This window comes from Erythrolamprus reginae, chromosome 3, assembly GCF_031021105.1.
Source record: "Erythrolamprus reginae isolate rEryReg1 chromosome 3, rEryReg1.hap1, whole genome shotgun sequence".
In the NCBI taxonomy this organism is placed as follows: Eukaryota; Metazoa; Chordata; class Lepidosauria; order Squamata; family Dipsadidae; genus Erythrolamprus; species Erythrolamprus reginae.
In genome coordinates, this window is record NC_091952.1 from 220,265,050 (window position 1) to 220,325,997 (window position 60,948).

Sequence of the window (60,948 nt, forward strand, 5' to 3'; positions counted from 1 at the left end):
ATTTAAAACTCTAGAAAAATACTGTTAAATGTTGGTAAGAGCTTTAGCCATCCACGAAACTTAGAAAATATTTAATTAATTGCTTATTGGGGTGGGGGATACATTTATCTGTATGATTTACCTTTTTTTAAAAAAGAAAAATCCTTTTCCCAGGTTAAACAGGTAAAAGTGAATTGTCACTTTATCCTTAAACTTTATTTCTCCTTGTTCCCTCTCAAAACCCTTTTCTTTACCTTTTCCTGTTCGGTATATATTCAATTTATTAACTATGCTAGAGATTTATGAACTAGAGATTTCAAGAAGAACAATGTTTTTGCTTTATAAATCTGAAAAGCACTCTAAGACAACAGTTCCCAAAATTTGTGGCTTGATGCCTTGACTGTGGGGGGAGGGAGAAGGGCAACTGGGCCAGCTGGATAGCGGGCTGGCATTCACATGCATGCATCTCAACTCACACAAGTGACAGGCCAACACACATGTGCCTGCACACGCAGTTCAACTAGTTGAGCTACAATACATACACATACATGCACGCCTGCCATTCATGCAATTTGAGCTGCATGTGCATTTGGTAGCCCATCGCCAGTGAAAGGTTACCAAATTTTTTACTACCACACTGTGGGCATGGCTTATGCAGGACACCCTGCATTTTCTTTCAACATCTTTCTGTGCAAATTGGGTGCTCTGGGGTGGAGCTCCATTTTCACTATTCCCCACTGCGTCCCCCGACACATCCAGGCAGTAGACCATCCCTGTCCATTTCCCATGCAACTTGGTTAGAAGTAGGCCATGGCCTGGGGGTTGGGAATCTTGCTGTAAGACACCTGGCTTAGATCCATCTGCAGAAGATCTTCTTTAGGAAATATTTGTTTAAGTGGTCTGAAAGATCAGACCTTCCATAACTGTCATGAAGCAATCCTGGTTTGCTGTAACCAAAAAACAATCTCCCAAATGAAAATAGTGCATCCCACACTTCAATGATGGACTACCAACATTTTTACTACCATACTGTGAGCGTGGCTTTTGCATTTTGTTTCAACATCTTTCAGTGCAAATTGGGTGCTCTGGGGTGGAGCTCCAAATTTTGCTATCAGAACTGCGTTCCTGACCGTTCCCATAGGAGCATATCACTGCCTCACTTCACCACTTAGGAATAAATAAAAACAGCATTCCAACTTTTTTTTTACTCTCAGTTTCCACATAGTTTCTGGTCTTTCAATAACTTCCTCACATTTGTATCTTGTTATCTCTTCCTCATATCTCTTTGGCCAGTTTCCACTCTCTTCCTCCATCCTTCGGTGTGACTCCTCTTCACTTTTCTCATTCTTTTTCCTTTCATTAGATTTAACCATTAGATTTGCAGATTCCACCAAATGTCATTTCCTGAAACATGCTTCTGTTTTTATAATAAATCACATAAATTGAGTGCTCAACCTTTGGCTTATTGTACTTAGACTCTTTCCCACCTGAGTGTCCCAATTATATTCATGAACACAGAGTGGCTTTGTTTAAAGATCCTAACACGTGATTCCTTGGAATACATGTACACGTTGAGACATATGTAGTTAAAGATAAATGATATTTATCTTTGACTTCTAAACAATATGCAAGTGTTGTGCATTTCACCCATGAAGACTGAATGGCTGTCAGTTCTTAAAGCTTGTATTAGAGGATTGCTATAAAGTGCAATCCACCAGACTTGACTTCCATCCGAAATGCAAGGGGCATAATACAAGGACATAATTTGAAGTGATTGTAATTCTGCAACCGTGCAGCTACCTACTCAGTTCAAGAACATAGAGCAAAATGTGGAGATGTTAAAAATAAGCTATAACGTGTGGCGTAGTTATCTTTAATTCTCTCAGATAAAACTCTGTGAAACCTGCTGTAGGAGAATAATAGCATCTGAGAACAACGCAGCGTAACATATATAATATCTGCTCATCACCCCATATAATTTCCACACTATACTGCTGGTTTCATTTCTCACTATGACATGGGGACAATCATACTAGACTTTTCTTCAAAACAGGCCGCATTTGTAAGGCATTAACAAAAAAGATACTTTCCCCACGTAAAAAGCTTGGAATATGAACATTAACACACTTGTATTATTTTTCTTCTATTTGATGCTGCTTTTCCAATGGTTGAAATAACAGATTTCTAAATTCCTCCAATGTTTCCTATAATCTCAGGAAATTTAAAATATTCAAAATAAAGCAGAAAAACTGGATGCACAAAGGAACTGTCAATGTAATGCTTCCTACTGTCTATCTCATGTGATTTATATGATATTCCATCCAAGAATGGCTAACATAAAATGATTTCCTAGCCTACTTCGCCACCATGAGGCTAGAATAGAAAATGCATAACAACTGTCCCAGTTCATTGACTATACTGTAGTATATTTAGAATAGGGTGAAAAATAGGCAGAAACATGCACTATAAACATATCTAAAATCCAGGTGATATTTTGAAGGAAATAGGGATATAGTGGTTAATTTTGAAGATTGTTCATTTCATTTTTACAATTCCGTTTAAATGTTTTGTTAAAATAGCTATAATCACAAAATGTGTGAGCATTACGTGAAGCCATTAGGGAAAAGTGACTGTAAATTCTGTTTCTAACCAAGTCCATCACCCCAATCATGTAGACAATCCAGAGCACAGATTAAAAATTATTAGATTCTGGGGAAAATTCTGCTCTTCACAAAATTTACATTTGTATTATTTAACTCACAGCCTGCATGACCAATTTTCTATGGCTGCAAAGAGTTCAGAGCTTGTAAGAAGAAAATACTACTGGTAATACAATGGAGTATAGTATTAATGAGGAGGAAATTCTGTAATAATAATAATAAATAGTATGACATTATCAGGAGTGTCAAACTGGCGGCCCATGGGCCAAATGCATCAAAAGCAGGCCTCACCCATCCCAGCATTGCAAACGGGAAAAATGTCACGAAATGTCACATGACAGCAATGTGACACCATGAATTTGACACCATGCTATATAGTATAAAGGAAATATTGCGATAGTAATTGAACAGCAGAAGAATGGAATATAGGATAGAGACAATAGAAGGCACTTATATACAGATCTGTAATTTTACATTACTAATAACATTAAAACTATGCTAAATAATCCCAAATCTATGCATGTAAATGATTAGTCTCTAGATTAGTGACCTTACTTTGTAAACAGTGGTGGGTTGTTCCCGGTTTGGCCTGGTTCTGCAAAGTGGTAAAAAGTAGATTTAAGGTAGATGTATGTAAGATGTGAAACAGCTTGGAACAAATTAAAAACCAATTATATTGCAAAGCACAACAGAAATCAAGAAGAGGTCTTTCGGAAAGGCAGGTCAACTATGGATTCAGCTGTTCACACAATTCCTAGCAGAGATATTTATTTATTTATTTATTTATTTATTTATTTATTTATTCATTCATTCATTCATTCATTCATTCATTCATTCATTCATTTGTCCAATACACAAATACATAGGAAGAAAATAGACATGTGGTAATATATATAAGGGTAAGAGTGAACTTAGAGGAGAGGATATTTGAAAGGAAGAGAATATATATGATAGGTACATACATACGAGTCTGCGGAGAGGGGCGGCATACAAATCCAATTAATAATAATAATAATAATAATAATAATAATAATAATAATAATAAATAATAATAATAATAATAAATAATAATAATAATAATAAATAATAATAATAATAATACCCACATACCCTGGTTCTTTGTGAATCACCTTTTTTTTAGAGAAGATTCCAGTATAAGTTAGTAGATTGGAGATTATTAAAGAGCTGATAGATAAATTAGTGAAGATTGGACTTAATCCCTGGATAGTTCAGTGGATTTGCATCTGGCTGAAGCGTAGATATCAGAGAGTTGTTGTTAATGGCGAGTGTTCTGAGCAGAGCCTGGTTACAAGCTATGTGCCACAAGGGTCTGTTCTGGGTCCTATTTGTTGTGTCCAGAGGACAGTTGAGAAATGCAGCCCACCTCTTACCCTTGGGCGGGAAAATACAGAGCCTGGATTGGCCGGATCAGTCTGGTAGCAGGAGGTATAAATAGCTGCCAGGTGTGGTCATCTTGTTGTTGTTATTGTTACAATTAGTTGATGAAGTTGCTGTCTGAGTTCTCCAATAAAGCCTGTTAACGATTGCCAGGCCTACTGTCTTTCTTGGGCAGATTCTACACTATTGTTTTTAATATGTTTGTTTTTGTGGGGGTTTTTCAAACATTTTTATTAAATTTTTATTACAACAAACAAACAAACAAAAAAATCTTAAAGAAAAAGTGCCCAACACCAATAAATCCCACCACCATTTAGGGGGTTAAATTATTTACAATAAATTTCAATTTCTTCCTTGGCTCCGGTTTACATTTCTTTACATACAAAAAGTGATTGGAATTTATTTTTCACATTGTCATCATAAATTCTACTTAAGATATAATTTTTCACCTTATTCCATCGTGCCATCAGCTTCTCCAATTTATTTTCATCAAAGTTATTTAATCTTATTTCCATAATTTCGAAGTGGATGTGGTCCACCATAAACCAGTATCAATTCTGGATTGTCCATTTATTACTATCCTTCCACCCTAGAACCACTACTGCTTGAGCGCTTTCCAAAGCTGCTGTTTTGATTTCTTTAAATTCTCGTAATTCTCCATGTTTAACTATTTAACTGCTAATTCTTTCGTGATTATCCAATTAATGTTTAGCATATTGTTAATTTCATTCTGTACTTCCTTCCAAAATTTTTGAACTTCAACACATTCCCAGAGCATATGCATAAAAACTCATTTTATTTGGCAACCAAATACGTTTGTGAGGGACATGGGAGAAGGTTTGGTAAGGAAGGCTTGCCTATTTGTTGATGACTCTAAAGTGTGCAATAGGGTTGATATTCCTGGAGGAGTCTGTAATATGGCAAATGATAAAGAAATCTGTAATATGGCAAATGATACAGAAATACAGAAATCTGAGCCTGGCGCTGCCCCTATCAACCGTTTCATGGCTGTCCACCACGACGATGCGATCCAGATGAGGCCAGGGATGATAAAGATGAAATTAGTTGCCTCAGGTCAATACCACAAAGAAATGGCCCCAGCCGCGGAAAGCTCCCTTGCCACCTTGCCTAGGGTGCAGAGACGCGCACCCTTACGCCCCTTGCCATTTTAAAATGGCTATTTGTAGATGCTGTGGCAAGTTAGTCATTTAGCTAGGGTATGCCGCACCAACCTGCCAATCACCATCCTGGCAGCCACTGCCTAGCCAGTTCCCCCAGTGACCCCCAAGCAGGTCCACAAGCCTAGAGATGACAGCTTCTCTGTCAGGAGAGACTATCGAACCACTGCCAAACCTCCAGAGGAAGCAGGAAGAAGATCTACCTATCAGTTAAAATTGAGGGCTCCCCTTGTACCATAGAGGTTGACACTTGTTCCTCCAAGAGCAGTTTCCTGGGGTACTTTGAAGAAATTAGTGCCCACCTTCTCTCAAGCCTCTCTAGATCCCTGCAGGGATTACCAGGGCAACAATATTCCCATTCTGGGGCAGGCCAATTTCTGGTGGAAAAAGGTAGCTTTACAGGTCACCTCCCCTTCATGTTGTCTAAGGTACCCTTCCATCTCTCCTTGGGTTGGTTCAGTTCCTTGGGCCTCAGCATCACTGGCATCCACTCTGTCTATGATGACTTGAAGAGCCTGGCTACTGAGTTTGCTGATGTTTTCAAGAAGACTCTGGGTAACTATGTGGGCACCCCTATTCTACCTAAACTTACACCCTCCCCAGGTGGCACCCATCCGCCTGAAGCCCAGATGTGTACCATTCCTAAAGTGGACACTGAGCTTGATAAGTTAATCCCTAAGGTGTCCTAGAGCCCACTGATCATGCAAAGTGGGAGACCCTGTTAAGGAGTGTGCAGAACCTTTGAGTTATCAACAGTGATGGGCCACCATTCCCGGTGCCACAGGAACAAAACCGGGTGTGCATATGCACATGGCATGGGATTCTTTTGTGAGGATGAGCTATTTCCGCCTTTTATTGTTTCTGTGAATGCATATTTTCCCCGGCCTTTTCCAAAACATCCCCTATTTGATGACATCCTGATCTCTGCTTCTGACAAGCAGGAACTCATTAACAGAGTTTGCAATGTCCTCCTGTAACTTAGGCAGGCTCGCCTCAAATTGAAGAAGACCAAGTGCGAGTTGGGGGTTTCCTGTGTAGATACAGGATACCTAATTGACTCTGCTGGAATTAACCCCACTCTATCTAAGGTGGCAGCCATAAAACAAGCTCCACCCCAGCCAATAAGGCTGAATTACAGGCTTTCCTGGGCCTTTTGAATTTCTATAGTGTTTTCCTGCCCATAAGGCCAGTGTAGCTGAGCCTCTTCACAGGCGCTTGGATTCCAAACACCCTGGCAGTGGGGCAAGCAGGAAGGTGTTGCTTTTGAAGCTGTAAAATGCCTTCTTATGTCTGACACTGTCTTTGTCCAGTACAACCACAAGCATCCACCCACCCTGGCTATGGACGCATCCAGAGGTGGGCTGCTGCCCGGGCAGGGGGGGGGATGCAGGGGGGTAGCAAAAATGGAACTCCATCCCAGAGTACCCAATTTGCACTGAAAGATGTTGAAAGAAAATGCAGGGCATCCTGTATAAGCCATACCCACAGTACGATAGTAAAAAAAAATGGTAGCCCTTCACTAGACACATCCCCTATTGCATTGGAGCCGTCCTCAGCCATAAAATGCCCAATGGCACAGAGGCGGCTATCACTTATTTTTCCAGGGCTTGTAGAAAAACAAATTATAGCCAAATTGACAGAGAGGCCCTAGCAGCCATCAAGTGGCAGCTGTCAAGAGTGAAGCTGTCAATGGCAGCTGTCAAGAAATTCCACAATTATGTCTATGGGTGTCCTTTTGAGCACATCAGATTACGAGTCCCTTTTAGACCTTTTAACAGGGGATCATTAGAAATCCCAAATCTTTTCCCCCTGCGTGTCTAGATGGACTGAGATCTTGTCCTGGCAAGGACCTGACCAACACTGATGGTCTCAATCACTGCCCTCTACCTCTGCCCATTTTTGACCCTGGTCCAGCATCTGAGGTCCTCCTCAATGAGGAGCTGAGGTCTCCCATTTCTGCTGCTGACATTGCCATGCACTCTGCCAGGGATCCGATCATGCACCAGGTCCTGGACTGAGTAAAACGATGGTAGCCTCTGGACAGGTTTGCTACGATCTTTCTTCCTTACAAAACTTGACAACTTGAGTTGTCTGTCCAGCAAGGGTAGGTCTATCATGGGTCTATTTTCTAATATGTAACAGTGGCTAAGAACCACTAGTCATTGTGTTAGTAATTAAGTATTTCTCTTCACAGTATTGCTATTAGTCTTCTAGGTGAATTACTGCTATTGTTATAATTAATGTCTACTATAACTGCATCAATGCTACATTGGAGAAGAAGATCATATCAGAAATCTTATACAGAAATATCATCTCTGCATATATAGTGTCCCTAATATGTAAACTTCCAAGAAGGTCACACAGTTACTATGAGAACCACTTTCCAGAAAATTTGAAACCTTTTATTGCTTGAGCAATAGCTAAATTCTGTGTTGCTATGATAAAAATTTTGCCAGCATAATTGGTCGCCGAAATAGCTATTCTGTTTTATTCACTTCAAGTTTAGTTCAGGTTAGCTATCTTGTTTTATGTATCATATTTTTTTACTTCATAGATTCTATTCTTTTAGATTTACACTTGTACACGAAATAAACACACCCTTATAGTAGTATATAATACATTTTTGTTTCTTATTTTATATTTATTGTGCTAGTATTTTATCTCATCTATTTGATTTTACTTTTGTGTTTTATTTCTTTAAAAATATCCTGCAGGTCATTGACCAAATAAACAGTATAACATATCAAAGAGATTGTTTTGTACCTTAGGTATTAAATACAATATGATTGTGTATACAGTAATATTCCACAATGTATACAAGCCTTAAATAAGAACAAACTGTTTCAAAATATATTTTGTGTCCCTAGTTCTCAGACCATCCCAACAAGGCAATTTTTCAAACCAACATTTCTTTGTCTTCATAAAATATGACATAATGCAAGCATCCATATTTTAAAGACAGGATTTCACCACAGGGCGGCAGTCTTTGAATATCTCCAAATAAAACTTCTTTTTAAGACGTTAAAAATGAGCTGAACAAATTATTTTATAGGGTTTTTTAAAAATCAAAATAAGAAAAAGACAACATTGCTTTTAAATCTATGTTGCAAAATCATTTTGATTTTCACCCATGATAAAGGGAACATTTTCCTTATTCTTAAAAATCCTAGTTCAGGTTAGACTTGCAATTTTTCTGCTCTACTCAGGTTTTTGATATTATTTTTGTTTTTATTATTTATTTATTTATTTAATTCGACTTCTATGCCACTCAATCCTGAAGGACTCAAGGTGGCTTACAATAAACAATATAAATACAATACAATAAAAAAGAAATCTAAAACTATAAAATCCTTATTAAAAAACCCATGATAGAACAGTCACAACAACATGCATACATACCATTATGATTTGGCCATAATGGTTGTTAGTTTATGATCCCCAGGCCTGCCGGCAAAGCTGGATCTTCATGGCCTTACAGAAGACCAGTAGGGTGGGAGCCGTGTGGACATCGGGGGGAGAGTTGACTCCATAGAGCCGGAGCTGTAACAGAGAAGGCCCACCCCCTGTGGTCCCACAAACTTGTATTGCTAAGTCGATGAGACCTGGAGGAAGCCAACTCTGTGTGCTCTTATAGGTCTCTGGGACCTATGCAGCAAGAGGCGGTCCCATACATAGTCTGGCCCTGAGCCATGTAGGGCTTTATAGGAATAATCAACACCTTGAATTGTGCCTGGAGACTAATAGGAAGCCAGTGCAGCTTGCAGAACGTAGATGTTATATGGGTGTACCTTGGTACAGCCATGACAGCTCGCGCAGCTGCGTTCTGGACTATCTGCAGTCTCTAAACACTCTTCAAGGGTAACCCCATGTAGAGCACATTGCGATAATTTATTTATTTATGTATTTATATATTCGATTTTTATGCCGCTCTTCTCCTTAGACTCAGGGCAGCTTACAACATGTTAGCAATAGCACTTTTTAATAGAGCCAGTATATTGCCCCCACAATCTGAGTCCTCATTTTACACGTACTGATGATACCTCACCCTTGGAACGATGGAAGGCTGAATCAACCTTGAGCCGGTGATGAGATTGGAACCGATGACCTGCAGATCTAGAGTCAGCTTCAGTGGCCTGCAGTACAGCACTCTATCTCCTGCGCCACCCAGACTCCTTATAATCAAGACAGGAGGTGATGAGGGCCTGAATGACTGAACGTAGAGCCTCCTGGTCCAGATAGGGCCACAACTGGTAAACCAAGTGAACCTGGGCAAAGGTCCCCCTGGACACAGCCAAGAGGTGGTGATCAAGCCAAGAGGTGGTGATCAAGGTTCAGCTGTGGATCCAGGAGGACACCCAAGTTGCAGACCCTGTCTGAAGGGGTCAGTGTTTCCCTCTCCCCAGAACAATGGACAAACAGATCGAATGGTCCTTTGGAGGAAATGCCCACAGCCACTTGGTCTTGTCTGGGTTGAGCTTGAGCCTGTTGGTCCCCCTCCAGACCCTTACAGTCTTCAGCCACCGGCACATCACATCCACCACTTCACTGAATTGGCATGGGATGGAGATGTATAACTGGGTATCATCAGCGTACTGATGATACCTCACCCCATGCCATTGGATGATCTTACCCAATAGCAGGGGGGAGAGGACAGACTCCCTTTTATTATAACTATTATTATTGTGTAATACTTCCAAATTTACCTGTCATCGAGGCTTACTTAAAGGAGTTAATTATTTGCTGATAGTATCCACTTTCAAAAGAAGTAGCTCAAAAACAGCTAGAAAAGAAAGAAAAAGGCAAAAACACATCTGTTCCAGAATCCAACACCCAAGCAAGCAGGATTAACCTCAAACAATTAAGCAGATGTTTTCTTTCCTTCACCACCCTTTCTCTTTCCGTTTCCCAGCCCAATTCCTTCTCTAGTCAAAGAATACCCTATCCCAGTGATGGCTAATCTTTTATGTCCTCGCATGCAGACTTGCTTGCCAGAAATGGCACATAAAACCATTCCGTCTGAATCATGCGGCTTTGCTGGCTTTCGCACACATGGAAGCCTTGAGACCTGGAAGAGCAGTGTTCCAGTGTTCACGCATGTGCCAGCACTTGAACTTCCAGTTTCCAGCGTGACGTGCATTGATGAACAGCTGGCTGTTGCGCAAGTGCGTGATGGAAACCCAGAGGTTTATTTATTTATTTATTTATTATTTAGATTTGTATGCCGCCCCTCTCCGCAGACTCGGGGCGGCTCACAGAGGTTAGGGTGCCACTGCACGCATGCATGCTGGAACACTGCTCTTCCAGGTTTCGGTGTTCCCATGCACACAAAGGCAAACTGCCCAGCGCATGTGTGTTCACAGGAATGCGGAAGAGGAGCTGGCGAAGCACCGCATCCCACAGGATGCTCTGTGTGCAGCTCCCGGCACACATTCCATAGGTTCAGCCATACTGCCCTACTATATTCAGTTATTATATACCTATATTTCTGTAATAAATAGTGTAATCATTTAATTTCTAGCTGTCCATTGCATTTTCCATATCATTCAAAATAAATGATGAATTGAGTATTCAAGGGAGGGCTACAAAGATGGTGAAGGGCCTAGAAACCAAGACTGCACAACTGGATGATCTAAACCATTTTTTCCCCAACCTTAGTCATTTAAAGATGTGTGGACTTCAACTGCCAGATTACCCCAGCCAATATTAGGAGTTCTGGGTGTTGAAGTTCACACATCTTGAAAAGGTTCAGATTGAGATCTATACGGTCTTCTCCTACTGTATCGTTCTAAACCTGTGCACAAAAAAAATACCCCCAGAATCCTGTGACAAATTACAAAGTTCTGTGAGTATCTCTTGGATTCTGCAGCATAACTATTAGAGACAGATCATGTCATTAATTAGCTCTTCAGATCCACTTTATATTAAAAATAAAATAAAACCATGTTCTGCTACCTATATCATTCTTAAAGATATCATCAAATTCACAACATTTTTTTGGTGAAACCATCTGCATGATGCTAGTGATGCAGTCTGCTGCTGTATTTTAAAAGCCAATCCACAATTTTAATGAGGTTTGACCCAATGAACCAATAACATAAAATATATTTTGGTACAAATCATTTATATTGGTACCTCCTGGAGAAACAATGCTCTAGACAATGCATTAACTGTCTGGTCATTCATCATATTGTCACTGAAGTAACAATAAGCACATTGTGAAGAAAATACACAGAGCTCTGAAAGCTGTTTTAAAGGAAATGCTTAAGCAACATGATACAGCTTCTGCATGGTTCTGCTAGACATACAAGGATCACTGAGAAATTTAGAAGCTTGATTTGAAAGCGAAAAAATTCCAACATTCTGATATTGAATATTGTTAAGACTGACTTTGAAATGAAATAGTGTCCAAATGATGAACACATGATCACTAAAATGTGAAATGTTTAATGGAATTTGAAACAAAAGAATAGACTTGTATGCCGCCCCGAGTCTTTGGAAAGGGGTGGCATACAAATCTATTATTATTATTATTATTATTATTATTATTATTATTATTATTATTATTATTATGAATAATGTATGATAAAGTGGGCTAATGTTTTAGTTATGATGTATAGATGGAACAGCAGGAAATTATAAGGTTGAAAGGGCTGATGTTTACATTGTTATAATCTTAAAAATATTTTTTATAATCTACTATTGATATAGAACATAAATTAATGTACCATTAAACTAGAATTACCTAGAATAGTTATGCTGGCTGGGGATATCTGTGAGTTGAAGTCCACGCCACTTCAAGTTGCTAAGGTTGAGAAACACTGCTCCAGATATTTCAAATCTAGGTCTTAACCATGAGTTTTTCACTTGAGTCTGATTAATGATTATTTTTTTCCACAGATGAAGCTTTATGATGATATTCCATGAACTACTGTTTTATCAACTATCACTGAGAAATTCCTTGCCTTCATTCTCATAGGGTGACATTCGTTGACATATTTCAACTCTTGAAGCTGTCATCTCTGCCATCAGCATGTAAGGAAACAATCTTGTACAAACTTCCCAACACAAATTTGATAAAAACATAAATATCAAACAGTATCAATAATCTGACCTATGTCAGATGACCTGTAAGATGACAAGTTTGAGAACAATTTTCCTTTGAATGATCCACAATAGACAATAATCATTTCATCAGCCCTTTGTCATGTAAAACTCATTGGTTGTCTTCAGAGATTTGTTCTTGATTACACAAATTAGCTCTTTATTTTTTTATGTTTTTATTTATTTATTTTGTCCAATACATAATACACATTGAAGAGAAAGATATGTAATAATATAAGTAAAGAAAAGAATAGAAGAAAAGATATAAAAGTATAGGTGAACATATTTGAAAGGAAGAAAAGATAAATGAGATAAGGAAAGACAATTGGACAGGGAACAGAAGGCACACTGGTGCACTTATGCATGCCCCTTACTGACCTCTAAGGAACCTGGAGAGGTCAATCGTGGATAGTCTAAGGGAAAAATGTTGGGGGTTAGGGGTTGACACTACTGAGTCAGGTAATGAATTCCACGCTTCGACAACTCGGTTGCTGAAGTCATATTTTTTACAGTCAAGTTTGGAGCGGTTAATATTAAGTTTGAATCTGTTGCGTGCTCTTACCAGAAAGCAACATTTTTAGAAATGGAAGAACCATTTCCAAAGTGATCAGAACAGCCCATTCTGCGAGGAAAGCATAATGCTCTCAAAACAGACTGTTTTGCAAATATCATATAAGGTTAACCAATTAACATATAGTAGTTAACTATATCACAAAGTACATCAGAAAAAAATCAGCCTCTTCATTTAATCCACCCTATCACATTCAAGCTCAGAAATAAATTGAATTAATTGGTTCATTCCATATTCAACTAAAGCTATAGTGTCTGTTGCTGTGCTCTGTATAGTTTAGTCTAGAATCTTTAACCTTATCAATCTGCTTTCTGAGAAATAAGGAACATTTTCTATTATGGCAGTCATTTTGATTTTGCATTTTTAGATGGATTCTGAAACAAGAAACAGCTGAAAATATGTATCTCCATCTAAAATGCCTCTACTTACAAACTTTTCTAGATAAGAACCATGTGTTCAAGATTTTTTTGCCTCTTTTCAAGAACCATTTTCCACTTACAAACCCAAAACTGTAACCGGAAAAGGCAGGGAGAAGCCTCCGTGGGGCCTTTCTGGGAATCTCCTGGGAGGAAACAGGGCCTCCACCCTCCCTGTGGTTTCCCCACTCACACACATTATTTGCTTTTACATTGATTCCTATGGGAAAAATTGCTTCTTTTTACAAACCTTTCTACTTAAGAACCTGGTCACGGAATGAATTAAGTTCGTAAGTAGAGGTACCACTGTATGGGAAAACTCTCTTTTCAAAACAATGTTTCAAATTCGATCATCAAAAATAATCATGATATACTAAAAATAACTTCCAAAGGTGTGTTTAAATGTGTTTGTGTGGTTTGATGTTACCGAACTGATTCCACCTTTTGGCTATAGCACCAATGAAAAGCTGACTAAAAGCTCTTCCATTTCATTTTTCCTGGTAACATCAAAACACAGTTGCTTCCTGTTTTTATCTTTATAGCTGTTCAATGGAGCTAGTGTCCTGTTCCATTGCACTGGAAAAGTTGCATTCTCATAACTTTGGTTTCATAGGAGTTTTATTTGTTATTCACCTGGTAAGACATATTTCATTTATAGATGTTATGAAGTCCCCAAGAAACATTTGGAAACACACAACTATTATTTCTGCCACTCTTTCTTCCTCTTTCTTACTCACACACATATAAACACTCATTTTGATTGAATGGCCCTTCTAGGCCTGCTTTAGCAGCAAATAGATGAAATTCATAAAACCTTCTTGTCAGGAACTCATTTTGTATATTGATCCAATAATAAAATGGTAACATGAAATGCTAAAAATAGCTACTGAAATAGCAAGTTTGACCATTTGGGCCTTTTAAGAACTCTAACATGGTTGAAAATGGTTATTCCCAATAGCATTTTTATGATATCATGCGATTCAATACTCTATTTCGACTGGCAATGACTCTGCAACAGAATAGATAAACATTCTCCACTTCCTTTGCCAGGGAAATAAAAGAGGTGCAGCTGGTGACATAATTATGTCATTGGAGTGAACAAGATCAAAATGTTCAGACTTCTTTTCCTGAGAGCAGATATTAAAGGATTAAGGCACCAATGTTCTATTTTTTGTCTTCAGGCCTCCCAACATCTGAAGACATAACTGGTTCAAAATTAAATCTCATGTGAAATTCTATTTTATGAGCTTGTATTTCCAGACAACCTTTTCCTCGATTGTTCTGATGCTTTAAGCCCATCGTGAGAAATACTAGAACACAAAATGTGGAACATGCACAGAATATACAGTTGCCATTTTTTTTTGCAAGCCATTAAAGATGTATAATAGGGAAGGAAAATAGGGAAAAATAATCTGCCTACCAGGTATCCCCCGGTTGGGGATAAAAAACAGTTTCTAAAACATTTCACTTCTCTTTCTCTCTTTTCAGAGAGAAACAATGAGAAAATCAGGCAAAGGCTTTGTTAGCAAAGAACAGAAGATTGCTTCACTTTTTAGCACCTTGTTAGGGCTGAAAAAAAGGCAGAAGATTGCTTTTTAGCAAAGCAGGAAAGATTGTTTCACTGTTAGTACCTCATTAGGGCTGAAAAAATGCTCAGCTGATTGTTGGAGGGATCAGCAATGAAAGAAGCAAAGGGAAGATGCTTAGCTAGCAAAGCACAGAAGATCACGTTAGCACCTCATTAGGGCTAAAAAAGCTTAGTAAAAGCTACATTCAGAGTATAAGACCATCCAAATTTTCAGCCTCCTTTAGGGAGGAAAGGTGGGTCTTATACTCCAAAAAATACGGTATTCTCTTCAGATGGAATAATAGGCTAAAATCTATTAGAAAAAGACTGAAATTGTTTTAGTTCAGGAATGGTATGTTGATCCCTAGCAACCTGGAAAATATATGCGTATGTTGATTACTATATATCATATAGTTATACTAACCTGTGCCCAGCGGTAAAATATACTTACCTTCCCTACCGGTTTGGAAGTGTATGCTTTTTCACTCTGTGCATACACAGAAGGCTTTGTGCATGAACAGAAGGTGAAAAAAAAGAAAATGGTGGCATCCAGGTGGGTTGGCAGATCCTCGGATGCAGCCATTGCCAGTTCTCTGAACCACTGGCAGCTACCATTACCAGTACGGCTGAACCGGTAGCATTTCACCCCCTGCCTGTGGCTTATACTAGGGCTGTAGTTATTTTATGCAGAAAGACAACAACTCTAAAAATGTTGAAAGAAACTCATTAATATACTCACATGTCCTGCATCAGAAATAATATTACCGTATATACTCGAGTATAAGCCGAGTTTTTTAGCCCCAAAAATGGGCTGAAAAACACAGCCTCGGCTTATACTCGGGTCATTGACAAAGTCACCACACGAGGGCGCCATTGCTTGAGCCAGAGCGAGGAGGCACCAGCTTTTGTCCCCTCTGGCACCCTGTAGTTCCTCTCCCTAGCTCAAGCAAAGAAGGCAGCCATTTGCAATGGTGAGTCGGATTAAAAAGGCCCCCTGCTGTCAGATTCTCCTCCCCCTCCTTTGAAAGGATTTAAACTGTTTAAAAAATGGTATTTTGTGGTAGTTGCTGTCCTTGCTTGGATAGGATCTAATAATGTGTTATGAGGCAGAGCTAGACAGGAATTCTTTTTCTATCTGTCTATCTTTCTATCTGTCTATCTTTCTATCTATCTATTTTTCTATCTATCTATCTATCTATCTGTATCTATTTCTTTCTATCTATCTATCTATCTATTTTTCTATCTGTCTATCTATCTATCTATCTATCTATCATCTATCTATCTATCTGTATCTATTTCTATCTATCTATTTTTCTATCTAACTATTTTTCTTTCTTTCTATCTATCTATCTATCTATCTATCTATCTATCTATCTATTTATCTATCTATCTATCTGTATCTATTTCTATCTATCTATCTATTTTTCTATCTGTCTGTCTGTCTATCTATCTTTCTATCTATATCTATCTATCTATCTATCTATCTATTTTTCTATCTGTCTGTCTGTCTGTCTATCTATCTTTCTATCTATATCTATCTATCTATCTATCTATCTATTTCTATCTATCTATCTATCTATCTATTTTTCTGTCTGTCTGTCTATCTATCTTTCTATCTATATCTATCTATCTATCTATCTATCTATCTATTTCTATCTATCTATCTATCTATCTATCTATCTATTTTTCTGTCTGTCTGTCTGTCTATCTTTCTATCTATATCTATCTATCTATCTATCTATCTATCTATCTATCTATCTATCTATCTATCTATCTATTTGGTTTTCTATGCTGATAACCTCACAGCAGCTAATGCTGAAGCTCTTCTTTGGATACACTTATTTGTTTGTTTGTTTGTTTGTTTGTTTATTTAATTGGATTTGTATGCAATCCCTCTCCAAGGACTCAGGGTGGCTCACAGCATATATAAAAACAGAACAATAATGTAAATCCAATTAATGATGAGAAGGAATCCAGTTTTGAAGGATTTTAACTCTTGGGTTTTAGCTTTGTTCCTGATCGAGCTACTTTTTTTACTTTTTAATTTATTGTTAATATTGTTAATTTGTTTACCCTCTTTTAAATTTACAGAGCTAGTTTACTGGTTTTCTTTAAAATAAATATTCTAAAACATGTCTCAATTAATGTAATTTTATTGTTTTCCATTTTTATAAGTTACCAGTAGCCACTGCATTTTCTAACCTCGGCTTATACTCGGGTCAATACGTTTTCCCAGTTTTTGTGGCAAAAATTGGTGCCTCGGCTTATACTCGGGTCGGCTTATACTCGAGTATATACGGTACTCTGAGCTACTCTTCTTCAACTTAGTGCTGTCCATGTTAGCAGTGCAAGGGGAGTTTTAGTCCAAAACAATTAGTAAATAACAGATTGGGAATGTTATTGTAAGCTCTAGGCAACCAGAAAAAGTAAAATCTAACCGTAAGCATTTAAATTGGTCTATAGTCTATTAGTCTATCAGTCTAGCAATTAAAATTCATTCTAATTGAGGTACAATATTCACTATTTCTGATCCTGGAGACAGAATACAGACACTATCACTAGTAAATATTGGGAAATGTTAATCCACATGTTGGACAGAATAGAGATAGTTGGCTGTGGATTTTGTAAATCCTGCTTTACTTGGATTCACCATTGCATAAAGTTTTCCATTTATTTATTTTTATTTGTTCGTTTGTTTTGGTGGTATACAAAGATATAATAATATTTATATACATGATATTAGTAAAAGAAAAACATTAGGACAGGGGACGGAAGGCACTCTGGTGCACCTATGCACCATATTACAATATATATATATATATATTAGAACTGGAAGCAGGGGTGAAAGTTAACTACCATGGCCCACATCGGCCGAGGAGGTAGCAACAATTTGAATCAGTTTGCCAAACTGAACCAATACAAATCTCCCTGCCTGGTTGGCTCCGCCCACGCCTGCCTGGTCACCGCTGCAGCCACGCTAATCTCTTCCGGACACTTATTCTTTGCCCAGAAACACTATTAGCTCTTCCTTAGGCCAAGTGATGTTGACTTGGCCACGCCCATCCACTCAGTCACGTGACTACCAAGCCATGCCCACAGTCAGTAAGGAAAAATTTTACATTTTACCCGACTGGAAAGGTTATTATTTCACAGAAGAAAACAGAAGATGAGCCTCGGTGGTGCAGTGGTTAGAGTGCCGTACTACAAGCTACTTCTGTGATCACCAGCTGCCAGCAGTTTGGCAGATTGAATCTCAATAGGCTCAAGGTTGAATCAGCCTTCCATCCTTCCAAGGTCCATAAAATGAGGACTCAGATTGTTGGGGGCAATATGCTTACTCACTTAGAGAGGGTCGTAAAGCACTATGAAGCAGCATGTAAGTCTAAATGCTATTGCCATTGCTAAATGCAAGTAAAACAATTGACTCTGAAAATGCCTCCACTTAATTGCTCATTATTAAAGGGGATGTATAATATAAGGTGATATTCACACAAATATGAACAGTTACTTGTAGTCCACTACATTTACATTGTCTGTATGTCTGACCAAACCGCATGTCTCCACATCAAATGTTTTAGAGGGGGCAAAAGAAATAGAACATTTACAAGGTAAGGGTTTATTCGAAGAGGAGTTTTATTCCTTCAACTGTTCAATACTACACAAATTATTATTTACAGCAAGTTTATATTATGGAATATTCATCATGGAAGTGAAAGTTGGACTAGAACCGAAAGAACTTTATTGAACTTTAAGTATTTTTTGAATATCGGAGTGGGGAAAAAATAGTGAAACTACCCTGAGCAGCTATAAAAACAACAAATGGATCATTCAATAAATCTATCCAGAGTTTTCACTCAAGACACAGCCAGGTTTAAATTATTCCAACACATTATCAAATATCTAGGTATCTGGAGGCGGTTCTAATGCTGCGGAAGATGGAAGGAAAGAAAAGGAAAAGATTACCAGCAGCAAGTTCAACAATGGTAGTCAGGCAGGGGTTCCTACATACCAATGCTACTGGGGCTGATGGGCGCACAGCTCTGAGTAACTGGTGGGCGCACGTGTCAGAGGCAGATTTGGCTTCTGCGCATGCATAGGAAGCAAATCTTGCAAGAAGACGCGGGGTGCATGAGATTTTGGTGATTATTTTTTTTGCTTCCGCACATGCGCAAAAGTAAAAAATAATTTAAAATCACTGAAATGTCACGTGCAAGATTCTGCTTCCTGCGCGTGTGCTTAAACCAAATCTCGCTATGGTGCACATGCCCACTCGCTGGTCACCCAGAGCTGCGTGTGCAGCTCCATTTCCATTACCAGTGCACCATCCACCACCACCCCGTCCAGACAGGAACCCAATACTGATGGTAATGGATACGCCTTTGGAAGATCTGATGGACCAGGTTACAGAGACCTCTCATCACAGAGAAAATCTGCCTTTTGCTTGATAAGAATTGACATCAACTATCAATATGTAATATTCCTCATAGATTATTCATTCTACTATCCTCTTTGATAAAGGAATGCTTCCACATCAAGAAGAAGATGACTACTTCTATAGATGGTGCTCTTGTTAAATAGGCCTCCTTCCTACCTCACTTAAAATCATCTGGAATGTGAAAGCAGCTACAGAAAAATATGCAGATGTGCCACCACTAATTGTCCAATCCTTTCTGGATGACTAGCTGATACAATATGCAGAAGAAATGGCTCAAGTTGTGTGCCAACATTATAGTAAGCAGATGAAAAAGTGGAGAAGAAATGTTAAAACAAAAACTAAATTTTATTTTTTCTGGCAAGTGTGCATTTGAGTGTGTATGTTATCGATATTGTTGTGAGCCACCCTGAGTCTTCGGAGAGGGGCGGCATACAAATCTAATAAATAATAATAATAATGTGTATATATAAACACAAAAAACTTATTTTCTGCCCTAAGAAGCTGAAAGGAAAGAGAGCTGTATAGATTCCAGCAGGCTTTTAAGTGGGAAAGAATAGAACAGAAGTCTTTATTGGCCAAGTCGACTGCAGGAAATACGACTTTAGTAACCGAGTAGTTGATGCATGGAACTCACAACCAGACTTTGTAGTATCATCACCTAACCCCCAAAACTTTACCCTTTGACTATCCACTGTTGACCTCTCTCAATTCCTAAGAGGTCAGTAAGGAGCGTGCATAAATGCACCAGCGTGCTTTCGTCCTGTCCTAATGTTTCTTTTTTTATTAGTATCATGTATACAAATACTGTATTATTTTGTATACAACCAATAAGTACTTAACAAAACAAACAAAATAAATAAAAAGTGTGATTGGACACACAAGGAATTTGTCTTGGTGCATATGCTCAGTGTACATAAAAGATACATTTGCCAAGAATCATGAGGTACAACACTTAATGATTGCCTAGGGTTCAAATAAGCAATAGTCGTACAGTCATAAGTCGGAGATGGGTAATAGGAACAATAAGAAAAACTAATAGTAATAATAATAGCCTTAGTAAATGATTTGACAGTGGTGAGGGAATTATTTGTTTAGCAGAGTGATGGCATTCTGGAAAAAAATGTTCTTGTGTCTAGTTATCTTGGTGTGACGTGCTCTAGAGTAGCCGTGCTCTAGAGCAGCGTTTCCCAACCTTGGCAGCTTGAAGATATTTGGACTTCAACTCCCAGAATTCCCCAGCCAGCGAATGGTGGCTGGGGAATTCTGGGGGTTGAAGTCCAGATATCTTCAAGTTGCCAAGGTTGGGAAACAATGCTCTAGAGTGGCCTTACCGGGTGCAAGGCAAAAGAAAAAACAGGCTTTCGTTTGACCGCCTTCCAGACCATTAGGAAAGCGGTATGTGCCTGAGCCTCCACAGGCCCAAAGCCTGTATGTGCCTCCACAGGCCCAAAGCCTTCTTGCCAGCGAAGAGCTACCAAAAATTTTACTACCACACTGTGGGCGTGGCTTATGCAGGAGGCCCTGCATTTTCTTTGAACATGTTTCAGTGCAAATTGGATGCTCTGAGGTGGAGCTCCATTTTCCCTACTCCACTGGTTCCCCCCCCCCCTCCGTCCGGGCGGTAGCCCACCCCTGCTTCTTGCCCAGCAGTTAGCCCTTGAAGACAAATTCGAGGGGAAAAGAGACGTTCTAAGCGAACGGAAGAATCCATTGAGCCTCCTAAATCGGGGTCGGAGCCAAGGGAGGTGTGGGGGATTTCCTTTGGCCTTCCGAGCTCCCCCCCGTTTCTAGGAAGGACGGTTTTGGTACGCGCGAATCTTCAACAGAAACGCCGAACTTCGCTTCCCCTTGAAATCCAAGAAAGCGCATCCTCGACCCAGCCAGTTTTCCACAGGGGGTGGAGGGAGAGAAACAAAACCTGTACGCCACCCCTCCGCTCGGCGGTGTAAGAAGCCGAATGCGGTAAGCTATATAGGCGGGGGGGTGGAGCAGATGACTTCATGCAGCAGGACTGCCCCTGAATTTGGAATCGGCAGCTGCAAGCCGTGTGGGGCTGGGGAATGACTGACAGCCGGAGTCCCCCCGGGCATCTGCCTGGCGAACGCTTTTTCCCCGGCGCTCTTTTCCAAAGCTCAGCCGCAGGGGGCGGCCGGGCCGTCAGCTGCTGAAAACGAGCGCCCAACCGCGGCTTTAAGCCACAGCTGGAGGCCGAGTCAGATGCATTAAAAAAGAATAATAATCGGTCGTCGGAAAGGTGAGTCGACGCGCGCGTTTGCTCTCCTGAGGCGGGGTGTGTGGGGGGGGGGGAGGCCTTAACGGGGTGGGAGGACGGGAGAGAGGGCGTATTAAGCACGTGTTTGGCCGGAGGCGCGCGAACATGGTTTCGTTAACCCGCTGCTCCCTAATCGAGGGAACCGTTTAAACTGTCGGAATCCCAAGCCGGGAATCCCCGCCAGTTTCCCCTCAGGCCGGCCAGCCCGCTCGCCTCCGCTGTTGTGAGGGGAGGGAACGGACGGGGATTGGTTTCTCCCCCCGCCCCGAAGAGAAGCGCGACTGTTTCTCCCCCCTCCCCAAGCCAGCCAGCCCGCTCGCCTTCGCTCTTGAGGGGGAGACGGACGGCGACTGCTTCCCCCCCCCCCCCGCAGAACAGCGCGACTGCTTTCCCTCCCCCCCCCTCAGGCCGGCCATCCCGCCTTCGTTCTTGTGAGGGGAGGGAACGGACGGCGACTGCTTCCACACACCCCGCAGAGCAGCGCGGCCGAGAAGCGCGTCCTTCGGTTTTCAAGCGGCGAGGAGCCACACCACCACCACCACACATACACACTATCTACCCACCCACCCCGGCGCAGAGCCCGGCCTTGGCGCGCGCGGAAGGCGCCTCCCCGCGCCCGGAGGGTCAGCGCTTGTTTTCTCGGCTGCCTAAAAATAGTCGTGAGTCGGAGGGAACGGCGGGAGGAGGAGGAGGGGAAGTGGGGGGGGGGGGGGGAAGCGGGAGGAAAACCCGGGAGGGGGAAGGTCAGCGTGGCGAATCCTGGATTGCGCTTCCTCGGAACCTGCGCGTTGCTCCAATGAAAGGCAACCGAGGTGGTCGGTGGGATCTCGGCAGGCGAAAATAATAATAATAATTTAAAAATTCCATCGGGTTGGCCACGAAGCTTAAACTGCGTGACTTATATTAAACTCTACGCGGATAGAAAGGTAGGCTGTATATTATATATATAGTGAGAAAGGTCGGGTTTAGGGTGGGGGGGGGAGTTATTCTTAATCCTTCCTCCTCGATCTCGCTGTTGCTTGATACCTTCCTTTCCGGGTGCCCCCCCCCTCCGTCGCTTTCTTCATTTTTCCTACTACCACCCTGAGAGTTGCTCTTTTAAAGGTTACCTTACCTCCATTTTTCTCCTGCACAAGCAGCCATTTTAATTCATACACGTAAATTGGCAGTGCTGAATGATATATAAAATATCCGTGAGGGGTTGATGGCGTGCATTCAAGAACCTGTTCTCAAAAATGTGTACTGTAATCCCCTAGGCCCGTGGTTTAGCGAGATAATTTTAAATTTGTTGACAACTCAACAGTATTGGCCGGATGGGAGCGAGCGTGGAATATATGCTCTCCTTTATTAGATAGGCAATGCTTCATCTACCCGGGGACTAAGCAAAGTTGGCTTTCCTATGACATGTAGACTTCAATTCCCAGAATTCCTGAGCTGTCATGATTGGCTCGGGAATTCTGGGAGTTGAAGTCCACAAGTCACAGAAAAGCCAACTTTGCCTTCCCCTGATCTACCAGATTCAGAATAGGGTCGACGTTTTGTGAAGGAGGCTGGCTGTATATTTTGAAGAGGGAGCCCTGCTCCTGGATAAGCAGATCTACCTTGCAGATCTAGGGTGCATAAAGTCAGTGGGCCAAGAGGCTGCAGCAGAGAGTTAACTTCTGGGTCTCTCTGTTGCCTTCTAGCTGTGGTGGGTTGTGGTTTTTCTCAACAGCCTCCATCTGAAAAAAAAAATTCCTGAAAGCGCTGTCAAATATAAGATTGTCATATATTTAGTTCTTAGAGTTGAATCATTTTGTCTAGGCTGAGTTGGTAACCATCCATTTCATGATATTTAACAAAGTCATAATGATTCAATTCATAGAGACTCTCGCTAGTTACTTTTTCCATTAAAAAAATCTGTGTTTCTTATGATAGCTGTGTTCAGTTACAAAAAAATGTGCCAAGAAGCAGCCCCCATATTTACTGTTGGATGCTTACAATATTGGAAGCATTTGGATTAGCCCACCCTCACCCCCTTTGGTGGTTGTCTAGATACGATTTCCCTTCAATAAATGAAACTGTTTCCAGCTTAAAAATGCACTTTGTGCCAGAATGTGAAATGTGTTATGCCAATAGTCTGTTGAGCATCAAGGAAGCTTCCTCTGTTTGTTGAAAGCAATTAACTAGGAATAAATAATCAGCATTTGTTCTGGTTAGCAAAGTTAGAAAAAGGAAAATGCTTACTGGAAGGCATTCCCAATACAGTACTGACTAAATACCACATTTTATTATTCTTTTAATAGTGAAACTATCTTCATAATTTTTAACCTTCAATATGTTATTTTGATAAAAAATGAGGATTACTATGGTATGGAAGTGTTTATATGCTTAAGTGTCTTAACCTTCTTCATATGGGGCCAAAGACATGCAATTCCTGGGACTCTACATGTGGACTACGTATTACAAAGCTTTGGTCTTGTACCAAAAAAAGGGTGTTATTTTTTATTTATCTTTAATATAGGTGTTTTCTAAATAATTGAGATGTTTTTAAATGGGTGAAGCCTACACTGACGAGTATAAATCTTGGCTATTGTACTTAATTGTCCTTCATTTTTTAGTATACACCATGGCTCAACTGATCTCATTAATTTACTATTAGCTGAGATAGTTGAATAATGAAACTTTTGTTGGAATTAGGGTGTTCTATAAGAATTTATGTAGTTAAAACGGGGTGATGAAAGAATAGAGAGTGAATTCATACGACTACATAAGCTCAGATAGAAGGAGGCTTATTATAAAAAAATAATCAAATAAAAGGAGGTACATTTTAATTCTAAAATGAAAAGAGAAGCTGTAAAGCAGAGGTCCCCAGGCTATGGCTCACTACCCAGGCCTTGAGTCATTCGGAATTGGGCCATGGAAAGAGTGGGCGAGTCTGCACGTGTGTACATACCCACTTGCATGAGTAGTGGGTGCACATACACACTCCATTTGTGTGAGCAGTGGGTCTGCATGCCAACCATTTGTGCTGAACCATCCCCTCCTCTAGTCCAGTGATGGCAAACCTATGACACACGTGCGAGAAGTGGCATGCAGAGCCATCTTGCCAGGCATGGCAGCCGTTCCAGGTTCCGAAAGCTCAGGTGACTGACGTGCATATGCACTCCAAAACCGGAAGCTCAGCTTCCCTGCACCAGGGAACTGCTCTTCTGGTTTCTGGCGGTCCCCCCGTGCATGTGCTCCCATTTCAGCACTCGGTGCTGAAAAGGTTAGCCAACACTGCCCTAGCCAGTCTACACAGCCAGAAAGGTTGGAGAAATAAACCCAGGTTAAAGAAATAAACCCAGGGCTGCCAGTATTTATACGGAATCCTTGTGCTTTTAATTGTTGCTCATCATTCAGAAAATCCCTACAGTGAGGAATTCCTTATCAGCTCATCTCCTTATCAGTGAAGTGATCTAAGGTATTTCAAAAATATGATACCATGATTGAAAGATGAGCTATAGATACACACAGATTAAGTATACTTTCGGTTAGAACACCATTCTGAGCTATACTCGTAGTTCAGTTTTAGGATATATATTCTAAATAAGATGTAATATCAGGACTATTACAGTGCAATTCCTGCATTGATACCTGGAATAGCTTAGCTCAGGGATATGCCACTTTGTGGGAACACTGGGATTGTTGAGACCATACTTGCAGAACCCTCATAAAATAGTTGCCATAAAATTATAAGTTACACAGGACAGAGTTACTTTAATCCTTAATGATTTTCTTGATCAACTTCTCCAGAATGAAGTTCCCTTCCATGTCAACTTACCTTTGTCCTATTTCTGGATAGGTAGACATGTCATCAAATTAAGTTCACTGCAGCTTCCTATTTTAGGCATAGCGTTTGAGGAATTATTGGAGTGGATATTCTGCAGGCAGATGCTTTATTTTATACTCTTATACTTTCCTTTAAAAAAATCATGTGAGGTAGGAAGCCTGGCCAGCACAGTAACAGCCAGATATAGGAATACAACATAGCCTGTCTGTTTAGAGATTCATCATGTGTTATGAAGGTAAAGGTAGCACTGGACAAGGTGAGGAACAGATATGATCTAACTCCCGATATTAGATTCATTGCCTGGCCTCACTTAGAGACATAAAACAAACACCGAGAATGTAATTCCTTATACCTAGACTTTCTCAGCATGAGAAAGATACTTAATGAATTGGATTCACGGATTACATATGAGCACTGGTTTTCATGAACTTTTCTCCCCATTATGTGTATGTGGTACCATGATAATCCAATGGTTAGAATGCACTGTGGCAGGCTGAGTCTCCCCACTGCCAGGAGTTCGATTGTGACCGACTCAAGGCTGACTCAGACCGACTCAAGGCTGACTCAGACTTCCATCCTTTCGAGGTCACTAAAATGTGGACCCAGATATTGGGGACAATATGCTGATTCTAAGCTGCTTACCATAGGAAGGATCAGGCAGTCTGCCCATATGAAAGACAGAACTACTTTTACTTTCTCATGGCATCCTCATCCGCTGAATTTCTAGTTTCTAAGGAAAAACTAACAAGTCTCTTGACTTTTACTCTTTTCTTGTAAGTGTCCTACCACATTAATATATAGAGCAAGGGGTAGGATTATTGGTCTTGGAAGGCATCAAACTTTAGTGTTAATTGTTTTATTCAGGATCCCTTTATATATTACTAAGACTCATAAGCAGCTTTGATAATATTCAATGTCAACAATAGGCAAAAATTCACAATATCCAAAAAGACATTTTTTTGTATCAAACTATTCTACGTTATAGAAATCCAGATATATAAAAGCCAAAATCAAAGTCAGGGATGACAGAAAATATACCACAAAATACAGAGATGACATAAAATATACCACAAAATACAAAGCTATTTTGAACCAAGAAAAGTTATGACGTTTTTAGAGTCTTTGAAATTAAATACCGGTAACCTATTTTGGTCATTTGTTAACATTGATTAATACACAGAGCCAGAGGTTAAGGTGAAAAATTGTGCATTATTTCTTCTATAAGTTCAATCTAGGTAAAATTTCAGGTGACAGCTGATCTCATGATTCTTGTGAACAGGTGAATAAGCTAAAGATTTAGAGTACAGCTTATGCATGCCAAATCCAATAATAGCATTGACAGAGGTTGGATAGAAGTGTGAAAAAAACTATTATTCATCTCTGTTTTAAAAAGCAAGTAATGTAGTTGTGGACTAGCGGTTTTATGTTTTCTTGCTGCCTTTAACCAACTTAGCATATGTCATTCTTGACAGTTAATTTACTTGTCAACTACATGTAGATATTGTACATTGGGCTTAAGGAACTTAGACAACTTCAGGCAAGCAAAAAAAAGATTATTTTGCTAGTTTTCTTTCTGACTTAACCTTGTAATTGTGATCTATGAGTCTGGATTTATCAGCTTGCTTATGTTATTGTATTACTTCTACTTTAGTGGAAGTAAAGTTGGGCTGAGGTAACTGTGAAGCTAATTGCCATTGACTAGAGGCACATGGCTCAGTGACTTTAAGATGCTGGATTTGCCAACCATAGAAAGTTGACTTTCTGTACTCTAGTGGTTCGACTCCTAGCGCCACGTGACAGAGTGAGTTTGCCTCAGATACTGCCAACATAGCAGTTCAAAAATGTGCAAAATGCAAATAAATAAGTGCCATTCTGGTGGGGGGAAAACTAATGGTGTTTTAGCAAGGAAGTAAGTGGTACCAGGCCTGACTGAGTGAGTGGCAAAATTGGAGGAGAAAAGCCCCAGATGACGCCAGCTCTCCTGCAGAATGCTGTTAGTCTTTCTGTGCAGAGCTAGTTATCTCCCTGTGGTAAAATCTTGATGGCATACAAACACAAACTGAACAAGCTAGCAATGTTAGGCAGCCAAATGTCTACTCTCATACCTTTGTAGACTCCTGATTTGCAATCAACCACCGCCATACACTAAATAAATGCCAACTGATTCCCAAGTTCAGATCTCAGATATTGTTTTTAACTCTTTAAAGTACTAATGGCTTATAGCCTGGCTATATAAAATACCACCTGCATTATGAATCTGCCAAATTAATATACAGTGATCCCTCGATTTTCGCGATCTCGATCTTCGCGAAACGCTATATCGCGATTTTTCCCACCCGATGACGTCACTCTCTTCCTTTCTCATCTTTCTTTCTCTCTCTCTTTCTCTATCTTGCTTCTTCCTCTCTCACACTCTCTTCCTCCCTCTCTCTTTCTTTCCTTCTCTCTCTTTCTTTATCTCTCCCCCTCTTGCTCTCGAGCGGCAGGCGGGCGAGCGGCGGGCGGGCAGCAGCGAGGAGCCGAAGATCGGGGTTTCTCCTTTGCGTGGGCGGCGGGGAAGACCCAGGGAAGGTTTCTTCGGCCGCCCAGCAGCTGATCTGCTCGGCAGCGCCGCAGCAGCGAGGAGCCGAAGATCGGGGTTTCCCCTTTGCGTGGGCGGCGGGGAAACCCCGATCTTCGGCTCCTCGCTGCTGCGGCGCTGCCGAGCAGATCAGCTGCTGGGCGGCCGAAGAAACCTTCCCTGGGTCTTCCCCGCCGCCCACGCAAAGGGGAAACCCCGATCTTCGGCTCCTCGCTGCTGCGGCGCTGCCGAGCAGATCAGCTGCTGGGCGGCCGAATAAACCTTCCCTGGGTCTTCCCCGCCGCCCACGCAAACTCCACCATCTGCGCATGCGCGGCCATGGAAAAAAGGGCGCGCATGCGCAGATGGTGTTTTTACTTCCGCACCACTATATCGCGAAAAATAGAGTATCGCGAGGGGTCTTGGAACGTAACCCTCGCGATACTCGAGGGATCACTGTAGTCTTGTTACATGCAGAAAAACATTTCATAAGTATGCTGGAGATAGCTTTGGTTATGATGTTATCAAATTTAACATGTAGCTCAGATGACGTTTACCTAGCATTGTCAATAAGGCTGGAAGTGCTATTGCTTGAAATTTTGAAGACCTCTCAATGAGTGCAATGAACCATCAGATTGGTATGGGACTGTTCATACTAATGATTTTCATTGTAGGTTATACCTCCTTCAGAGTTACTACCTTCCTCTGTTTTAGCTTTTATGAAAATCTGTAGGAGATTATCTTTAATTCAGCCTATTAAATTACAGTCAAAGCCTTTACCCTTTTCATGTAGAATTTCTGGATCATTTGCATTTGAGTTTTAATATATATATATATATTGTTTAGTATTCCTATGTTTTTAAACAGAAATGATGTTATAAAATATGAATTCTTAAATTACCATACATTATTACTTGAATAAAGTGTGAAATCATGACAATAATGTATGTTATTCTGTCTTAAATTTGTCACACAAATAGATTAAACCTTGTTGAAGTTTGTCCTAAAAGTCAAGTCACAGAAAAATATGACAATTCTTCTACAAGAATGTTTCACTCTCTTTGAGATTTCACTAAACCAGTGTTTCCCAACCTTAGCAACTTGAAGATATTTGTACTTCTGGGAGTTGGAGTCCAGATATCTTCAAGTTGCCAAGGTTGGGAAACACTGCACTAAACAATGTACAGTACCTATAGATAGTTTCCTACAAAAGCCGCTATGTGATGGTCTTAGATCTTTACTGGAAGTTGTGAGTAAAATAGATTCAGAAGAAGTGATTTATAATGTGGCAGTTATAAAGTAGGAGGCAATTAGTTGGCAGTATGACCAAGGTTCATATTAAAGAATATTAAAGAGGAATACACTAAAATTTTGGCATTTACCATCTTTTGCTAAATTTACAGTTTGTCTGCAAATTATTATGGTTTGTGGAAGGAGAAAAAAATGTGCAGTTCAAAATAATGAAGCTGCTTATAAACCATCAAGGCATCAAGGTGGGGAAAATAATATTTGCTGATAAAAATCCTGGAGCTGTAAATTGGTTTTGCTCAGCCTGTATGCAGCACTTAGGATTAGAGCTTTGCAGTTTCTATGACTATATTTTAGAAGAAACAGTTTGGAACTAAACAATGAAGTTTGGCCTAGAAGCAAACTAGTAAAAAAATATATTGACAACAATTTAACACTTTTTCTTTGCAAGTTGTACTGGTTGCAATTTTGCTTCTGGGTTTCATACTTCATAGCAAAGATTATTTGAGGGGCCACTTATCTCCCAAGTTATGAACCCAACTGTTTCAACCTGATATGGTCAGTGTGATCTGGGTTCCATCAATGAAACAATGCCATCTATCGGAACCCCATAAGCCCATCCTCTCTGTAATAGTGCTTGTCCCCTGGAATGAGCTCAAATTCAAATGAGTCCCAATGTATTGGTATTTCAAAAGGCTTTAAAAGCCTGGCTCTTTTCCCAAGTCTTTGAAGAGTTAATGCCGCTTTCTTACATTCTGTTCCTCCTCTGGGTTTAGTTTCTTTGACACCTTACCTTGTGCTGTTTTGGAGGGGTGGGGGTTGTATTCTCTGCTTTTCAAATGTTTTAACAATTGTCAACTTTCCAGAGTTGCCTGGAGTTGGGCAACTTATAAATTCAATCAATACTATTATTATTCAATCAAGAAAACATGGTTCTCAAAAATTGTTCTTTAAGTTCAGTAAATTTTAAAGGATGCTGTTGGCCATTTAAAGTAAATATAAGTGTGGGTGGCATTTATAAAGGATATGTAACAACTACTTCACCAGTGAGCAGAAAGGCAGAGATGTCTGTGGGAGGACAAAGAGACAGAGTCATTTTCAGGAGAAGAAATGAAATAATTTTCATTTGGATGTTGAATTGAAAGGGTGGTTTGTCTCAGTTCTATGTTTTGAACAGAGGGTGTACTATTTATGTCTATAACACCACTTCCTAGAATTTTAGGGATTCATTTCATTAGGGTTAAGAATATTTATCTCTTGCTTATTTATTTATTTATTTATTTATTTATTATTTGGATTTGTATGCCGCCCCTCTCCGAAGACTCGGGGCGGCTCACAACAAGTGCAACAAATCATAAATAATCCAATTAATTAAAATATTTAAAGATTTAAAAAAACCCATATACTAACAGACACACACACAAGCATACCATGTATAAATTAAACATGCCCAGGGGGAGATGTTTCAATTCCCCCATGCCTGACGGCAAAGGTGGGTTTTAAGGAGTTTACGGAAGGCAGGAAGAGTAGGGGCAGTTCTAATCTCCGGGGGGAGTTGGTTCCAGAGAGCCGGTGCCGCCACAGAGAAGGCTCTTCCCCTGGGGCCCGCCAACCGACATTGTTTAGTTGACGGGACCCGGAGAAGGCCCACTCTGTGGGACCTAATCGGTCGCTGGGATTCGTGCGGCAGGAGGCGGTCTCGGAGATATTCTGGTCCAATGCCATGAAGGGCTTTAAAGGTCATAACCAACACTTTGAATTGTGACCGGAAATTGATCGGCAGCCAATGCAGACTGCGGAGTGATGGTGAAACATGGGCATACCTAGGTAAGCCCATGACTGCTCTCGCATTGTTACATGTTTGTAATAAATATGATACATGATTTCCATTAGAATATTACTTGAATAAAGATAAGCATTGATTATTAAACCATAGCTATTAAAGATGACCCATTGGCTCGAAAACTTTTGTTTTGAAAGAACTCCAGAAAAGTACAAATCAGAAACCAATTAGTATTTCTTTTCACCTAGCTTTTCCTGGGCTATCCTTGAATATAGAGTAAGTTTTAATTAGATGTATATTATTTATTGCTGTCTCTTCGTAGCTGTTCCTAAAAAATTCCTTGATGTCTAAGAAGAGCATAGATGCATATTGTTCACACATTGTGCATAGTTTATTTGATTTTCTGCTGACCAGAATACATTGTTTGAATACTTTTCTCTTTTTCTTTGTGTAAAATGCTGTATGTAGGTGCTGATGTTGATGCAGCATTTGGGCAGTCAATGGAATTGTTGTGTTCACTACGCAGTGTTTCCCCACCTTGGCAACTTGAAGATATTTGGACTTCAACTTCCAGAATTCCCCAGCCAGCAAAACCTGGCTGGGGAATTCTGGGAATTGAAGTCCAGATATCTTCAAGTTTCCAAGGTTGGGAAACACTGCACTAGTGAATAGAAACTAATAACTCACAATGATTTTTTCCCCTTCTTAGTATTTTCCCACAAGTGCAAGGTCTGCTTTTTTTCACATAAATCCATTGCTTGTGACAGGAATTGACTAACCAATTTGTTGACTGAATCTGGCGTGGGCTTAGAAAGTGACTGACCAAAGTCACCTAGTCGGCTTTCATGGCTAAGGTGAGACTAGAACTCACAGCATCCTGGTTTCTAGCCTCCAGTTTTAACTATTAGACCAAACTGGCTCCAAATGATACATTGACACCCCCAAAAAAATTCCTATAATGAGAATGACAACGAACTCCTTAGCAAATCTATACAGAAATAATTGCTGTGAAATCAAAAGAGCAGAAACAGTTCTGTAACTAGAGACTTAGCAAAATTGAGGGTATGTAATCATAGCACAATACAGTAGTTATAATTCTTATTAGCATAATCACAGATTCACAAATTTGTTAACATGCAATCATCATGCACGATGCGTGATCATAGTCTTAAACTAAAATGAGATGATGTTGTTTGCTACATGCTTTAGTGGCTATACATAATAATTTGTGTCCTGTTTCATCAAATATTTAATTATCTGCTTAAAGTGACAGTCAGATAATCTGCACACCACTAAAACTCTCATTGCCATGGCCTTTATCTTGATCCATCATAGGCCCACAGTTTTTGCATTAAGGTACTTCAGATTATTTGATTAGAGTCTTCGGAGAGAGGCGGCATACAAATCTAATGAATTGAATTGAATTATAGAATGTATTCAGAATCTGGGACCCTTGTCTGCTGGCCACAGTCAGAACATTTTGGAAAGGTTGTGGCTGTTTCTTTGTTACGGGCTGCTACTGATATCACATAATCTTCATTTTTAAAATTCTGGGGGCTTTTCTCAGTCAGTCTCACAATCTCTTGTCTCCCAGCCCAGCCAGCCAGCTACAGTCACTTACTTGCCTGTTGGAAGGAGAGGGAAATGGAATAGATGAACACAGAAGAAAGAACACCCATAGACCCTTCCTGATCCATGCACTCTCCTATAAACTTCCCTCTGCCACTCCCATGGCTTTCATGACAGTCATCCCAATGCATGCCTTCAATGACTTATGGCACATCTATTTGCACATATCAGGGCAATTTTCTGACACACACTACCCCGTGCATTTTTCCTGACTAAATCAGCACCTCTTGTGCACTCCCATGCACCTTTCACAACCCACTGTACCTAACCAATTGTGCCTCTTGGGCAACTCCGCACACAGAGATGGGCTGTTACCAGTTCAAGCTAACCGGTAGTTCCGACCAATGGCTGGGTTTGCCCACCCACCCTGGTGCTACCCCATCCTATATAATTGCTGTGTTTTTGATGCCGCACGCATGCATTTTTGTTTCTGGGAGAACAGGTTGTTACATTATGTGACACACACCTCTGCCCACACATCTCTTACAGCCTGCACTGCCTCCCCTGTGCTATCCCTGAATGGCATGACACCTCCTACCCAGCCTTTGCTGCAGCCAACTTGCCATGGCCAAACCACTATGGGAGAACATACTGCAGGACAAGAGTTATACTGTTATCAAAGAAATAGTGGAATAGAATCGTTAAAGAAAGGATGTAAAAGGAGGGGCAAAATGAAATCCAAATAATAAAAATTATTATTATTTATTTATTTTAAATAATTAAATTGAATTGATAAATTGACCTGTGTTGAGTTGTTCTGTGGCAAGTTGGCCATGGAGTGTTGGCCATGGTGAGAGGTACACAAGAAGCAACTAAATGGGAAGGTGGAGATAGCAGGTTTCTATCCAGTTCTTCAACTCAGAGTGTCCAGCAAACCTGGAAATCAGGGAATTATCAGGAATTTATCAGAGAATTCGTGAAAAAAATGGAATAAATCAGAAGGAAATACCCAAACTGTATTAAAATGTTTAAAAGTCAAGGGAAAATCATGTTTTAAAAAATGGATCATGATACCTGGCAGAGTCAAGCAAAAATGAGCATAACTGTGGCAACTGAGTCTTCGGAGAGGGGCGGCATACAAATCTAAATAAATAAATAAATAATAAATAACTTGCTTCTTCAGCTACCGATACTTCTCCACGGCTTAGCCATTTGGTATGACGTCATCTACAACCTTGCCTTAACTAAATCGCAAGTTACAGGGAAATGTCAGGGAAATGTCAGGGAATTTCAAAATGTTTTCCTCCTGGACCCTGTGAACTATCAGGCTTCAGAACATTGGAAAGCAGACATCTATTCCATCATCGCCTAGCAAATTGAGATGCTTTGGTAAAGAAGACAGAATAATCTTGCTAGAAGCTTCATTCCTTGAGATGCTATACTGGTTTTGTAAGAAAAATATCAGCTTTCTCAGGATGGGAAGAATTCAAGGCATGATAGGAAGTATAGTTCATTAAGTTGTCCAAGAAGAAAGCAGAGAGATGGTGACTAGTTTGGTGAGTCTATGAGACAATTTTCTTTGTAATAGCATTCAAAAGATAGAACTTCTTTCAGAGAGAAAACATATTGATTCTATTGAATTTTAGATGGATTAAAAAGATAGTTTTACAGGGCCTTTCATAAATTATAATACTACAGTACTGTATTTGGTTTACTTTTGTTATGTGACTGTGATTGTATCATTTTTTAAATGGTACAGTCCTTTGAGATCTCTGCAAAAACACTGTGCAAATTCAAAGTAAGTTCAATTTGCTTAAATTGTCTTCATCTGACACATGAATTAATACAGTTCATTGATAAGAGCACACCTAATTTTTGAACCCAGACATAAACACATAATTTCTAAATTACAGGTTGTTCTAGAGCAGTGATGGCGAACATTTTTTCTCTCAGGTGCCAAAAGCGCATGTGCATACACTATCACGCCTGCGTGAGTGTTCAGACCCATAATTCAATGCCTGGGAAGGGTGAAAATTGCCTATGCTGCCCCCCACATGCCCTCTGTAGGCCAGAAACAGCCTGTTTCTCAACTTCTAGTGGCCCGGTAGGCCCGTTTTCACCCTCCCCAAGCTTCAGAGGCTTCCCTGGAGCCTGGGAAGGGCAAAGATGCTCTCCCCTTTTCTCCCAGAGGCCCTCTGGAAGCCAAAAGTGCCCTCCCTGAGCCTCCATGCGAGCCTACAATCAGCTGACCGGTTCACACATATGTGCTGGAGCTGAGCTAGGGGATTGGATCATGTGCCAGCAGATGTGGCTCCACATGCCACCTGTGGCTCCTGTGCCATAGGTTTGCCATAACTGTTCTAGACTTACAACTATTCATTAAGCAACTCTTTGATGTTACAACAGTTCTGAAAAAGTGACTTACAACTGGTCATTGCACTTACAACCATCACAGCATTTGCATAGCTGTGTCATACATCAGCATGTTTCACCCTCCAAGTTCACATGATTGTGATTTGCAATCTTCTCAACCAACTTCCAGTGAGCAAAGTCAGTGGGGAGATCGGTATTTGCTTAACAACCACATGATTCAATTAACAACCGCGCTGATTGGTTTAAGAAAAAAGGTTGAAAAATTGGTTTGGACTATTAACAAACCTCTTATTTAGCAGTAAAAATTCTGCTCCTAATTGTCATAACTCAATAACGATCTGTAGTATTTACTATGTATTCAACCTTCATCTAGAAGAATGGTATAATTCAGTCCACTCAAAATTCTGAACCAAAGCTAAAGCATGACTAAACTAGTGGTAAGAAGTGGGGAAATTCTTAAGAATCAATCATGCCAAGGATGTGTTTGTGAGAAAGTTAACTTGTTTTCTTTTTCCTGGATTTATTTCAATGTAATTTCTGAGTTGGTTGCCAAGCTTCAGATCACAATCAGTAAATTAAAAAAGACTCATTTAAATAATAAAATAGCAAGGCGTGTGAAAAATTCAACATTTCTCTTTTTAAAGTTGTTAAGAATACACTTGGAGAATGTGAAATAAACAACAAGCTCATTCTTAGAATTTTAAGTAACCTCCTTTTGTGATAGTTTCTTCAGGCAAGTTCTACCATTGGATGTGCGTAGAAAATTTTTTAAAGAGCAAGACCTAGATCTCATTTGGCTTTTTAAAAAAATGTCCAAGCATAAATGGTGTTGATAGCTTTCATGTGTATGAAATAGTGATCATAGAGTCTCTGTCTTCATGCTTTAATAATTTTAGTACTATACACATCCTGGAAAAAAATAGGCAGCTTTGATGCATTGCTTAAGCCCTGCACAGTTGTCCCAAAGCAGCCTATTTTCTCATTTGATGCTCAACCATAATATTTGTTTGACTCGGTTTTATTACATTTTTACTACATTAAAACAGGCATTATGTTCAGCCCACCTTTTAGTGATTCCAATTATCAATTAAAAAAAGAATATACAGAATATATTCTACCTAAGAACTTAATTAGTTCCATGACCAGGTTCTTAAGTAGAAAAGTTTGTAAGTAGAAGCAATCTTTTCCATAGGAATCAATGTAAAAGCAAATAATGCGTGCAAACCCATTAGGAAAGAAATAAAAGCTCGGAATTTGGGTGGAAGGAGGAGGAGGCAGAAGGGGAGGACAGTCGCTGCTGAAGGAAGAAGGTGAGGTGAAAGGAATAAAAAAAATCCAAAACTTTAAGGCTTAAAAAAAAAAGAGGGACTATGAGGCAGCGAGAAGGAGCACGTGCCTCCCATACACCCAGACCGAGGAAAGGAGGCGGGCGAAGGAGGGCGCAGCTCCGGCCGCTCGCCTCGGAGCCGGTCGGCCTCGCGGGCCGCTTGGAGCCGAGCCTCGGCAGGGGAAGAGGCGGTGGCGAGGCGAAGGCGAGGGGCGCGCGGGGAGCTTGTAAGCAACGTCATCGGGCTCCCCCCCCCCGCAATACCCCCGTGTTTCCCCGAAAGTAAGACATATGTCTTACTTTCGGGGTACAGCTTATATTAGCCGACCCCCCTGAAACCCCCGATACGTCTTACAATCGGGGGTGTCTTACTATCGGGGAAACACGGTAAGGATAACAATGATATTGAACTATATTCCTAAAATATGGATTTTGCCACTTTAGGGCAATATTTAGCTCTGGCAAGCCTGAGATTTGATATTGAGGATAATTTTAGCTAATTAGAAAGAAAGTTATTCTCCTGATTTTAAGGAATGTGTTTAGGATATAAGTTTGTTTAGAAATTCCATTTTGGAAAAATCTTTGTGTTCTTAAAATTATCTTTAAAGTTATTTATAGTTTACGAATATTTTATTGCATCATTTTTATTTTCATCTTTAGTTTATTTTAATAATGATAACATATTTAGATATTTTAATCACTCGGAAAATATTATCTTTTTTACATTTACTTTTTCCTTTTGTCTTTTAATTCTTCTAAGTGAGTGATTAAATGCATATTCAGTATATGATTATTTCAGATTTAATTGCTAGAACATTTTGTAGCATGCTATGTAAGGCCATCAGTAAGAACAAAGGAAGCAAATATTTAAAAGTTTTTTCCCTTCTGAAAGCATAGTGTAACGTTCTTGTATCTTCAGAAATTTCTTTATCACAGCCAGATTCTTAATTCAAACCGTAATCTCATTTATCTCTGTCCTTTATAGTTTCTTTAATGCATTTCTGTGATTTTTTAAATCTATTTCTCTCATTGTTCACCATAGGCAATCTTTCTCAAAGGAGATTGATGTCTCTACTTATTTGAGAAGTCCTAACTCAGTGATGGCAAACCTATGGCACGGGTGCCACAGGTGGCACGCGGAGCTATATCTGTTGGCACGTGAGCCCCTGCCCTAGCTCAGCTCTAACATGCATGTTTGTGCTGGCCAGATGATTTTTGGCTCACACAGAGCCTTTGGGAGGGCATTTTTGGCTTCCAGAGAGCCGGGGGGGGGGGGAGGCATTTTTAAACTTCCCCACCTCCAGGAAAGCCTTTGAAGCCTGGGGAGGGTGAAACACGAGCCTACTGGGCCCACCAGAAGTTGGGGGACAGGCTGTTTCTGGCATCCAGAGGGCCTCCAGGGGGTGTGAGAAGTTGTTTTTGCCCTCCCCAGGAATTGTATTATGAATGTGGGCACTCATGTATGCACGAAAGCGCACACACATGCTATTTCGGCACCTGAGGAAAAAATTCGCCATCACTGTCCTAGCTAGTCCATTCTAACCAAAATACTTCTTTCCTTTTGTCATTTTTATGCTATTCCCTATTGGTTCACAAGTATACACCCATTAAAATCTTTGATCATCCCAGTAATGAGACTAAGAGTAAGGTTGATTTATTTTTACTAACAATATGAACAATACAATTAATGAATACTGATCAGAAACCATTAATGCTAGACTGCTAGTATTATTCAGCCAGCAGAATAGGGAATGTATAGGGCAAGGTGATGGCGTAATATCTCCTAGAGGTGACGCCAGGATTTCATTGCTTTACAGTTGATATAGACTTGATCAAATAAGTGATCATTTCTTTCTATTTTTTAGAGGTTGGAAAGCCCAGCATCCCAACATATGATTTACATCGTTAGTTCATAATAAAATTATATTTTATTACAGAGATCTCCAGTAGAAACTCCATTAGGTTCCCCACTTTAGAAATTGTTATAATCTTTTAATTTCTGGTAAGTGCAACAATTGTATGTCAAGGGGAGGATATCTGTTCCTTCATTTTCCTATGCTGGAGGATGCAAAATCAGTAGAAGAAAAGGTAGAGAGGAAATTAATGATGGTTGAGAAAAGATATGAATCTGTGAAGAATTGGCACATGTTTATTAGTTTATCCTTTGAATATTATAAAGTTTATTTTCTACACTTCCAAATTTGAATACTGAACTATACAGACATCTGCATTTCTATTTCTGTTTAATTTTTGTTATTTCCCCCCCACCCCTACCCCAAATTGAGGCTTGGAAAATATTAAATTGGGTAATTTGAATATGTTTATGCTCAAATTAATTTATACGCAAGGGCTCTTGACAAAATATTTTATGAAATAACTTATGTTTCACAATAAGTTCCAAAAAGCCAGATGCATTCACCAACGCTATCCTAAAGAAAGCAAGAAATATTAAATGTAATCACACAATATGTCACAGTACAAAGCCAAATACTTGGGATGAAATATGTTCATTTCTCATAAAGTGGTAAATTCTGTTATTGAAAAGTAAACTAGTCCAATTTATTTTTTATTTATTTATTTATTTATTTATTTATTTATTTATTTATTTATTTATTAGATTTGTATGCCGCCCCTCTCCGTAGACTCTACTCTTCTAAATAATTGATTTATCAATCCATTCCAGGTCTATATCATAGTGCATTGATCAAAATAGACCACACAATATTTTTGCAGAAATGTTTCTTTATGTAGAACTATCACAAAGAAGGTGCACATTAATCTCATGTGTGTAAACAAATCTGCATTATGGAAGAAATAATTTCCTGGATTCATACATACATGCATGAAACTATAATTTACATCATTAAGGATTGCTGATTAAATCACAATTGGTTGTGTTCACTCAACAAACATAAACATGGTTTACAATATAAAGTAGCTAAGTTTGCAGAGCAGAACCAGATGCAGAACAGGCCATTCTTGCATTATATTTCCTGAAGGCACTAGGCTATTAAAACATAAAGCTCTGTCTGCAGATATTATATGAGAGAGTCAAAGTACATCCAACCAATCATTTCTTGTATCTTGGCAGCCAGAATGAAGAGAGAAAATCGGTCTTATTGTACTAATTTGTCAGAGCATTTGTGTCCTACTGCTGTGATCCTTTTTTTTTTGTCTTGCATACTTTATTCTTACTGCCAGTAATTAGTGAACAACTGTTTAGAGCAAGACAGGTTGATAACACAACTGATACAATTCATAAAAGATAGAAAAAGTATATTACTTTTCATCATCTATGTTGAGCCTCTAAAAATACCAAGCTACAAATGACTGATCAACTACAATCAATTTGTATTTGTTAATCATAGAGCTACAGTATATAGAGACTGATTCTGGACTGCAATTGAACAAGAAGTTAAATACTATCAACAAACATCATTTTTAAGGTACAGTTAAATGTGGTGATAATATAAGTGCATGAAATACAGTGGTACCTCTTCTTACGAACCTAATTTGTTCCGTGGCCAGGTTCGTATGTAGAAAAGTTCGTAAGAAGAAGCAATTTTTCCCATAGGAATCAATGTAAAAGCGAATAATGCGTGCAATCAGAAAACTCGCCCCTTTTGCCTTATTACCGCCGGCATTTGGATCCTTGTTCGTGGGCGGATGGAGGAGGGGGGGAGACAGTGGAGGTTGCCTGGAGTCGATTGAAATGCGTGGAAAGCTGCCTGGCGGCTTGTCAGACGGCGGGGCTTCCACCCTCCTTGAAAGTTTTCAGCAATGGCGGCAAAGGAGAATCCCGGAACTTCAGCTTCAGACAAGGCCAATTGAACTGCAACTTCTGCCCGCAGCGACAGGCCAAGGGGCCCCGGACGTCTTTTGCCCACCCTTAACAGAAGGGGCTGCCTTGGCTTCCCTAGCAAGGAATCGGCCAGGATGCTGCCAAAAGTTTTTTAAAAAAGTTTCAGGGACTTTTAGGAGCTGGCGTGGATGGATACTGACACCTATCATTCCCAATCGGGAGGAGGAGGGTCTGCCTTCCCGCTTAGTGTCCTGAGCCCCCTCCTCAAATACCCCCCACCGCTTTCCAGCCACTGGAAAGCAAAGGGAAAATCCCAGGCGCTTCGGCTGGCAACAGTCAATGTTGGCAGTCTGGAGGCGGGAAATCCCGGTGGGGCAGCAAGCAAATGGGAAATCCCAGCAGCAGTAAGAAAGCACACGCACCCAGGCTCAAGTTCTTAAGGTGAAAATGGTTCTTAAGAAGAGGCAAACAAATCTTAAACACCGGGTTCATATCTTGAAAAGTTCATATGTAGAGGCGTTCGTAAGTAGAGGTACCACTGTACTTGAAGCTTTTCTCTGCTTTCTTCATGTATCAAAGAGAGAGTGAAAGATGTATTTCAACAATGGTAAAGATTTAAAAAGCATTTCTATTTTAGCAACTGTTACTAAAAGTATCTAATAAAGTATTTGTTACATTCTCATTAAATAAGCATGAAATCCCTAAATTTGCACTTTATCAGAAATTTTAGTTTCTCGTTTCCTAAAACATTAAAACAAAGCCATTTTTTCAATGTCATTTAAATGTAATTTCATAATGGCTTTTGTCCTACATAGTGAGAAGAACTGTAATGATCCTTGTAATAATGCTGGAAACAGCAAAAGGCATGTTCATACTACAGAGTTGCCTAGCAACAGAAGCATAGGCATTGCTAAGCTAGCAATAAATAAATTAAAATCTCAACTGTATAACTACGGTTTAGATTGGGAAAAGACTGTGAAAAGCATGTAGGATTTTGCTCCAAAAATGCTTCTTATCTTAATGGACTATCATATTAATTTATTCTTGAAGGAGACATATCCACTCACTTCTTTAAATGAGCTTTCCTTTAGTCACTACCTCTCAAATGTGTTGGACTTTACTGTGCATTGAATGCCCTCTCTGCGGAAAGTGGAATAATGTTAGTGGTATCCAATTCGACTTAGTTAATCACATTTCCCAGGGAGTTTTGCACCTTATATGCATACTCCTAGTCAATTAATCTACAGTATGTCTTTTTCTGCTGCTGGTTTCATTTTTTTCTGTTTTGTTATTCACTGTGTGGGTTTTTAATCTTGCTTCTATTTTTTTTGTTTTGTCATTTGCCCAAGAATCCAGTTAACAACAAAATTCGATCACTCCAGGTAGCAGATCTGTTAACTACAAGCAATGTTCATTTTTAGCAATTGGATTATGCTTGGTTTGGAAAACATTAGAGTGGTCAGACTTAATTAATACTTGAAGAATTACTATTTTAAAAATAATTCAAGATAGCCAACATACCTAATATTCCTTCCTATTCCCCCTGCAACGACAACCGTGTGAGGTGAATTAGGCTAAGAGAGAATGACTGTCTGAAAGTTCCAAACTAGTTTTCATGCATAAGGTAGGACCTGTGCCTTTACCTAGCAGGATCTCTTTTATAGTGCAAATTGAAAAAGAAACAACTTTGATGAATCACTATTAAATAGAAAATTACATGGAATATCCATGCAGACACCAGAAACTGAGTTTAGCATAACAAAAAGTTTATTTCCCTCAAATGCTTCATGAGACAATCAATAAAACAAATGTACAGTGGTACCTCTACTTAAGAACTCTTCTAAAGAACTTTTCAAGATAAGAACCGGCTGTTCAAGATTTTTTTGCTTCTATTTAAGAACCAATTTCTACTTAAGAATCCAAGCCCGAAAACATTTCTCAGGAAATTTGAGAGCGGCATGAAGGCCTGGCCAGTTTCTTGCCATTCCCCCTTTAATCCAGGCCATCTCGGGCTTTTCTGGGCTGCCAGAGGAGCCTTTTGGTGGCGCTTAAGGAGGTTTTTGCAGTCCAGAGCGAACGAAGCATTTTCCTTTCTCTGGGTGCTTGGACAGGGAATAAACCTCTGCCAGCTCCCAGAGAAAAGAAACGCTCCCTTTGCTCTGGGCAGCCAAGCAGTCACCACAGCGAAGGAAAGGCGCTGGCTACAAAGTGAGCAAACGAGAGGAGAGGGGAGCCCTTCAGCATGGGAAGGAAGAGGCAGCAGGTAGCAGCAGCACCAGCCAGTGTATGGGAGGCAGTGTATGGGAGGCAGCCTCGCACCAGGTGTATTGGAAGCGTGTGTTCCTCCTCGCCGCCTCAGAGTCCCTCTTTTTTTTTTAAGCATGAAAGTTTTGGATTTTTTTGATTCACCTCACCTCACCTTCTTCCTTCCGCAGCGACTCTCTTCCTCCTCCTCCTCCCACGCAAATTCCGAGCTTTTATTTCTTTCCTAATGAGCTTGCACACATTATTTGCTTTTACATTGATTCCTATGGGAAAAATTACTTCTACTTAAGAACGTTTCTACTGAAGAACCTGGTCATGGAATGAATTAAGTTCTTAATTAGAGGGACCACTGTAGAAACATAGAAGACTGACGGCAGAAAAAGACCTCAAGATCCATCTAGTCTGCCCTTATACTATTTTTTGTATTATGATATGTAATATGATTGCAGTAACTTGATTTATTGCCTTTTTGGGACAGTGCTATGAATAATTATTCTTTGTGTTAGCTTTAATCCTCTTAATTTATATTCTTGCTAACCTAGAAAATACATAGTTTTTACTAGTGGGGAAAGTGAATGTGGAAAGTGTTATGCCCTGGAAGCTGGAAAGTTTCAGTCCAATTCGACTGGGAAGTTGAGCAGGGAAATTCTGATTGGCTCTTTACCAAAAAGGCTCCCTATTTAAATCTGCCAGAGGCTGACGTTTGCTCACAGTAACCAATAAAGAGTTGGAGTCACACTACCAGTCTCCTGCCTCTTTAGTATTGGAACACAACAGAAAGAATGCTATATTCATTGTGTTGTTAAAATGAAGACCCAGATTGTTGGGGGCAATATGCTGACTCTAAACCACTTAAAGGGCTGTAAAAGCACTACGAAGCAGTAATACAGTATAAGTAAGTGCTATTGCTGTTTGCTGTATTTTATGAGTTAATTTATATAACCGAATATAAAGGTACAACATCTCTTTAGTTCATGTCTGCCACATTTTACAGGGCTTGTTGTAAAGCAGGGACTCTCAGATTAGGACACACTATTGGGCGGCAAGCAATGTGTGTGTACCCCTTCAAGTCAGCCTTGATTCTTGGTGACTGGGCAACTCCCTGCAGTTTTTTCAACAACAATTTGGAAGTACAGTAACTTATCCTTGCTGCCTTTTGCTGGCTGAGAGTAATCTTGCTGGTTTATTGCCTAAAACAGTATTAGGACTCAGTCTCCTAATTTCTAACCTAGTGCTTTTAACTCTATACCAAAGTAGTTCCAATCAACTTAGAGGATATATGAACGCTACATATTGCAAAATTTGTGATATATAGATTAAAAGTTAATGATTGGAAATAAGTAACAAATATATCTCCCTGCAAGCCACAACAAAGAAGCCACAAACATTAAATATAATAAATCCTTTATTCAAAGAAGAAGAGTAATTTTAACAAAGTTTGAAAACCCCAGATGATAGGTAGATTGGAAAGTATATCATGGGCAATGGAGAAATCTATATGTCATTGCACACACTGAACGGTAAGTAAGGGGATTGATTAATTTAAACAAAAATACTTACAAAAAGCCACTAATTTTTGCATTTTAATCTAAATAGATTAGGGACTTTCCAACATGTGCATATTTTGTGTTGTAATAATTGGGGCAGGTCATATATCAAACCATATCAAATACTTGTTAACAATAGGCCCAGAAGTTAATTTTAATAGTATCTATCTCTATAGGTAAATTCTGTCTAAAAATATTATGGAAGAAGAATAGATTTTACCTGACAAAATTGAGACTGAATTGAAAGTGGTTTTTAAAATGACAGGTTATAAGAATGATATGGGAAAAAGATGCTATACTGGATATACAGTACAGTGAAACTGGTTGATACCTTAATATTTTAATTAGCCTTAAATAGCTTTCTTATATTGATTTATAAAATATATTACATTTTTGAAGGATTTGGGGTAGTGCTGATCATGGTTTCAGAAATAAAATATCTTCCATTGATACCATCTGTGCAGCAGGTTATTTCTTTGCTGTATAGTACTGTTTTTCACGTCTTCCCTTCCCTCCCTCCTCCCTTCCTTTTTTTCTTGAATGATAACATGAATAAAAATAAATCTACCTGAGCCTGCACATTCTTGAACATCTGTTGCTATATTTGTTAGCATACATTTGTGTACTTCTGTACATTTAATTCATATGTTGGTGGCCATTCTTCTTGTGACACTAAGTGATTTTATATTTTGGATGCATAGGGATTTATTTCTGAGTAAATGTACATAGAATTGTACTGTAAGGTTGTGGTTTTCATGATTTTCTATTGTATATCATATCAATCACACTATCAAAGAATTTCAGTCTTTGCCTGTATTTGAGTATATATACAAGTAGTTATTGACTTACAATCAATCACTTAATGACCATTCAAAGTTACAACAGACTTCCCCAGAAGTTACCCAAGACCAAGTTTCAAAGTTATACCATAGTTATTCATCCTTACAGCCAACCGCTGGGATGCTGCAGCACCAATCCATCTCCCCTAACCATCCCAACAGGTCCCTTACATTCCTTTGGCCTGCTCCCAATCCAGCCACTCAGCCAACCAAGTGACCCTAAATTTAGCAGCAGCAGCAGCATCTACCAATGCAAATGGAACTATTACAGTTTGCTTTCCATCCAGATACCCAGGGGAGCCTAAAGCCTTACTCCTGTTTCGTTAAGATAATTTGCAAGAAATATATACATCCTACATTTAACAACCATTCATTTTGTGACATTTAGGAGTTACAATGACAGGGGAAAAAAGTGAGCTATGATCAGTTTTCACATATGTTACAGTATTGCCATGATCAAGTGAACTAAATTCAAGTATTTGACAACCAGCATATATTTATAATGGCTGTAGTGTCGCACAGTTGTGTGCTCACCATTTGTAATCTTCCCAACTGTCTTCCAACAAGCAAAATCAATGGGGGGAGCCGGATTTACTTAACAACTGTATCATTCATTTAACAACTACAGTGATTCACTTAAGTGTGGTAAAGCTGGTCATAAAATGGGGGCCACTTAACAATTCCCTTGCTTAACAACCAAATCTTTGGGCTCATTTGTGATTCATAGTTGGGAACAACCTGTATTACTAGTTGAAACCTTTTTGTTAAGTGTATAAGCTCTATCTTCTAGTTTTCCTTAAATATGTCATGCTCAATTATGTTAATGTATCTCTAAGGATTTCTAATGAAGAATTTTTCCTGTCTGGCATGACAAAGTTTAAATTGCTCTAGGGTAGAATCAAATAAGCAGAGACAGTGTCGTCTTTGGGGCTTTTATGAACTGATGACAAATGACTGTGCTCACATAACATAAAATTTCCTGCATCTACATATTTGCCAGGAACTGATTAACCAAAGCATAATGACAAGACAGTACCAATGATTGCACAAATATATTTTAAGAATTCAAAGAAGTAGGTTAAATATCAGACAGTATTGGTAATATTATATTCATTGGGCCATGAAGAATCAGAAGGCAGTAAGCAACAATAGGTAATGTGATCCTGCAAAGCAAGGACATTTGGTGCTTGAATTATCACATACATTTCAGATAAAAGCTGGGGAAGAATCTCAGAGTTTATTGCTGTGTTATTTTGAAGATATCTCAGAAAGATATCAGCACTTTAGAAATAGGCTATTCTTTCTTTCTGATTGTGGCAGTTTTTGAAACCTTTTCAGAAACATACAGAAATGTTGAATGATGTCGAAACAAAATCCAGGTTGCTAAACAATATTTCAGCAAAATGTTAGAATAGAATAGAATAGAATTCTTTATTGGCCAAGTGTGATTGGACACACAAGGAATTTGTCTTGGTGCATATGCTCTCAGTGTACATAGAAGAAAAAGATGCATTTGTCAAGAATCATGAGGTACAACACTTAATGATTGTTTTAGGGGTCAAATAAGCAATGAAGAAACAATATTAATAAAAATCTTAGGTTAAAAGCAACAAGTTACAGTCATAGAGTTCTAAGTGGGAGGAAAAGGATGATAGGAATGATGAGAAAAGACTAGTAGAAATAGAAGTGCAGACAGTGTTGAGGGAATTATTTGTTTAGTAGAGTGATGGCATTCAGGGAAAAATGTCTAGTTGTTTTGGTGTGCAGTGCTCTATAGCAACATTTAGAGGGTAGGAGTTGAAACTATTTGTATAACTATTTTATTTTTATATTTTAAAGTACGTATGTATTGATTTATATATGAAATTGTGTAGAAAAAATTTTAAAAAACTTTTTTGCAAAAAGAAAAAGAAAACAGCCACAAAACCTGGGTAGGCGTGGCCTGGGGGGGTCATATGACTTGGTAGGAGTGAGCAACATTGAGTTGGCCATGCCCATCCAGATTTTGTGGCTCCCAGTGTTTTGTTTTCTCTGGGAAACTGGTCCAAATGGCTCTTTGAGTATTTAAGGTTGCTGACCCCTAGCTCAGCTCCAGTATGTGTGTGCTGGCCAGAGAACCTCCGGGAGATGGGAAGGGCGTTTTTACCTTCTCACGGCTCCAGGCAAGCCTTTGGAGCCCAGGGAGGGCGAAACACAAGCCTACTGGGCCCACCAGAAATTGGGAAACAGGCCGTTTCCAGACTGCAAAGGGTCTGGTGGGTGAAGGAAGCTGCTTTCGTCCTCCGCAGGCATTAAATTATGGGCGTGGGCACTTGTGCATGCGAGATAGCAAGAGTGCATGCTTTTTCGGCACCAAGGGAAAAAAAGATCCGCCATCACTGTTCTAGGCCCTCCATGAGCCACAGAGTATGTTATTTTCTAGTTCTCCTGTTGCTTTGCTTATTTGTTTATCAGTGGAGACTGGTAGCTCCCTGAGGTACAATTCATATAGCTATCTGTGGCACATCTGCAGCTCCTTGCTCCTTGTTCAAAAATTCTGCGGAAAACATGTGGCCTTTTTCCAACTGGCAGGAGGTTGGATGTAGCCTGTGATACCCCTTCTTGCTTTATTTATTTTTTATTTATTTGTTTTGTCAAGTATGTATTGGTGGTATACAAAGATATAATAATATTTATATACATGATACTAGTAAAAGAAAAACATTAGGACAGGAGATGGAAGGCACTCTAGTGTACTTATGCATGCCCCTTTGATGGGTTTTTCTCCCTCACCTCCCCCCAAAAAACCTCTGCCCTTTCTCCCTTTTGTCTAGTTCTCTCTCCCTCTCCCCCCTCTCTCTCCACCCCCAACTAAATTATCTTGCAAGGATAAAATTACGTGATCTTGTAAAGGTAAAATTATAGTTTTTAAACTTAGCTTCTTCTAAAGATGATGAAGTTTGGCTCACACTGGAATCACAATTATACAGTTTGTGAACATTACATCCCTGCCCTAGAAAAAAGGTCTGTCAGATATGAATTATGGATGCATGAGAGAAGCTCTTGTCAGTTTGAAGATTTCTTGAGGTAATTCTCTTGTGGAGAGATTTAATGAATTCATGAGCCCTAGTTTAGGTTCTTTACTAGATTAAAGTAGTGTGTTTGACCAGATGGCTATGTCACATGCCATTTATATATAAGTTGCGTGGAGATACTCAATATGGCTATATTTAGCTTGCATAAAATGTTGTACCTAATCCCTACCCTCCTGCTTGTCAAATGTTCTAGTGAGTCCATGAAGGCTCTTATCGTTGTTTAGATTTGGCTGTGCTTGAGCAAAGGAAAAGAGGGGGAAACCACATAAATAAGTAAAGAGGTTAAGCTAAAAATATCCATGTACTTGTTAAGAGAGCAGGTCTGCCTCAAGAGAGTTCTTCCATCTGAAGGCAGTTGGTTTATAGAAACTGATTAAAAGGACCCAGAGTAACATTTCCAATATCTGCATTCAACCTAAAATCTAATGCTTCAGTTCAGGAGGGGACAGCTGTAAGCTGCTAGCCAAGTGCTTATTAGATGCTGCTATCACCACTGACATAACCTCCTGTATGAACAATTGCAGAAAGTTTGGTGGGACTGCGGGGATGACATTTTAAGTAACAAAAATATCTTAGCTTGGAATATCTTCTGTTCAGTTTTAAACACAAGTCATAGTTCTATGTACCAATTCTTAAATGCCCCACAGATGGATGTCTTAAACTTTTCCTTCCTTTTTGAATATAACATGCTTATATACATATACATGCTATATACATAAATATATATATTTAAAAAAACAAAATAAATATTTTCATAAAATATAAGACATAAAATAGATACCGGGTATATTAAATAATAAAATATCAATAATTATAATATTTAAAATTTTATCAAGATATGTTGAAGAAAAAAGATTAAGACCTTCAATGCCTCTTCCTTCAAAAGCTTACATTACGTTGGATTCATTCAACATTGTTATATTATTTTTCTTGTTCTTTCAGTGTGATGTCTGAGAAGAGATATGCAAACTTCTCCAATGCACTTGCAAGGAGAGTCCAAGATGGGTAATTCTACAGTCTGATTGGTTGGGACTGAGTTTAATTTAAATATTAGGCTGGCACCGCCCCCTTAGCCCTCCAGTCTAAAAAACTCAGTCGCAGTAAAGGGACTTTGAGTTTGTTCTTCTTATGTTTTGTTGTTAATGTTAATATGTATTAATAAATTTATTACTAATAATTTTTATTTCTCTTCTCTTTTTGTCTTTCAGGTGCAGCAGGGGGAAGGTTTTTCCTCTGGCAGCCAGGGTTCAAACCTCCAGCGGGTTTCACCCTGTCAGCTGCTGCTCCTCTGGTCTTGTCCCCACATTTTTGGAGGCCCTTGTGGGACACAGAGAGAGCTCCCGGGCTGTCTACTCCAGTGGTAGCGCCCGGTAGCCGAGGTGGTGACTGACGCCTCGGGGGGGTCCGCCCCTCCCGTGGAGAATAGGTCACAGGGCTCCTCGTCCAGTCCGGACAGGGGCCTTCCTGAGGGGCTTCGTGCTAGAAGCGCCCCCCCTCCAACGCTCCGCGCTACCTCGGTACGCGCTGGGAGAGCCGACGATCAGCTGAGAGCCTCAGAGGCGCGACAAACGATCGGAGTCTGCTTGAATCAACGGAGAAGGGAGCGATGTCGGGCGCCGGGCTCAGAAGCGCAGACCGGGTGGCTGGCCCCCCTGGAAGAGCAATCGGAGGGCGGGGGAGCTTGGCTTCCCGCCCGTTTCCGTGACAACGGCCCAGCAGCCATTTTGGGTGGCAGGGATACACCGGGCGGCTCAGAACGCGCCCAAATGTATCCAGCGTTGCCGGGGCAACGGCCCGGTGGCCATTTTGGAGGCCTAATGAGAGCCCCCCCCCCCTCTGGCGAGGAGATAGCAGCGTCGAGCTTCCTTCTGCCTGGCAACGCGCAGCTGCAGTCGGAGGTTTGTTCGTGAGGGACAGTTGCTCCTAACGCTTGCTGGTGTGGATTGCTGCTTAAACGGCTTTACTGTCTTCGTGAGTAATCACTGACCATGGCAGAACAATCAGCGCAGTCCGGGGAAGAGGCCACTGTCACCAGGCCCAGCACCCCCAGGGAAAAGGTTCAGAAGCCCAAATCCTCACAGGGGGCTTCCCTCAGAGAGCCGGAGAAACGTATAAAGGCACTAGAGAGGCAGTTGGAGGCCTCTCAGAAGTCAGTTGGAACTTTTTCGTCTTCTGCCCTGCCTTCCAATGCCATCCCTCTGCCAGTCTCCCCCATGTTTACACTAGGGGTAGTAGGCTCGGCCTCTGAGAGGGATTGGTCTCCGGAGAGAGTCCTCCAGTCGACTGCTCCAGCTAGGCCAGAGGCCTTAGTGTTGGGAAGGCAAGCTACCTGGCCTAGTACGTTGATGACTCCTCAGGCTGCCATTCCTCATCAATTTGGACAGGCCCCTGCAGCTACCTTCACTCCAACAACTGCAGGGTTGCGCAATGCACAGGACGCCTGGCAGAGCATGCCTCAGGCCCTGCAGGACCTTGTCTCTAGCGCATACACCCAGGGGATGGCTAATGCGGTGCAACAGCAACAGCAGCTGCAGGAATTCCGGTTCCACCCAGGTATAGGGATCCGTGGATGGCTCTTGCACCTCAATCGATCCTGGAGTCCAGGGAGGAGGATGCCTTCTCCAGAGACGAGTTCAGTGAGGCGGAGGATGAGTTGTCTGGAGATGACCAGCCACCGGAACAACCAATCTACACCGGTTTGTTTAAGTCATCCCTCTTCAGGGTCTTGCTGAACAAAGCAAAAGCAACCATAGACCAGGCTGGAGAAGGAGGTCAGGGTGCACCTTCAGCGCCGGGTCAACCTACGGGAGGCCTGTTTGTCTTCCCCAAACAGGAGACTGTTAATGTGCCATCCTCCCACTTGTTCCTGGAGACAGTCCAGCGCCCATGGGAGAGCCCTGCGACAGCCCAGGGCCCATCTAACCTGGACAAGCGCTTTTACACCTTTGACCAGGCTATGGAGGATCTTCTGGAGCTGCCTACGGTGGACAAGCCCGTGACCAGTTTGGTCTCAAATGCCCTTGTCCCTTCAGAGTCTCAGGAGGGATTAAGGGCTGAGGACAAAAGAGCGGATAATGTCGCCCGCAGGGCTCACCAGATGGCGGCTTGGGCCGTAAGGGCTGCGTCGGCGGCATCATTCTTTAATAGAGCTACGATACTCTGGATACAAGAGCTCCAGTCCAGAGTCGATCCACACGATGGGAGACTTCGCCAGGACCTGAACAAGCTGTTGGCGGCCACGGAATTCTCTGCGGATGCCACAGTCAATGCGGCTAAGTTCGCCTCTAGAGCAATGACGTCGTCGGTAGCCTCCCGAAGGCTCATTTGGTTGCGGAATTGGCAAGCCGATGTAAAATCCAAGTGGGCCCTTGCCTCTTCACCTTTCAAGGGCAAAAAACTCTTCGGGGAGGTCCTGGACGATGTGCTAGTGGAAGATAAGGATAAGAAAAAGGTTATGCCTAGATCCAGCAGGAAACAGGAGAAACGCTTTAATCCTTATCAGAGGAGACAGCCCTTTCGGTCAGATTCATCCTCGACCAATAATCAGATGTCGAGGCCCTACTTTCAAGGATCCTTTGGCCAGGGTTCCTTTCGATCAGACAGGGCCTCTCAGTCTGATCGCAACAGGTCCTTTCAAGGCGGCCGCCCCTTCAGAGGTTCCAACAGGGGCTTCAGAAAGGCCAAGTGACTTTCCAGTGAATTTTCCCTTGGGCGGCAAGCTAATACATTTCTCGGACATCTGGACAATAACTTCCTCGGACCCCTGGGCGGCTGCCACGGTATCAGAAGGTCTGAGGATCGAGTTTCTTCGCCCTCCACCTTGCCGCTATCTTCCTTGTTGTACTCCCTTGGACATTCACAGGAAGAGGCTTCTGTACCAAGAGGTGTCACACCTGTTGGAGATAGGGGCCATCTAGCAGGTCCCTCTACCCCAACAGGGTTTGGGGTTCTACTCAGCAATCTTCCTGGTCCTGAAGTCCTCAGGAGGGGTACGTCTCATACTGAACCTTCGGCGATTGAACCTTTATGTCAAGTACAGAAGGTTCAAAATGCATTCTCTCAGGTCTATTCTGGCAGCCATCAGGCAGGGGGACTATATGACATCCATAGACCTAAAGGAGGCCTACCTCCATGTCCCCATATTTCCACCTCACCGACAGTATCTGCGCTTCAGTCTGGATGGGGCCCACTTCCAGTACCGGGCCATGCCATTCGGGTTCATTCACGAAGCTGCTAGACGTCCTCACGGCCAGTCTCAGGCATCAATCGGTGCGCCTGATGGCCTATCTGGACGACATCGTGATTCTGTCCAGGACAAGAGACCGTGCATATCAGGACTTACATCTAATGATCCAGACGCTTCAAGATCATGGCTTTTCGGTCAATTTCGACAAAAGCCACTTAACTCCCACGACCCGTCTTGCTTACCTGGGGACCATCATAGATTCCAGGAGGGGCCTCGTCTTCCTGTCCCAGGAGAGACAGTCCACCATCAGGGAGCTCGTTCGGGAATTGGCATCTCAACAATACCCCAGACTCTCCTTCCTATCCAAACTGCTCGGTACGCTGGTTTCATGTATCGATATCACTCCATGGGCCAGGTATCACTTACGTCCTCTCCAGTGGTTCCTCCTGCCATTTCAGAGGAGGAAGTCCAGCCACTCTCACCAACGGGTGCATCTCGACGCAAGGGTACGGAGATCCTTACAGTGGTGGGTGTCCCCAGCACTGGGAAAGGGTTCCCTATTTCTGGACCGTTGCCTTCTTACGATGACGCCAGACGCCAGCTTGACTGGGTGGGGAGCTCATCTGTCCTCACACATGGCCCAGGGCCTATGGGAACCGTCGGACTTGTGCGATGTCAACATCAACTTTCTGGAATTGAAGGCCGTCTCCTTGGCCCTCCTCAGTTTCGCGACCTTAGTGAGGGGCCATCATGTCCTTGTACAGACCGACAATGTCTCCACCCGGTCTCACATCAACAGACAGGGGGGGGACGCGCTCTCGAAGACTGATGAGGGAGTCGATGTCCCTGCTCAGGTGGGCAGAGGCCAATCTGGCTTCCCTGTCGGCAGAGCACATCTCGGGGGTGGAGAATGTGTGCGCGGACTGGCTGAGCCGGGAGACCTTGGACCCAGGGGAGTGGCAGCTGGATCCCGCAGTTTTTCTGGACATTGTTCAGAGGTTTGGGAGGCCAGTCTTGGACCTGTTTGCTACTCAGGGCAACTCTCAGCTCCCACGTTTCTTCTCCCGCTTCCCGACCCCGGGTGCGGAAGGGGTGAACGCTCTTCGACTTCAGTGGCCACCAAGACTTCTGTACGCGTTTCCACCGATCTCCATCATTCCCAAGGTAATGCGGAAGATTCTGGAGCAAAGGGCAGAGGTGCTGTTGCTGGCCCCTTACTGGCCTCGCCGCATTTGGTTTGCGGATTTGATGCAACTGTCAGTGTCGCCCCACTGGAGAATCCCGAACCACCGGATCTCCCTCTCCCAGGGCTCGATATCACATCCAGAGCCTCAGTGGTGGCAGCTGACCGTGTGGCGATTGAGCGGGAACATCTAAAACGCCAAAATGTGCCAGACACAGTCATCGATATGATTCAGGCTGCTCACAGGCCTTCGACAAGAAGAATTTACCAAGCGACCTGGGCTTCCTTTTGCAAGTTCTGTGAGGAAAGGGAGGTGGATCCACAAAGCGCCTCCCCTCTCATGGTCTTAAGCTTTCTTCAGGCAGGCTTGGAAAAAGGACTCGCACCAAACACGTTGCGCCGTCATGTGGCCGCTTTATCCACAATTATAGGAGGAGACAGTTACCGCCCCCTCACCAGACATCCTTGGATCAGGGACTTTCTAAAAGGGGCCGCCAACATCAGGCCACCACCGATACATCGGTTCCCTTCCTGGGATTTGTCTTTGGTGTTGCACGCTTTAACTGGTCCTCCATTCGAACCGTTTCGCCATATTCCACTCCGAATGTTGACTCTCAAGACTGCTTTCTTGATGGCGATCACATCGGCCAGGAGGGTCTCTGAGATTGCTGCTTTCTCCACCAGGGAAGACCTGTGCAGGTTTCACCCGGATAGAGTGGTCTTAAGACTTGATCCAGCATTTCTCCCAAAAATCAACTCCACCTTTCACAGGGCACAAGAAATAGTCCTACCGGATTTCTGTGCCCATGGGACTCACCCTTCAGAGCTGCGGTGGCATAAACTCGATGTGAGACGAGCCTTGAAAATTTATATCCGCAGGACTCACGAATTCAGGGTGTCAGAGGCTTTGTTTGTGTCCTTTGCAACTAGATCGTTGGGCACCAAAGTCTCTTCTCAGACTATTAGCCGCTGGTTGCGTGAGTGCATTGCAGAGGCTTACAAGACTAAGGGTTCTCATGTACCACAAGGACTTACTGGACATTCTACACGCAGTACGGCCACTACAGCGGCCTGGAGAACTCAGGCTTCGTTAGAGGACATTTGTAGGGCAGCCACTTGGGCGGCTCCGTCCACATTCGTCAGACATTATCGGATTGACTCCTTTGCTTCCGCGGAGGCAGCTTTTGGGAGGAGGGTATTGCAGCGGGTGTGTTCATTTTCAGAGCCCCCGGTCCAGCCTTCTCCCTCCCTTGGTTAATATCTTGGGTATATCCCATCTTGGACTCTCCTTGCAAGTGCATTGGAGAAGGACCGTTGAACTTACCTGAACGGTCTTCTCGATGCACTGCAAGGAGAGTCCAAACCCGCTCGAATTCGGGACCGGGGCTACGGTTGTGTTTTTATTATCTTGGCTAGTTACCTTGAATGTTTCAATAAATTTTGGTTAGCTTTACTGCTCCTTCGTTTTATTTAGACTGGAGGGCTAAGGGGGCGGTGCCAGCCTAATATTTAAATTAAACTCAGTCCCGACCAATCAGACTGTAGAATTACCCATCTTGGACTCTCCTTGCAGTGCATCGAGAAGACCGTTCAGGTAAGTTCAACGGTCTATCTCTTTATTTGTAAATAGGGTTCTTTAACTGATGAAATTGAAAAGATACCAAACCCACAAAATTCTTATTTGGATTATGTGAGTTTATTTTTTCATTCCTGCATAGTTTTCTGTCATCCTCCCTATATTTTATTCTTTATTTTCTTCAGATTTTTGTATTGTATTGTATTGCATTTTTCTTTTTCTCTTGTAAACCACCCAGGGTTGTTAGGGGGCATATATATATATATAAAAATATTGTGTTTTTTGAACAATAAGATGCACTGTATCATAAGCCACACATTAGCTTTAGAAGAGCAGAACAAGAAAAAAAATCTGCCTCTGCCTCCAGCATCCATTTGGTATTCATCTAGCTAACACCTAGCTAGCAAACAGCCTGTTCAGCTTCAGCAAGTTATCGCAGCCCCAGCAGATGGCTGAGCTGTTGCCGTCTCCAGGAAATGCTAGAAATTTCGCTGCTGAGCAGCTAATTGGTGGTTGGATCAGCCTCCCAGAATACCGTCAGTCAGTGTTCTAGGCAGCAGGGATCTCTGACGCCTATCACCAGCAATCGGTGATCCCCACTTACCTATAACAGCTGCTCGGCAGTATTCCCAGTGGCCAGTCCAACTACTGATAAGCTGCTCGGCTCCAAAGGCTCCAGCATTCCTTGCCGTTGGTGAACTGCAGCAGCACTGAAAAGCAGCGACGATAACCACCGCACCAACCCCTCTTTCCCCCACTGCAGTATTCACTGTATAAGATGCACAGTTATTTCCACCCCTTTTTTTTGGTGAGAGAAGTGCATCTTATAGTGTGAAAAAATATGGTAAATAAATGATTCTTTCAAGGCTTGCCTCACTATGTCCATCCACACAACATAATTCAAGAAACACTGCTCCATATACTACATAGACAACTACATGCTGTCCCTGTAGTATTCACAGGAGATTTAGTTTTCATTTCTGTTCGCCTCTGGTGATATCTGTGAAGAGAGACTGACAATCTTCTCAGCTATCACATCATTGATGTGGAACTTTTCCAACAAAGATCTGCCAAAATCCTCCATGTCCTAAAACCTTATTTATTTAATAAAATTTTTGCCCCACTCTGGTGGTGCAGTGACACAGTGGTTAAGACACTGGACTTGTCAACTGAAGGCTGGCTGGCTGCCTAAATTCAAGACCCAGCACTATGTGACAAGATGAGTCTTCATCCTCACCTAGCAGTTCAAAAGCATGCAAATGTGAGTAGATGAATAGGTTCCAGGTCAGTGGGAAGAAATAGCAATCCATGCTGTCATGCTGACCACAAAAACCACAAATTGTTTTCGGACAGTGCAGGCTCGTTGGCCTAGAAATGGGAAATGAGCACCGCTTCTTATATTTGGCAATGACTAGCAGAGTAAAATCCGCTGGGATGCCTTTACCGTCTGAGCTTCATGATTCTGGGCTGTTTACAGTAAAAAATAAAAATAATAACATAAATACTGTTTATTTGAAAGGCATTGGGGCAATGAAATTGTAATCTAGATAGATTTTCTCTATTTTAGTGTGCTTTAGTACTATTTATCATTTATGGTTTTCATTTTACTCTTATTTTGTGATCTCTAATTGGAGACAGGGTATATATAAAATAGTCACTAGGAGCATTGAATATAATCATATATGGTGCAATCAGAATTATTGTTTCTGCTCTGTTCCTGCTTAGGGATTTTATGTCCCATATTCTATTGAATAACTCTTCCAAACCCTTCATTTTATGAAATTTCATTATAAATCAAGTATATCATTTTTATATTAATACATTTCAAATTTTCTCTATCTCATAACTCCATGTCGTTCTTTGCAGTAAAGAGGCCGTGTTTCTGTTTTCTTTAAGATACTGCTATGAGGATACTCGTTAGCAATGACTGATGTGGAATCTACCTATGCAGATTTCATTGCTTCAGGAAGAACTGGAAGAAGAAATGCTCTTCATGATATACTTGTGTCTTCAACAAGTGGGAATTCTAGTGAACTATCCCAGAAATTATCTGAACTTGATATAAATAAAACTGGTAAGTATCCATATTTTAGCAAAATAAAACTATACAAGAGGAATAATTTTTGATAACAGTGTATTAGGTTTTGATATCTTTGCACTATTAAATTTATACTTGACATACACTCACACACATGCACATATTCATACTCACACACACTGTATATATTGGTCATATATTTGGGCGTAAGGGTAAGCATACACACACACACACACACACATTTCATAAGCTAAGAAATGATAAAACGTTTGATGTACCTAAAATCTATCAGTTAAATCCTCAGGAACCCCTTTGTTTCCTAGTCATAGACAGAGGGGAGGAATAAACTATTTACAAGGGTTTGTTAACTAGTGTTAAGTTTTGGCTGATATGATGGTCACAAACTATTCAGGCCAAAATTAGAATAAATATATTACTGCTGAATTTTTAAGATATGAATTGTCAGGAGATGAAATGATGCAATGTTTCCCAGTTGTTATGGGAACAGCTTAACCCATATTTCCAGGACAGGGAAATAAGTATCTCATACAGAGTAGGTAGGGTTCGTGACAATTGTAGAGATCATATGTCAATTTACTTATAAACTAAGTAGGGTCAAGAGGCAATTATCATAAGCCAAGATTAATTCAGGACATAATTTAATAGTTGTGATAGTTAAATTCTTCCTACATAGAATTATGCTATTTCCTTGTAGATGTGTCTTATAAAATGCTTTTGAACTGTGTGTGTGTGTGTGTGTGTGTGTACTTATATTTGTACACACACACATACATACATTTAGCTATTTTAAGAGAGGCAAGAACAGTGGTACAGATGATAGTCTATCCCCTTCATATCTCAAGGTTACGATTAGACTAATATGCTGCAAACATGAAATGTGGAAGAATGAATATAAAAAATGATTACAAACACTACACCACACATTGTTTTATGTCAATTATTAAATTGGCTCCTCTGAAATACTAAAATCAGCTTCTGTAGATAGAAAGTTAGGAATGGCATATTCTTTGGCCTTTATATTTTGAATCTTATTCTTTTCTTTATATGTATAGCTTAGGAAACTAGTTAGTGTTGCATAAAACCAACCCAGATCTCTGTATCTGCCAGATATGAACATACTGGAATATGCAAATTTCAGTTGCATCGTTCATGCTATTTTTACTAATTTGTTTCTTGCAGAAGGGGAAGAAGATGCACAGAGAAACCCCACTGAACAAACTGGGGAAGCCCAGGGGCAAGCAGCAAAAGAAGAAAGCTGATGTTTTAGGTTGACTGACAGTGACAACTGTAGAAATATTTTCCAACTGCAAAACTCTGTTGGAAAAAAGGCTGCATCTTGTGAGCAAGCCACTTGAACAAAAAATAAATTTAAAATGGACGAATATCGTTACCAGAACCTGCACAATGCAGTACAAAAAGAGGGAATGAAGGTGGTAACAGTATACAGAACTTTTTCTATCTTTGTTAGCAATGGTTGATACCTGATTACTGATCAGGAGACTTTGTTGAGAGATGGATCTCATAATAAATGCCCACATTGAAATACAAAATACGAATGATGTAGATCTTGTAGCAAAAATAGCATTCAGCTGAACAGAAGCTTGAATTGGATTGTATCACAATGGCTTCAGTGATCTGAAATTGTCTGGCTTGAGTATTCACGTATTTAAAAAATCACTTGTAAAGGAAGCACTGTTTGTTCTGTTTTCAGCCACATTACTTAACAATGTTTTATATTGTATAACTTAGATGCTCCACACTGCCCTTTCTTGAAATGGAAGCAACTGTGACTATGACTTTTTCTACAACTTGTTTTGAAAGGGCTAGCTAGGGTTTTGTTCTTGTTTTCTGCACCATGTGTTGTTTGCACATGATCATCAAACCAATTGCTAAACTGATGAAATTGCTCATTTAGTTATGAATCAGCATTTTTTTTCATTTACAAGATAAACTTTTAACACAAGTAATGTACAGTCAGGTGTGTCTTGTGTTTTCTCAGTACAGTTCTTTGCTTGTGGGTAGCTGGAAACCCAAGAATATTTAATTCTTTAAGGGTTTTTTTTTGTTGTTCAGACAACTATGTAACTGCTAAAGCATAAAAGAAAGCACAGTACATATTAAAAGATATGACCTCATATCAGGCGAGAGATAAGAGAAATGAGTTCATAGCTGGTGAGACATAAAATCTCCAACACTTTAGTAAAGACCTACTTCCTAAAATGAATTTATTATAGCTTTTAGAATTGGAGTCTTTTCACTTTTCAATCAATATTAGTAAAAGGTTATTTACTATTAAAGTAAAAGATTATTTTGTTGTGGCAATCAGATGGATATCAATCATGATTTGTCCCAAGTCCTAATGTTTGTTTCTTTATTTATATTTCAACTTTATTTCAAATGCCATGCACTTTTCAAATATTTGTAATTTTATTAAAATATTAGTGTAACTTTGCTTTTTAGTAAATCTAAGCATTGGTTAACAAAACATACATTACTGTTGTGACTATGGTTATTGTTTTTACAATATTACTATTTTATGGTTGTCACATGGACATTGTTGGTGTGAGGTCTGTAAATACTTTAATTGGAATTGAATTTGGTAATTGATGTTAATAAATAACAACCAGCAGAATATTTATGGATCATTAGCATAGTTTGTTTCTCTATGCCTTTGCTTGTATAGACACTCATTAGTTATATACATATTTTGATGAAGAACCTTCCACTTTCAATCAAAAGTTGACTTGAGCTTTATATTCTGATGACCTTTATATTCTGATGACAGTGTGCCTGTCTTCTACAACAAGAACTGTATGTTTAACCCATCTAACACACTTCAGGAACTCAGGAATCTGATTCACCAGTTTTGTATCTTCTAGGACTCGATTGGAGATATGGAATGCAGAGATGGGTCACTATTGAGAAACAGTGCATACCTATCACTTGTATACTTAAGAGGTGTGTTCACTGAGCCACCCCTGACATATCTGACACCTATTAAAGCAGTCTCCTCCATAGTTCAGTTCCCAGAATTCTCGGCTGGTTTGCAACGGGCAGCCTCCAGTTCCTAAAGGGATATTAGAAAGACATGATAGTCTTTCTAATTACACAGTATGTGTATCTCCTCAACAGACGTTACAGTCTCTATTTCATCTTTAATAGCACTTTTCCCTTAACAAGATACACCATGCTATCTGAGAGAATAATAAAGTAAAAAGTGAAATGAAAGCTGTCAAATGACATAGAAAAAAAATGAAAGAATCAAGCATTTTAAAAGTTACCCAAAAATATAAAAATAGTACAGGTGAGATAAATATCTAATAGATAAATAAAATGCAAGATTTGAAAAACAAATGCTCAGCACTGCCTACATTTAAAATACAGAAGCCCTAGTTTCAATAACTAATTAACTTGGTTTTATTTCTTCTTTATTGCTTAGAAAATAGAATTTTCTTTTCAGGTTTTACCTGAATAGTTGGGGGTTTGATCTGCTTTCCACCAGAAATTATCAGCATCCTTTTATCTGATAAAAATGTATGAACTGAACCTCTTCATCCATCTGTCCCAGAATTCTGTGTTACTAAGCAGCCAATTTAATAACTGCTTGCGTTTTCAAAACTCAAAAGACTAGGTGAAATAGATTCTTCATCTCATCTTCTGGTAACTATTATTTTTCATGAATATTTCCAGGCATCTTTAAAATTATACAAGTTGCTAGCTAAATGTACAATTTAACTCTGAGCTAGGTGAAAAAATCTTTGCCCCTGCTGATCCCATGTATTCTAGTTTAATACACATGAGAAAGAAAGAAAAACTTCAATATTCATTCCATGTATGATTTTATATAAGTCTATAATTTAGGAAAAGTTGAAGGTAATCAAAGAGGTCTGGTAGCTAGAATGCAGTACTGCAGGCTAACTCTGCCCACAGTCTTGAGTTCAATCCTGAAAAGACTCAGGTTGTGTCCTTCCAAGATCAGTAAAATGAAGAGCCAGATTGTTTGGGGCAATATGCTGACACCATAAGCTGCTCAGAGTGCTGTAAAGCACTATGAAGCATTTAAATCTAAGTTTGCTATTTGCTATCATGTATCCTGCTGTGCATACAATTAGATGCAGGTCCTGTAAATAAAACTGGCAATTTTGAGAGGAGCTTATTCTGCTACC

The 60,948-nt window shown here is 40.5% G+C and overlaps 1 protein-coding gene across 7 annotated transcripts; it reads left to right on the forward strand.

The window, feature by feature from the left end:
• The first annotated feature begins 21,049 nt into the window (after positions 1–21,049).
• Positions 21,050–59,416, forward strand: PKIA (cAMP-dependent protein kinase inhibitor alpha). Of its 7 annotated transcripts, none has more exons than XM_070747947.1 (4): positions 21,050–21,559; positions 39,620–39,697; positions 56,620–56,797; positions 57,962–59,416. In XM_070747947.1, the coding sequence occupies exons 3-4, from the start codon at positions 56,647–56,649 to the stop codon at positions 58,039–58,041; spliced, it is 231 nt and encodes a 76-aa protein (XP_070604048.1). In that variant the 5' UTR covers positions 21,050–21,559; positions 39,620–39,697; positions 56,620–56,646; the 3' UTR covers positions 58,042–59,416. The 7 variants fall into 7 exon arrangements, with proteins under 7 accessions (XP_070604048.1, XP_070604053.1, XP_070604046.1 ...); XM_070747945.1 differs by lacking the exon at positions 21,050–21,559 and adding an exon at positions 21,693–22,236; XM_070747949.1 differs by lacking the exon at positions 21,050–21,559 and adding an exon at positions 21,693–22,200.
• The last annotated feature ends 1,532 nt before the right edge of the window (positions 59,417–60,948 follow it).

Excerpts from the sequence above, each read along its gene's own strand:
- PKIA (XM_070747947.1), top strand. The coding sequence starts at position 56,647 with ATGACTGATGTGGAATCTACCTATGCAGATTTCATTGCTTCAGGAAGA. Across the intron at positions 56,798-57,961 it reads ACTTGATATAAATAAAACTG|AAGGGGAAGAAGATGCACAG; the intron begins GTAAGTATCCAT and ends TGTTTCTTGCAG.